This window comes from Citrus sinensis, chromosome 4, assembly GCF_022201045.2.
Source record: "Citrus sinensis cultivar Valencia sweet orange chromosome 4, DVS_A1.0, whole genome shotgun sequence".
Lineage (NCBI taxonomy): Eukaryota > Viridiplantae > Streptophyta > Magnoliopsida > Sapindales > Rutaceae > Citrus > Citrus sinensis.
In genome coordinates, this window is record NC_068559.1 from 14,114,207 (window position 1) to 14,186,295 (window position 72,089).

General features: G+C 30.8%; 4 protein-coding genes and 1 long non-coding RNA gene across 8 annotated transcripts in view; 1 reads left to right on the plus strand and 4 right to left on the minus strand.

Moving 5' to 3' along the window:
- LOC127901722 (uncharacterized) overlaps window positions 1–640 on the minus strand; it is a 989-nt gene extending 349 nt beyond the window's left edge. Inside the window, exon 1 of the long non-coding RNA XR_008053958.1 lies at window positions 404–640. This is a non-coding gene — a long non-coding RNA (uncharacterized LOC127901722). The remainder of the gene's footprint in view (window positions 1–403) is intronic.
- A 6,100-nt stretch (window positions 641–6,740) lies between these two features.
- On the minus strand, window positions 6,741–9,488 carry LOC102618163 (protein LOL1). Of its 3 annotated transcripts, none has more exons than XM_006485380.4 (6): window positions 9,352–9,488; window positions 8,975–9,134; window positions 8,443–8,556; window positions 8,165–8,278; window positions 7,912–8,021; window positions 6,741–7,158 (listed from the first exon to the last, which is right to left on the minus strand). In XM_006485380.4, the coding sequence occupies exons 2-6, from the start codon at window positions 9,033–9,035 to the stop codon at window positions 7,120–7,122; spliced, it is 438 nt and encodes a 145-aa protein (XP_006485443.1). In that variant the 5' UTR covers window positions 9,036–9,134; window positions 9,352–9,488; the 3' UTR covers window positions 6,741–7,119. The 3 variants fall into 3 exon arrangements, with proteins under 3 accessions (XP_006485443.1, XP_024956190.1, XP_006485444.1); XM_025100422.2 differs by having other exon boundaries at window positions 7,912–8,040; XM_006485381.4 differs by lacking the exon at window positions 9,352–9,488 and adding an exon at window positions 9,236–9,271.
- A 13,840-nt stretch (window positions 9,489–23,328) lies between these two features.
- On the minus strand, window positions 23,329–28,061 carry LOC102617879 (eyes absent homolog). The gene is made up of 5 exons (XM_006485379.4): window positions 27,697–28,061; window positions 27,439–27,606; window positions 27,270–27,363; window positions 26,317–26,505; window positions 23,329–23,679 (listed from the first exon to the last, which is right to left on the minus strand). Exons 1-5 carry the CDS (start codon window positions 27,886–27,888, stop codon window positions 23,420–23,422), a joined length of 903 nt encoding a protein of 300 aa, XP_006485442.1. The 5' UTR covers window positions 27,889–28,061; the 3' UTR covers window positions 23,329–23,419.
- Window positions 28,062–49,838: 21,777 nt separating this feature from the next.
- LOC102617593 (plant intracellular Ras-group-related LRR protein 5-like) lies at window positions 49,839–52,289 on the minus strand. The gene is made up of 3 exons (XM_006485378.4): window positions 51,676–52,289; window positions 50,429–51,345; window positions 49,839–50,218 (listed from the first exon to the last, which is right to left on the minus strand). Exons 1-3 carry the CDS (start codon window positions 52,211–52,213, stop codon window positions 50,075–50,077), a joined length of 1,599 nt encoding a protein of 532 aa, XP_006485441.1. The 5' UTR covers window positions 52,214–52,289; the 3' UTR covers window positions 49,839–50,074.
- Window positions 52,290–70,587: 18,298 nt separating this feature from the next.
- The window catches only part of LOC102617307 (MND1-interacting protein 1), a 6,024-nt gene continuing 4,522 nt past the window's right edge, over window positions 70,588–72,089 (plus strand). For both annotated transcript variants that reach the window (XM_025100705.2, XM_006485377.4), the window contains exons 1-2: window positions 70,588–70,748; window positions 70,834–72,089. The exon at window positions 70,834–72,089 is cut by the window's right edge and continues 401 nt beyond it. In XM_025100705.2, the coding sequence (XP_024956473.1) occupies window positions 70,859–72,089 (1,231 nt within the window). In that variant the 5' untranslated portion in view covers window positions 70,588–70,748; window positions 70,834–70,858. The remainder of the gene's footprint in view (window positions 70,749–70,833) is intronic.

Below are 72,089 nucleotides of genomic sequence, written 5' to 3' on the forward strand. Positions count from 1 at the left end.
TGTGAGTGAGTGTGTGTGTGTGTAGATTTTTTCATTTAGATTTTAGATTTGTTTCATTGTTTGTTTGTTTGTGACTTTGTTTCATTGATAACTTTTTTATTTTAAAGCTAACTCGATCAATTTTTAGGATCGGATCGAATGAAACCCATCCGATCAGGTTGGCAGAAAAGCACCCAATTGGGTTTTGTTAGTGATCTTATCCGATTTGAACCTGATATCTTTTAGATTAGGTCGGATCGGATCAAATCAGATCGGATCACATCAGATCGGATCAGATATTTTATCCAACCCTATTTATATTGACAGGCAAAACACTTAATTTATTTAACAAACTTCTAAAATATACTACAAAAAAAATTGAATACAAAAGAAAAAAGAAGAAATTATTTTTTTAAACTTGTACCTTCCTTTCATTTTCTCCCATCTTCTTCTTCCGCTCCCTCCCAATTCGCTTCTTCTTCCTCCATTTTATCGACTACCAATGACCTTTTCTCATTCTTATTTTATTAATTTTGTTATTATTATTATAATGAAAGAGAGAAAGAGATAGATGATAGTCAAAAGTGACTGCTGCCATTTGACTATCACTTATGTCAATCGACTGCACTTCCCTTTTTTTTTTTAATCAATGCAATCAATGTTGTTTATGTCTTGCTTTTGGCTCTGATTTTTTCTTTATTCTTTAAATTTATCTACAACATAAAATTAAGATAAAATTAACATAATACAATTTAACTTGACATAAAATTATATTAAGAGAGTATTAAGATATTGGGGGATTGCCACTTTCCCCCCTACAATAATCAACATATACCATTTATCTCCTTATTATTTTTATAATGGCCAAAAACCTCATTGATAGTATAAGTTTACAATATTACTCTTATTTTTAACTACTCTTTTATTTACATTTATTATAAATTAAATAAATTACATGAATAGAAACTAAATAAAAAAATTAAGTATTAAAAATAAGAAATATATGTTTTGATATGAGCAAAAATATTAATAATAAAAAAAAATTCTTGTAATTATTTATTTTATGAACATTTTCCTATAGTAAACATTTTGTAATATTTTAAAATTAAATGTAAAAGATAGGAAAAATATTTTATTATTTATCTTATAATAAATTTTATTTGTCATTCAATTTTTCTTATAATAATTTTTTTTATCATTTTATAATAATTTTCTTACATATTTATTATAAGAAAATTTTCACAAAATGAATAAGTACAAGAAAAAAATTTATTATTAATTTTTTTCTCATATCAAAACATATATTTCTTATTTTTAATGCTTAATTTTTTATTTAGTTTCTATTCATGTGATTTATTTAATTTATAATAAATATAAATAAAAGAGTAGTTGAAAATAAAGGTAATATTGTAAACTTATACTATCAGGGGGGTTTTTGGCCATTATAAAAATAACAGCGAGAGAAATGGTATATGTTGATTACTGTAGGGAGGAAATTGACAATCTCCCTAAGATATTTAATAAGTTATGAGTACATCAATCAATACTGTAAGTAATAAGATGATAATTCTAACTCTTATTAAATGTATGCTTTCTAGAGTTAATCATGTTGGATTTTCACAAATTCTATCCAATCCAATTCATGTTCCTCCCTATCTTATATTATCTAAAATTGTAAAATACAAAAAAAAAAAGTTCTAAAGACTTTCAAAATGATGTCAATACTCCAATTCTCTAACCAATTGTAAACCACGTAGAACTAATAAATTGAAGGAAAAAAAGATTAATTAATGTTGGAATGTTAAATTAGTCTTCGAAATTGTAAAAAAAAAAAAAAGATAAAAACTGAGAAAAATAACATAAAACTTATAAATTGGCATTGACTGTGAAATGAAACAAAAGATTTTTAAACCATACATATGACTAGTAAATTGAAGGAAAAATAGATAAATTAATATCAGAGTAGTAAATTAGTCTTTAGAATTGTAAAAACCCAAAAACTTAGAAAAATGACATAAACTTGTAAATGAACATTAAGTGTGAAATGAAAAAAAAAATTGTAAACCAATAGGACTAGTAAATTGAAGGAGAAATAGATACATTAATATTGGGATGGTAAATTGCTTTTGGAAATTGTAAAAAGAAACTTAAAAAATGACAAAAAAAACTTGTAAAATGACATTAAGTGCGAAAAGAAACAAAATATTATAAAGCACACATAAGACTAATAAATTGAAGGAAAAAGGGATAAATTAATGCTAGATTAATAAATTGGTCTTCATAATTATTAAAAAAACTTAGAAAAATGATATAAAACTTATAAACTGACATTAAGTGTAAAATGAAATAAAAGATTTGTAAACCACACATAAGACTAGTAAGTTAAAGGAAAAAAGAATAAATAAATGTTGGATTGGTATATTGATTTTCAGAATTACAAAAAAAAATAAAAACTTAGAAAAATAACATAAAATTTATAAATTTACATTGAGTGTGAAATGAAACAAAAGATTTGTAAATCGCATAGGACTAGTAAATTAAAAAATAGAAGGGGTAAATTAATGTTAGAGTGGTAAATTGGTCTTTAAAATTGTTAAAAAAAGAAAAACTTAGAAAAATAAGATAAAACTTGTAAATTGACATTAAGTATGAAATAAGACAAAGATTTTGTAAATTATACGTAAAATTAGTAAATTGAAGGTAAAAGTGGAAAATTAATGTTAGAATTGTAAATTGGTCTTTAAAATTATAAACAAAATAAAAACTCATAGATGTTATGTAAAACTTGTAAACCAACATTAAGTGTCAAATAACATATTAATTTTGTAAATCACTCATAAGATTAGTAAATATAACATGTAACTTGAACTAAAAATGATAATTACCTGTTATTTAGGTAACTGATTACTATTTACTTAGAATTAATGGTAGTAATTTTTTTTTCTAATGGTCCATGTCTATTATGGCATTGATGCTATAATTTTATTTATGGCATTATAGAATGATCCTAAATATAACATAATTTTCCAACTCAAGTCTCAGCTAATGTGTTATTCATTTATTAGAAGATATAATATTATTTTATTGATTATAAAATTCATTATTTAATAGATAAATGACATATAATAATTGGAACTCAAATTTACACTCAACTATTGTGATATCTAATATTATTTTAAAAACTTACATATTGTGGGGGCTAATAGCGCAACTCTTACTAAAATATTCTAAACTTAAAAAATGTAAAGAAAACGTAGTAGGGGAAGGATGGGCCAGTAGACTCATGGGCTTCTCCTATGGGCCAGGTCCAACCCCAAACCTCCTTTTTCGCTTGTTTCAACCCGACTTGAAAGCAAAGATCATTAGTGGGTTCTTTGTTCTAACTGGAAAATGAAGAAAAGTGACATGCAATGAAGTTTGCCTGCAAGAGATGTGGCGGGACTTGGACTCGTTGGATTAAGGAACAGCACCGTACACTGTTGCCCTATTCACAATTTGTTGTGTTTATTAATATTTGCTGAATAAATTCCAATATTGGATAAATTACAATTTGTTGTGCTGCAATAAATTCCAATACTTGTAATTTTTTTTCCCAATTATTTGTTGTCCAAGAAACTAATAAATAAAATATGAAGTCACTGGCATGTGCAGGTATAATATTGATTAAATTTTTCAATCTAAGATTTTAAAGTATGGAAAAATTCGAAAAAAATTTTAAAATCGTGAAATTTTAAAATTTTTTCAGATTTTTCCGCTTTTAAAATTTCGGACCAGAAAACTATCTAATATTCGCTTCGATTTGGAAGATATTTTGCTGAAGGATCAATTGTGGGTAGTAATTCTGCAAGCATTACCATGGCTCTATTACATTTCATAAACTATGCTATATAGTTTGATTGATAATTTCAAATTGGTTAAGTGTCTCATTTAATTCACTTGGACATATAACTCAAAATATCATCCAGGTCATGTGGAGGGGGGCCAAACACACAGAACAAAGGCAGCTTTCTATCTTTTTCATATGTTGTAGTATTATTTAACAATGTACAAGAGACATGGGACCTTCAATGCAAGAGCTTTCAAGTGCTCGTCATTATTATTATTATTTTTTTGGGATCCTTGACAAGAACAGAGTCATTACTTTTAACCATATTTGATAGACCACACAAATTTTGTTGCTTTCGTTGGTTTGCTAGCGATTTTTTTTATCCATGTGGATTTAAAAGCGCGGGACAAGTAAATGCTATATGTTAATTAGGAAGACCTTTGAGGAAGACTTATTACTAAAGTTTGTAGGCAAATTTCCAGGAAAAATAGGAGAAAATTAACATGCTGGGTTCTATGCTTACTGCTACTATTCCTAATAACATTTTAAGTATGATAATTCGTGCATATTAGGACTAGACAAATAACCCGACTTGATACAATCCAATATAAAAAGTTTGGCTTTGGATTAAATACAGATGAAGCCTCTAATCCAATTGAGTGGGATTTTGGCCAATCTGATCGGATTGTAAACAAAAAGAAAAAAATTATTTTAGATTATTATCTTGGGGATAGGGAAATAACCCAACTCAACCCGATCCAATAGTAATAGTTTATTAATTTGATTTCATAATAGTCGTATCCATTTTTTGTTTGAAATTTGGTATAAAAAAAAAGAAAAAGAAAAAAAACTAAAATGAGATAATTACATCAAAACAATCTTCTAGTAACTAAAATAATTTATAACAAATTCAAAATAAACAAAAAAACTCAAAATTACCCCTAATCAGAATATTAATCGAATTCATCCTAGTTGATTAAAATCTAATTTTAACCCCGACCCAATCCGCATACAATTAAAACCTGATTCTGTCCAAACTCAATATGAAATTTTGATCCAATCCAAAATATAGTTTGGATTAAATTACAAATTTGAATTGAATTCGAATTACTTTTTCTCAATTTGATTAATCCAAAACCCAATCAAGTTTATCCAAATATGATCCAAACGCAAATTTACTCACCCCTAATGTATATGCATTTTAAATTATTTTTTTATCTTCTAAATTATATCTATACTAGAAAATAAAACCGCGCTTCACGCGGCTTTGAAAAAAGAATTTAGTATTATTATTTTTTCTTATTTTACACTTGATGAAACTGATAAAAAATATGAATTGATTTTTTTTTAAGATGAGTCAGCTTTATAAACAACAAAAAAAGCTATTAGCCAGCAATACAAATAAAGAAGCAACACAAGATAAAGAATAAAATGAGAAAATATATTATAGAGTGATTTTATTCATTCCAATTGTGTGTGTACAAAACAAAAAGATGAACTCTCCTGTTATAGTTACATAATCACTCCATGAAATTAATAAAAAATTATGGATCATAATTCATTGTGAGATAGTGGGAGTTATAGGGAAGCTAAAGGTTGCTAATGAGAAAGTGGGGAGACTAAGAGATATATGTTGTGAACATCTATATTTATTTTAATAAATTCATAACACTTCTCCTTAAATGTTCATTACAAAAAATATGCCGCATTAAAATCTTTACATAATTGTTATTGTGTAATAACAATCAAATTAATTATGAGAAAATGAAAAACTAAATCTAAAAGAAAATTTCTCTATTATTAGATAATAAAAAATATACAAAGATGAGAAATGGTGATGCCACATCACTTTCTCAAGTCTCAACTTTATATATATATATAGATATATAGATATAGATATGTTAAGTCTTGTATTTTAATGGATCTGCCTTCTGGTACTATTCTTAGTTACATAAATGCTTCACCTTTTTTCATGTAAGTCGCTGTTATTACCCATATGGGTTTTTTTTTTTTCATGTAGGACACTGGTGTGGTGACTTGTTTTCTACAACTTTTATATTTCAAATTCAGCATAGCTGTGATCAAAATCTTTTATCGTATATAATAGCCAAACCTCTCAACGTGTAGGACCTAATGAAGAACACCAAGTCATTCTTCACACTTTTCTTTGTACACCTTTTGACTATGGTCAACTTTGAGGACTTCACCAAGTGACTTTATTTAGCTGGCCACCCGACTTCAAATCATGGCTGAGATAGGAGGATATAAAATTAATTTGACCTCTGTCCGGTGTCCACCCATCAGAATAAGACTGATGTTTTGGTATCAACCACGGCAGCAATGGAGAATATTCCTTCTTTATCTTGATATTATGTTTTAATATGTGACCACCTCTGAAAACGACTTGAAATTAACAACACAAGAAACGCTAGGCCCTCCAGACCTGCAAAAGCAAGGGAAATGTAAGCTTGGGCAAAAGTCATTGTTCATCAATTCAATGATACAATTAGACAAAGAGGAAACAATAGTGAAAATTATCTTTTATGTTACTCTTTGACAACAATCTGGGTAGATTAGTTTTCTGTGGTAACCTTCTCTTGATATTACATTTCCCTTATGAGCTTTTGCTATCAAGATCACAGGGTTCTTTGGAAAATTCTCACCTCAAGATTATCTCTCAAAGTATATTTTGATCCCTTGTATAAGTCTTCTTTGTCAATAATTTCTGTAACGAGAGTTTAGTAGTAACTCTTTCTGTTTTGCCCTTTGACAGTTGAAAAGCATAAGATTTCTGAAACCAATCGATTCTGTGTACTTGATGTCAATCATACACAAACATCAAAGTAAAAGAAAAAGAATTTTAACTTATGCAAAGATTTGCAAATACATTCACAACCTATAAGTCTTCACAAAAAATACTTCCCATACATTTAGCTAGCCAAAACTTCTTTATTGATTGAGATGTCACGCAAGGGGAAAATAACTCTATACAGTGAATAGAGGGATTATCCTCTAATTGTTAAATCGTTGGTGGGATATTGTCCTAAGCAAAACTGAAGCAAAGAAAAACAAATTTTAACTTATCCAAGGATTTGCAAATACATTCACAACCTATAAGTCTTCACACAGAATACTTTCCCATACATTCAGCTAGCCGAAACTTCTTTATTGATTGAGATGTCACGCAAGAGAAAGTAACTCTATACAGTGAATAGAGGGATTATCCTCCGATCATTAAATAGTTGGTGGGATATTGTCGTAATCAAAACTGAAGCCGTCGAGTCTGTACTAGCTAAGTTCAATGCGCAGTAGTTTCAAGTATTGAACTTCTGCTCAGTAGTACTTGTTGAGGCCTGCATCATCCAATTGAGTTAAGACATTACTGTTATTTTGCAATTGTGTATTCTTGGGCATCATTCTGCTCTGTGCATCGGTAATAATACAGGCACTAATCTATGTTAATGGAGACATAAGTGGAAAATGAAAATAGAGAAATGAAAAGAAGGTATCACATCACCACAAAGATCCCAATGTTCTTTGAATTAATGGATTGTTAGAAAATATCAGGTGTGGATGTATATGCAAGTTTCTATCAAGTTTACTCTTCCATGTCAAGCACAAAGAACATACATATGCACTCTATTTTAATCAATGAAAAAGTGAATGTCCCGAATGTATCCATGCTTAATTAAACATGAAGCCCCAAAATGTTCTGGTGCTCAATGTACCTATCCTATATTTGTTTCAGAGCTTGTCAAGGGAGCTTTGGGGAAACATACAAGATTTGAGTAGTTTAACTGAGGTTTCTAAGGAAGATCCTGAGGAGAAGGCTGAATTTTAAAGAACTATGTTATTGAATGTTCTCAAGTTCACAAAAATTATCATCTGCTTTTCAGTCATTTACATTATGTCGCATCAATATTTTTTTTTCTAGAAACAAGCAGCTTCAATGACTTATTATGTGTTGGGGAGAGAGGCATTTCCAAGTCATCCTTCTTTTACTTGCAGTTAAATAAACTTTTAAAATGCTGCTAAAGTGAACCTATATTTAGGAAACAAAAACTCACAAATTCTGTTTATACTAAGAAGAAAATATGATTACTGACCCCAACTGCTGTCACAAAATTGCAAACAGCACATTTAACAGATCGTGCTCCATATTGGTACATCAGCAGCATCCTGCAGTTCCCACAATTGACGTGTGCAACCTGATTTGCTGTCATAATAATGTACATCTGATGCTTATAACACTAATATGAACTCCATTTACAATGTTTCAATCTTAATAATACTTGAGGAAAACTAATTTAAATTTTCATTTCCAGGTAATTATAGGGCAAAACTTTGAATATCATATACCTTCCAAGGCTAGATTAACAGTGTGACAACAAGAGCATTGTACACTTGTTGCTCCACGTATGTACATGAGTAAGGTGTGGCAGCCTCCGCAGACCAACTGGGCCATTTCTGTGCCTATTTACGATTAATCACATCAAAGAAATTATGCTCAGATGTTATATAGTTGTTATTTTTAAATTTAAAAAGAGAATATATCACTTAACAAATAAGTAAACTGGAATTTCAAATTGACGGAATATTTCTGGGTACATGAGCCAGAAGAAAGAGAGGAAATATACCTGGGGGTGGCACCGCAGTTACTGCATTGCAAACAGCACAACATACGGAAGTCGCTCCAACTGGATAGAGCAAGAGATTTCTACATCCAGAACAAACAAGCTGGCTCTGTGCACCTAGTAATCAATATTTATTCTTTATAGACCATAGCATGGGCTATCGATGTGAAAGTACAGGTTTTCAGGGTCAACAATACAGGTCTCAAGCAATACATCCTTTATACTTTAAGCAATAATACAGGAAAGTAATTGTATCGAATCGACTCTTCATCATCAATTGGAGAATATGTTAAATATTAAATTCTCATACTGAAATGTTTTGTCTTTCATCCTCTCTAATTGCCTATGTAAATTAACCACCAGAGGAACTTTTAACCCTTCTAATTTACCTGTTCTATTATTAGGTAAATTTAAGATCCTAATATCTTTTTCTAGGATCTTGAACAAAGGTTTTTAACTTTTTCACCTGAAATCAAAGAGGTACGCATTTGACATTGGTGTAGGCAAAATAATGTTAATGTGACAAGAAAGATACCATTAGCAGGAGGAGTATATGGCGCTGGAGGTGTTGGATAAGGAGCAAGAGGAACTGGCATTGCAATATCTTACAGTTATTGTCTTTCTCTTCCAAGCTCCTAAAAGTTTGTTGCCTCAAAAACAGAAAAGATCAATTCTTCCTCCCATTTTGACCATGCCTGTGTACAATTTAGGAAAAGAATAAAAAAAGGAAACAGAGCAGAAACAAATTATACCATTCTGAAGTAAGAATAAGTAAAAGAATGTGCAATTGACAAACTTCCTCTGGAGAACATAAGAGAAGGCTACGCTGGATTCATTCAGAAAAACGAAAATTGATCAAACCAATGAAATTCAGTCGAGTAGTGTGAACTGTGAAGTGGGCCAAGCATATACCTTTGCAACTTGCAGATGAAGTGGAGACTGGAAAGAAGGAGAAAAAAAGAGTGGATATACTACAAAGTTATACAACTTTGGCGATGGAGCTTGTAAGTGAATAAGTCTTGTAATATTTTAAAATCTCTCTTTTTTTATTAAAAAAAAAAAAAGGTGGTTGAGTTATTGATTTAAAGAGATCTTTTTCCTAAACTTTTTAATATTACACCTTTAAAAGATTATGTTTACATACTAATGTGTAAGAAAATATTTATATACGATAAAATATTAGATAAAAATCTTGTTTAGAATTAAGATGTTAACTATTGTGTAAAAAAACTATAAGCACAAAATAAAAATTAATAATACGTAGTAAATATAAATTTTAAATAATAATATTGACAAAATTATTAAAAATATAATAAATTTTTTATTATACAAGTGAAAAATCATATCAACATATCTTTTAAGGTACAACAATTAGTGTTTATCAAATACTTTAGTACTGTATTTTTTAAGTTATAACTGTTCAACTTCAATTTCAAACGCACTCAAAAGATTACACACATTAAAATATGATAAAAATAAGATGAAGATTTGTATGCATAATAAAATATAAGTACATTTTTTTATTAGATAAATAAAAAATGATATCTTATTCTTTTATACAAGTAAGAATCTAAAAAATTATAATTTTAGTTGAAGGGTCAAGATTCAACAAGCATTAAACAGAGTTCTTCTTACCCAAATTTGTCCATCTCTTTTTTTTCCTTATTGTCTGGCTTCTTCTTTTTTTTAAAAAAATTCTTTTAACCTTATTAACATTTATTGTCAAACAAAAGCAACAGTGAGCTTTCATTATTCAACTTTTTAGTCCATAGATTGATAGACAGCTCTGGTGGTTACGTTCATTAGTGCTGGTGGAATATCAAGATCAACATTGTCTGCAAAATTGACTCTTTGCTTGCTCGTGAGCGTGCATTCAACAGCCAGCCACACGCAATGGTCCTCTCAAATAGGATAAGGAAGGGTTGAAACATAGCCACGTCAACTCAAAATGAGAATCTCGGCCGTCTTTCCAGCAATGGACTGGTAAACAGTAACTTTACTGAGCCTGGGTGGTCCATCGCGTTCATTATGCTTCTTTTGGTTAATCTTTGATTTATCTCTCTTGTGCCAATATGACCAAATCTCTTTTAAGTGGAAAGACGGTCGGTAGTTTTAGATTTTTTAGCGAAATTTTCATCCTCAAGCCCGTACAATTATATAAATATCACCATCATGAACCTCCGCTGATTGAACATTCCAGACTAATTATTTGTGGATGTTTAATGGTGATGCATTGACCGATACCTCCGCCACCACTCCGCAGAAGATCGATCACCGCTGAAGTAATTAGTGGCGGCGGTGTTGGTCACTTCTGCCATTAATTTAACGATGACATTATAAATATCACCATCATAACAATCATATTTGTATGGTTGCTAATATATGGTAAACGAAAATTCCGAAAGGGCTAAATTTAGACAACGATAAATGACAATACCGAGTGGAGGATGGTGGGAGATGATTGGTGATGATAAGGTAGAATATTGTTGATTTGTCAGCAAGTAACTATTTTTCCGTAATTAATGATAAATATAGAGAAAATTAACATTAAAAAGAATATTAATTAAGCAAACATTAAATATACCTATCTAAACCGAAGGGAAAGTTGTGTTTATTTGATAGATTATGATTCTCTTCTAATATGAGTTCTCGTGACCACCTGTATTTTATTATTAGTGTATGACTATAAGATTTAACTACCTTTACTTTTTAATTCATTAATCACTGATCATATTAATACAATTTGCTTAAAAAATATCAAATAATAAGAGGATCATAATCCTTATTCATAAATTTTAACAAACCAAGTATTTTATAGAAATACCACCTATATGAATAAATTGAGTTATCATCGTATTTATGAATAAATTGAATTGTCATCAGATTTATAAAGAAGACAACTTAATTATAGATGGTCTAACTAATTTGGATTTAACGTATGGAGAATACACAATTGGTAGAATTCATCTCCTCAATGAATTCATAAAGGCTTAATTACATGAAGATGCTTGAGGAACTTCCAAATATATATATATATATTTTTCAACTTGGAAGTTTTTCCTAACTCTAATCCTTATTTAGTTAACTTAATTGCAACACCATCCACTATTCCCTCTCTCGAATTAAACATATCCCATTAAAATTGAACTCTATTCTTCCTTTTACGATAAAAGACCATCATCAACTGAGTGTTATATATATATATATATATATATATATATAGACTAAGTGATGAATTCAAAACCTGGGCACCTAAAACGGCATAGTTTTAAGCTATTAAATGTTTTAAAGTGTCACGAGTTGGGCATGTTTCTCAATTAAGATTCCAAAGTATGAGATGAAGACGTTTTGAGCTGAGGTTAAGTGATGCAATGTGATGAGGCGCGCGAGGGAAGAATCAAGTTAGTTAACAAGTTGTTATCCACATGGCTGAATCTGGTGCAATCTGGGTTTGTTCTCATTTGTTATATAAGCTGATCATCGAAGCGGTTTCATAACCAATCTGAGAGCATTCTAGAGAGAGAAAGTTTCATCTTATTCCTTGTAATCTTCCTTATAATTGCTCTGTAATATCTTCCTGAATCATCAATAAATCTCATTCTTGTGACTTTTCCTGTGGATGTAGATTGTGCATTCTTGCACAATTGAACCACGTAAATCTGTCTTCTTTGATTGTTTGTTTGATTCTTAAATCAGTTCATTTCTTAAAAGTGTTGATTAATCATAGAATCATCTAAGCTGATCTATTGGTACATAAGCATCTTCTATTGATGTTGTTTGTAATATTGGGCAGGTGATTGAATTGCTTGGAGTTTTTTGAAAGCATTCATTCAACACCAACCAAGATCAATGGACCAAATTAAATGTTGATTTTATGTTTGTAATAATAAAATTAAAAATTAATGGACCCCACAACATATTATTAATTACATTTTATTCTATTTTTCTCCATAATTAATATAATTTAATTCTCTCTATCTTTATCTTGCATTAATACAAGCACAAATAACAGATATAAAATCGGCACCATTCATTGACAAAAAATAGTGATCAACATGAAAGAAGAAACCAAAATTTTGAGCATGCCATGGCGTTTGTTTTGGATTATTAAATGAAATGAATGTCAAAGATTACTATATATATATATATATTGCTTAATAAAGTTAGAATATTTAAAAGAACTATCAACTAGAGATGGCCAACGGGCCGTGCCATGCTGGCTCAGGCCCATCAAAGGAAGTCCACACGTGCTCGTGCTCATGCCATGCCGTGCCCACTATTCATTTCGTGCCATGCTAGTTCAGCACACGTGCTCGTGCTCGTGCTGTGCCCACACGTGACGTGCCTAGGAAAAATAGTCCACTAAGCTTTTTTTCCTTTTTTATTTTTTTAAGAGCACATGCCAGTTGCTATCTTATTTTTTTAAGCATATGTACCTTTTTTGGATCCATGTGCCTTTATTTAAATTTAATAGAATAAAAAATTCAAAACTCAAGTTCATATTCAATAATAATAATAATAATAATAGAAGAATGTAATATTAGTTGCTAAGTTTGACTCTATGGTATTAGAATTCTTTTTTAGTACTTAACAATAACAATAATAATATTTTTTTTTAAGAGTTAACTTAATTGTTAACTTGAAATTACGTAGAGTCATATATCATAGTTTATAATAATATTAATATATATTTATAAAATCATGATATTTATAATTTTATTTATTAAAATCATGATATCAATTATTTATTTAATAAATTATAAACATAAGTCAATTATAATTTTTTTGAAAATAAGAGTTAAATAAATTTAAAAAACTTGAGCCAATAAAATATATTAAAAGATTCAATTTCAAGTTATTTATAAAATCATAAAATTTTAAGTTTACTTTCATTAAAAAATGAAACATGCTTATTGCGTGCTTTTTCGCGTGTCGTGCTTTGGCCCATCTCTAATCATGCCGTGCTTTGAAGGCTCGCGTGCCTAAAATCTAAGCCCGGCACGACCCACGTGCGTGCCGTGCCGCGTGCTCTGCTGAGACGTACTCGTGCCGTGCCGTGCCTTGTGCCGTCCGGCCCATTGGCCACCTCTACTATCAACCAAGCCTTCTACGGAATCTCCATCGATGAGTGATCCTAACACTCCGTACCTTCTTTTTCCAATCGTCTTTTCGCTACTTTATCTTGTTTTGACATTAACAATTGACAGTACAAATAGCAAAATTCTGACTTTTTACTATATGATTTGTTGGGTTATTGATAATTAAAAGATTAAACCAATTAATTATTTGTCATTCTTTTTCAACATGAAACTCTATTTGATTCAATCACTGGCTTTTACAATATTATGGTCATGCGTCCTCCATATAACATGTAACTCAATTTGGAGCTTTCAAATTTTGTAGCTATCAAGCTTTCACTAGTTTTCTTTGATTTAAAGAATAAAAATTAACAGAAGATATTTAATTAAAGATATTTCATAACTTCCATGGGCATGTTTAACAAGACAAAAAAGTCGATTTTGTATTTAACCTTTTCATTTTCATTTTCTATTTAGTTCCTTAATAAATTTCCTTTTAAGAACAAATTCAGTTCCGGAGGTGTTTATAATATTGGTTCCTTTTAAATGTTTTTGCGTGCTCATTTGTATTCACGACAAGCCAATAAATTGTAAGAATAGTTACTTTAATTATAGAAAGAATCAAAATCATATTAATTATAGAGAGTAAATAGGGAAAGAGAAGAAAAACAATTAAAAATATGTTAAGGGGCCCCTTAATTTTTAATTTTTTATTAATGAAAATAAAAATAAGGATTCAATTTGATCCATTGATTCACTTGGTATTGCAAGGCTAAGATTTTACATTTATCTTGATCCACTCCAAGATCTTAGATGTTGTTAAAGTGTAGGAAAGATATAATATTATACAATGTAATATGGTGTAATAATTTTTTTAGACTTTAACAAAGTCAGGATCTTACACCAAATTAGTACTATAATAATAATAACAACAACAACAACAACAACAACAACAATGAGGGAATCATATACTTTATTAAAGTATGGAATCCTCTAAAGAACAATAAAAACATATACTCCAATACATTGCATTAGAATTTATGCTTTTTTAATCTTACAATTTATCGATTAAAGTAAGGAATTTCTTATTATTTATAAAAAAATATTTTATTTTAAAGGATTAAAATGTACATTAAAAAAAACTACATTTATACTTATATTTACAATTTTAAGTCAACCTGGCCTTCTAATATAATTATATGATAAGACATGTAGTCTAGGTATCGAGGTAAAAAATAGAGCAAATATACTTTCAAATATTTAAAAGAAATTCAATCTCCAAAAAGTACAAGCATTGATTCCACCACTACCCTCGTAAGGATAAAGAAGGTAATTACTAATTAAATGTCAAACAATAATAATTTTCTTAAAATAGAACAAGAGAAGTTGATATGCCAAAACTTTTACGTACATATTTTTGTTTAGGGAATATTATTAAATACCCACCAAAAGTTTCTTGACATATCAATTCACCACCAAAATTTTCTGACAACTACATTTTACCACATAATGTTTCTATTGACATTATTTTACCATTAAAACCTTAACCTTATAAAAAAGTTCCTAAGGTCACAGGGATATTTAAGGAATTTGAAGCTAAAGTTATTTTTTAGATTTTTATTTTTTTCTCTCGACATCTGATTTACGAACCTTTTATTTCTTTTTTAAAGTTATTCGAGTTTTATTATATTAAGATATTTCCATAATAAAATTTTAGGTTTTTTGACAGAATGACAGTAATCGAAAATTCTTATGTATCTATAAACAAACTAATTCATATATTATTTTCACTCGTACAAACAAACTTCACCATATTAAGCTCAATTATAATGAAATTTCCAAAATAATTCACATAATTTCATCGGTTTAATTATAATTGTAATTAATATGGTGAAATTTGTTTGTACAAGTGAAAAATAATATCATGAATTAGTTTGTTTATAGATGTATGAAAAATTTTCAATTAATATCACTCTGTTAGAAAACGTAGAATTCTATTTTGGGATATTTTAATATAATAAAATTATAATAATTAAAATAAAGAATGGCTCGTAAATTGGATGTCTAGAATAAAATATACAAATCTGTAAAAGCTCTAGAAAAATAGAAAAATAATTTCAGCTTGAAATTTCTCAAATACCCTTAGTAATATTATAACAATATTTAAGTTCCAATGATAAAATGATAATGGCCAAAACAGTAGGTTGCAAAATATAGTTATAAAAAAAAGTTTTAGAGGCCGTTTGTTTTTTTAATTTAATGACTTAATTGACTTAATTTTAGTCAGCTTAATGAAAATTTTATTTTTTCAACTTAATGAAAATTTTCAGCCATTAAGTCATTAAGTTATTAAACTAATTTTTTTAACTTTTTGCTTAATCTAAAAAGTTTTAATGATATCATTAAAATATATTCTCCAAAATATCCCTATCTAATTAATTAATTTTTCATATTTACCTAAATAGAATTTAATAATTAGCATTATTACCCATCTCTATATAAGTTGTGATAATATATAGTGGTAGACTATTATTATTTTTATCTTTTTATTTCTTTAAATTAGCACTATTTATCTACATAATTTTTTATGAATATTTTTTATATAAAAATATCATAAACTATAATAAAATTGGTTAACATATATAATGTAGAATATTAAAGAGTTGTATTCAATTGAATATGATTTATGTTATGATAATATATTATCTTATTTATATTCTTTGAAATGTTTATTATTTTTTTATCATTTATAATTTGTAAGGGTATAAATGTAAAAATATTAGTTTTCAAATTTTTTAAGTTAAAAAAACAATTTAATAGTTATTTTTAGTGATTTAGACAAAAAAACAAAAGAGTCGGACTATTAGTACCCCTCTCAAATTCTTTTAAAACCCATTTTTCAATTATATTTCATTTAATGCCAAAAGTACCCTTTTTCTAAATAAACACTATTTTCATTTATAAATCCTGTAATTTCTAATCATTTTCTCACTCATTCAGTCTTAATAATTGCATTCATCTCTTCAAACTTTCTTTATTATTTAATTTCTAAAAAAATAACTAAAAGAAAAAGTAAGAAAAACCTTATAAAATATTAAATATTTTATGGGTTCAATACAATTTTATTGTACATATAAATTTTGGGTGCAACAATTAGTTTGAGAATCCTTAAAAAAATATTTTTAGTGAGATAAAATTTTATTTAATTTATTTTATCACAATGTTGTATCCTAATTTTGTTGCTATATATATTACAAGAGTATTATTTTGGCTTTAAAAAGTGCTTCTTAAATTTAGATTATTTTAATGATAAAAAAATTTATAGATTACTTCTTAAATTCAGATAATTTTAATGATTACAAAAATATATATTGTGCAAGTAAAATGAAATTGAAGAGAGAAAGAAAATATAAATGAGATTAATTTTATTTATATTTGTCCTTAAATGTAATTATAATATCAAATGAGTTTTATAAAATCAATGAAGGGGTGCTAATAGTCCAACTCAAAACAAAAATATCATTCAGATTCAGACATTCAGTTCTATTCAGAATTTAAACTAATTTAAGTTTATTCAAATTTCAGAAAAAAAAAAAACACTATCTTAGTTGTGAATTGACATGTCAATAAATTTGTGTATGGGTTTTTGATAATATTCCTTTTATTTATTTCTTTATTTTGGCTACTCTTGGCATCAAATGCTCAAATAACGCTTCTCACGTTTAAAACATTAACATTATCCGTTAGAACTTTAGTCAATTCATTAATTGTTGCTTCATCACCATACTTGAGATCATCAATGATGATTGTCCACTGCACGCAGCAATTGCAATTTAGAATGCAGAATGGCTAAATCCTAGAATTTAGATAAATAAAATCCCCGCATAGTCTCCTTCGCATAAATTTTCGGTCCTACGGATTTATTTTAGGAGGAAAAAAGATTGCCAATCCAATTGAAATGAATTGAATGATGGTGCACTATATTCTTTCAGTAGTATCTGACATTTTCATCTCAAGAATTGAGGTTACTTTATTTAGTAAACGATCGATTCATAATTTCTAAAATTATTAAGGTCCTAATCACCTCACAATTTATACTTGATAATCAATTATTTGATGATTGTTAGAGTAATAGGTCCAAAAGAAAAATACAAATCAATAGTGATCAATAGTGCTTGATAAAATTAATTGATAAATCAAACATAATTGAGAGATAAATTCTCAAATAAATGTGAAAATCAACCATAACCCTAAATATATTTTCATTCTACCATCCAAATAATGAATATGAAAAAAATCATCTCATTTCAAATGAATAATATTAAAATATCATGAATATGAAAAATATCATCTCATTTCAAATGAATAATATTAAAATATCATGAATATGAAAAATACCATCTCATTTCAAATGAATAATATTAAAATATCATGAATATGAAAAATACCATCTCATTTCAAATGAATAATATTAAAATATCATTTAAGTGTAGTATTATTCTAATTAACATATAAAGTTAAATAACAGGATTTATATCTTCATTGAGTGGCATCTAGTCTGGCACATGTACAAAATCGCTGTCTTGATGGGAGATGATATATTAGATAACTGCTTAATACAAAACAATTAAGTATGGAGCATATTCATCACATTAACTTTAAGGGCAAATGCCCATTATAATTCTCAAAGCACTTCTATTACTAAATATGTTATAATTCTTTCCTCACTTTTTTTACAATAATACCCTTCCAATAATATTTTTAATATTAACTAATTTATCTATAAAAATATTAATTAACAAATTAACCAATGATTAAATATTAGCAATTAACCAATAAATGTCAATGTGAAATGAATTAGTATCTTTTTATACTTGTGCAACAATCTTACTAATACTTATTTATAAATAAATTAATATCAGCTAACTTAAATTAATATTTAATATTCTTACGACAATCTTACTATTAGTTATTTTATAAAAAAAAAGTCATTCTATAATGCCGTAATTAAAATCACGGCATCAATACTGTAATTTAATATAAATTATGTAAATGAAATATAAGAAATGTAAATTTAACATAAAACTTGTAAATCAACATTAAGTGTAAAACAAAACATAAATTATGTAAATAAAACATAAGACTTGTAAATGGAAGGTAAAACAATTATCAACATAAGAGTGGTAAATTGATACATATTAGTAAATAAAGCAAAAACTTATAAATATAACATAAAACTTGTAAATCAACATTAAGTATAAAATAAAACATAAATGATGCAAATGGAACATAAGACTTGTAAATGAAAGGTAAAATAAGTAAATTAACCTAAGAGTCATAAATTGATAAATCATTGGTAAATAAAACAAAACTTATTAATATAACATAAAATTTGTAAATCAACATTAAGTTTAAAATAAAACATAAATTAAGTAAATAAAACATAACACCTATAAATAGAATGTAAAATAAGTTAATTAACATAGAAATAGTAAAATGATGTATTATTAGTAAACAAAACATAAATTTACAGATATAACATAAAACTTGTAAATCAACATTATGTGTATAATAAAATATAAATCAAGTAAATAAAACATAAGACTTGTAAATAGAAGTTAAAACAAGTCAATTAACATAGAGGAGTGGTAAAATGATGTATTATTAGTAAACATAATATAATTTTATAGAAATAACATAAAACTTGTAAAATAACATTAAGTGTAAAATACCATACAAATTATATAAATGAAATAGAAGACTTGTAAATGAAATGTAAAAGAAGTAAATATTATAAGACTAATAAAAAAATAAAAACTTACAAATATAAAATAAAGAGTCATTATAAAAATGATTACCTTATATAGGTATTATTTTTATTTCTAAATTGAATAACGATAATTTTTTATTTATGTAATACATATGATAATATATGTGAAATTTTATTAAGTATAAACCTTATTCCCAAAATCAAATTTTGGAAACCAATTCTTTTTATATTTTTCAAAATTGTTTGTAAGATAACTGATTTTGCATCATTCTAAACATTCTCTGATGAGAACTCCTCTAGATCTAGCTAAAAAAATCCACAACTAGATTGATAAGAACCCAATAAAGCCAATATTATTAGAATTCGGATAAAAGATCCAAACCCTTGAGAAGCCAAGTCTCAAGAACCTAGATTGCTAAATAGGACGCCACAAAGGTTAGCAAATACTTTGATAAGTTGAAAGTTCTTTTAAGAACAAGTTGAGAAAATTCTCTCCACTGATATCAAACTCAAGATTGTCAAAGGTGCCTTCAAAGAACATAAAAGAGTGTTTATATAAGGTGGCTAACCCTAATTTAAGTTAAAAACACAAAAAAAAAACCTTAAAATTAAAACCTGAAGCCTCATGGGTCTTGGCTTGCAGAGCCATTAATTTTAAACGGATCGTAACTTGGGCATATGTTGTTGGATTTGGGCCCCCAATATACTGTTTTGAAGCTCTCGACGTAAGGAATGTAACTACAGCTTTAGAATTGATTTTCTAGCCCTTCTTGTATTTCAAAAATCGTCCTCTCCGATGCTCACCACCTCGTTAGCTCAATCAAGTATATCAAGGGTGGTTCCTCCTCATTCAAGCCCATCTTGAATATTGGTCTCTTGCAAATTGAAATTGCATTGAATTCATCCAAAGTAGCTTGAACAAATCATTGCTTTGCTTCCTTGATCTTCTTAGCTCGTGCTCTCATAATTGGCCCTTTTGGAACAAGCAACAAATCTCTAATGCTCTGAGCACTCTAGATCACATCATTCTTGACGGCAATCCCAAATGATCTTTTAGTATAAGTAAGAAGTAATGTTTGAAACTACATGAAATATGTATAAAACTAAAAATTATATCCAATTTTATTGATATTATATATATCTGGTAATATAAGAATGTATTTTTATTTTGTTTCGGCTTGATCCATGTCAAGAAAAATAAGTTTGCTTAATTATCTTGCATGGTAAACAAATACTATGATAGAAAATGAAAAAAAGAAGTTTATAAATGTCCTAGCATGAATATAGAACTCATGGTTAAACCAATTTAGTAAAACTTATTTCAATTGTTTTCAATTGATGAGAAATTTTTTTCTTTGCTCAAATAAATTAAACAAGTAAACTAAATTAAATAAGTAAACTATTTTCTAAATTAAACTTTAATGTTGATTAATAATTTTTATATTACTTTTATAAATATTTGTTTTGTTTAAAATTTTAAAACACTAATTTACCACTCTTATATTAAATTATTTTTATCTTTTATGTTCTCGCCTCCCAACCAAACACCACCTAAAGGTTTAAAATAAGCTTAGAGAAAACAACAAAAGAAAGCCGAAACAGGTCCATGGATAAGATTGCGAAGAAGAAATGGACCACTTTGCTTTGTTTGGCTTGGCTTTTTCTCCTCAATCTAACTTGATGCCAGCGGGATATTCCTGCCATTGTTCTAGAAAACTCCATCAATAATTCAAACTGTGATCTGGACCGGCTCATAGTTTTTTATTTATAAAAAAAATTAAAAAAAAAAGTTGAAATGAAAGAACAAGAAGAAGAAAATAAACAAGAAAAAGCAATTGTTGTACAAAAACGTGATAAAAAATTATTGTTCACTGCATGAAAACACATGCAATCCACCAGCACATTTTTGAGTGCCGTACACACCGACATTGATTTAGATGCACAGAACCTTTTTTTAATGAGTAAATGCCTGAATAGTCCCTCTCAAAAAAAAAAAATTGAATAATTTTTATATTTTAAAAAATATTTCAAAATAATGAAGACATCTTCATTATTAAATATGTGACACTCATCTTATACAATAATACCTTATTATAATTTTAGAGATATTAATTAATTAATCTAACAAAAAATTAATTAATAAATTAACCATAATTATTTATTATTAAATTAGCCATTAATTATCAGTCCGAATAAATAAGCATTTTTCATACCCTTACAACAATATTCTAATTATTTAAAACAAATCAATACTAACAAACTCAAAATAATGTTTAATATCTTACAATTATAATCTTGCTAATAACTATTTATGAAAAAAATTATTTTATCAAATTAATCCTAACAATAAAATAATAACAAAAAAATTTACAATTATTTTTACTTTACTTTTAGGTTAGTTTGTTAATTAATTAATTTTTATAGATAAATTAATTAATATCTTTAAGAATAATGTTGAAAGGATATTATTATAAAATCAAAGAAAATATAAGAACATGACAATAACAAATTTAACAACAGGCCTCTTTGAGATTTTTGTCAAAATATAAAAACTAAACAAATACTTAAACAAAAAATACAGCGATTAAACAAGTGTCTGTATTTTTTATTTGTAATTCAAGAGCCACAGACTATTTTGTACAAACTAATTTACCACCACTACAAATTTACAATTCGATATCGGTTTTGATAGCTTAAAGGAGGATGACGGAAGGATTGCATCATCCAGAGGAGAACAATCATTAATCACATCAATTCACTTGAAACAGACAGCACCCATCTCGGCTGCTATCTTTTTAACCAAATTCAGAGACAACTATTTAGATAAGCCATAAGCTACTTCACTGAGGAGGAGGCATCAACGTGTTTAAAGATCTTGATAGAAAAGAATTGATACATGCTGCGGCCGAAAAATTGGACTTGGTAAAGGATAATACCAAAGTATCCTCAGAGTGAAATCTTTGCAAATTGGGGGCTATCAGATAATTTGATTCAAACTGAAAACAACCTTCCTGCACAACTAATAGCAGCAGCTACAGATGTTATACGGTATTATTAAACAAAGAGCCCAAACAACAATCTATTTTGTCCTAATTTATAGAGCATTTACATCAGATGCAGACATTTCAATTTCTGAGCTATCCCATAGACTTTAACCCACTGTCCTATTCCTATATGTGCTGCAATTCAACTTTCAAGTTTCAACCACAATCCTCATCCCGTGGGAAAATAAGAGTTCAAGGGTGGAAATGGGTGGGAAAATAAGAGTTCAAGGGTGGAAATGGATAGCAAGGATGGCAAATATTTTGGCAATCAACAAAACAAAAACAAAAGCGGTTTCAAATTCCAAACAAAATTTCAGATTTGAAACCAGGGTTTTTCTTCTGACACTCACATCTCTGGAAATGTCTGGTCTTTTCTCAAGAGAAGCGAGAATCAGTGAACACTACATGCATCTAACCCATTGCGAGAATGCAGTGGTCCTTCATGTTTCTCTAAAAATATATGGATAACTCACACTCATTGGGAATCATTTGAAAATGTGCATTTTACACCCAACAAACAATCTTGATCAGATAAAGGTGATAAAACTTTTAGTGTTGAATTGAATAACTAAGATAATTAATGAACATATAAAACAATCAAAATAACCAAAGTTTGAACACACTGGAATTGCAACAGAGAAGTGCTCTAGGAGACAGCCAGTTGATTTTGCCTCTTGCAATGGAAGCACGAGGTTACTGGACCTTGGAGGGGGGTAAGTTTAATTTGAGGATAATATGAAGGGGATGCATGGTGACTACATATAAAGAAAATATTTGAAAACAAAAATCAACAATCACAATATCAAAACATTAGAAGAGAACTCCATTGAAATCCTCTGATCATATAATTCTAATTGACATCTAATTTAATGACATGCTATGGAAAAGATAACCTTTGCCTGTCATTTTGCAAGTAAAATCTGTGGATGCCAAGAGAAAGAAGTTGGGCCACATTGGAACAATTATCATCCTCTATTTATATATATATATATATATATTTTCTGTTCTTTTTAAAAGCATACAATTCTCACTGTTCACTTTTGGTATTCTGTACAAATAAATATCCAGGAAGCGGATAGTGTGATAACTTACTCTTCATCAGTTTCATCACTGGGACTTCCATAAACAACAGATAAATAGCAGCCTAATGTTCTAAGAGAGAGGCCAGGGAACCTGTGACAACTGCCTGGTCCCAGATCAATCTTAACAAATGGCCATTGCATGGCTTGTGCAGCTTCACCCTCTTCCCATCCATCTCCAATCACACAAAACTGGACATTTGGGTTGTTGAAACGTTCTTTGATCCATTGAAAACATTGGAGTTTCCCCACTTCCCATGAGCTGTAAACTGAAAAAAGAAACGGTGTCAGCATCCTTATTCTAGCTATCTCTCCTTTTTTTTTTAAATTTCCCTAAATCAATTATAAAGAATCATGAACGTAGGAGCAACTTAGTATAAGGTTTGTAAAAAAGAAGTCAATATCAAAACTTATTATCTAAACTGCCACAAATGTCACATCCCATTATGGACATAGGGCAGTAGAACAATATTTAAATCATAATTTAAAAAAAAATATATTTATTCATATAGGAGAGCATTCCATCGTCATCTTATGTAAATGTCCCTTATTACATATGTATTTTTATTCAGTCGGATATACTAGAAACACAAGAGAAAGGTTGCCCCCACTAGAAGATATTTATTCCATTTATAACGTGGTTGAAAAATACAATATAAGTTACTTTCGCACTCACAAGCTTTCATTCCTGGATAAAGGGACTCAATAATTGCATTTCTCTAACATAATGTATTACCATATGTTTCATTGCAAAAATACAGTGAAACAGAATCTTCACTCACCAGTGATACAGCACACAAGAAGCAAAGACAAAACTGTTGCACTTTACCATATCACTGCCAGATATAAATCCAATCTTGGATTCATATCCACCAATCTGTAAAGTTCGTCATTAGTTTTTATCCTAGGCAATTTGGATTTCTAATGACTCTCTCAAATCAGCACCCTCCCATTCATGCAACATCCGTACATCCATATGCTTCAGATCAAGCCTAAACATAAGTCAGGTATAAGAATAACCATTCAAGTTTCACTAACAAGCAGATCATGTGTTAGTTATAGAAGTCTTCAACTAAATTTACAGCCATTAATCTCACTTCAGATGTAATCTCAAGCCTGTAACATGCTGCCTAGGAACAAACCAAACTCTGCTGTAGAAATACATCAGAAGGCATTGCCGGTTTGGAAAAGATCTGAATGTAATGTTTTGTCCAAATGCCAGTAGAGAGTGGAAAGCATTCCTGGGAAACAAAAAAAGATAAACCAGAAAACATACGAGGAAACTTTTCGTTTTTCTTATTTTTGTACTTTTTTAAAAAAAATTATTTTATTTTTTTAGCTTTTAATTTATTTTTTTTTAGCTTTTATTTTATTTTATTTTTTTAAGAAAATGGCTGCAACCTCCTAAATATGCATCAAAGCTAATTCTGGAAAGTAACTGAGTCTCTCAGAATTACCATATGCTATTATCAATATATCAGAAATTAATTTCTTTTTCACCACTCTAGAAAGATAGCACACTTTTGCAGGGTTGATAGTGATGACCGAGTAGATGTAAGGGTTCGCAGGCAAGGATTCTCCAGCTTGAGGTCAATAAATAAGATGTTTTCTAAGAGGATGTGGAACTGGATGTTTATTTCGAGGAACTGTAAGTTGTATGGATTTTAGGTATTTGAAGTAATTGCATCTGTATTGTGTTTTGATCCGCAGAACGGTGTGGAAGATTGACAAAACTCTAATTTGAAAGAAGGATTTTTAGTCTCAAGTAAGCAGGTTAGAAAGTAAGAAGTAAAAAGAGTGCACACATCTCATGGAAGGAGGACCCTAAAAGAGTGCACACATCTCATGGAAGGAGGCCAGTGAGGGTCCAAGCAAGTGAGATGGTCATGGTCGTTTGCATACTACTTCCAAGGAAACATTTTCTTGTCGGAAAGTACTTGACCTCACACTTTTCCTTGACAATAAAATACACAAAATAAAGAAAAAGATTAGTATTTTCCTTTTCCTTTCAATAGGAAACAGAGCCTAAGTTTTACATTTCAAGAGAGAGGCCAATCCCACAGTTCATACTTGGGGCTAATAATTACTGTTAAGGCCCTGAGGAGGTCTGCATCTTCAGGATTACTTGAGAAAATTACTAAAGAATGATGCAATAGATTTAAGGATTCAACTCTCTGTATGATCATAATTTAAAGGCAACCAATAAATGCGAGCAAGAAATAATCACAATTCCAGAGGACTTTTGGGGATGATATCATAGCAGATTAAGGTATAATCTACAATGGGGAATGTTAGAATGTTTGTTGACGTCTACGATTGTTTGTCAGGTTTTCAGAGTTATATTGTAATACCTAGGATTTGAAGACATGGTAGAGTTAAGAGGAACCAAGGAATCCAAGTTAAATACTGATCAAATATCAAAATTTTGCAGGTTTGGCTCCCGATCCCATGCTTTTTTGATCCAGAAATTTGCATATCACTGGGCCTCAGCTAAGGTAGACCAACTCTCCTATGAATCTAACAAGAAAGATATTGCAGCTTTCTTCGTGTAGATTAATAGCAGTATTGTATAAATATTTTCATTAATTTCTGATGCATGATACCAAGGAAACAAAATAACAATGTGAAAAAAAAGTTTATTCAAACATGATTACGCCTGATGGTAGTTATTATTTGGGTGATATTCTGTCTGCAGTCTAGTTCACCATTCAAAACTTTATCATGAGGGTCCAACACAGCATGAATGTAAAATAGTGGATAGAAAGCTAAATAACATTAACTACAACCATCATAGACATGGGCAATGAGAGTTAAAATTTTACTATAATGTCATAAGATGATCTTGACCATAAATTCCTGCTAAATAACAGATTTCAAGCAACAAATGAGATGAATGAATAACTAACCATTCCCATGTGTTATCAAATTGTCGAGCCGAAAGAGTAAGCATTTTACAAGGCTAGGTATCAATGACCCAGAAGTCACCAAAATATTTACATGCTCGGATTTTGTATCGGCAGAATCAAGACTGGCCAAACCAAGAGAAGAAGTTGAGACTTCCTTCCCACTTGAACACTGCTCCAATAAGACCCTTGCTACATACCCAAAACAAAATTCATACTATGTATAAGTGATTGGAAAGAACTACTATGTAACAAGCTCAAATTATTAGCAAGTGCTGATGGATCATATTGAAAAGGCAGTAGGAAAAAGGCAATAAAACCAGCAAGGGGAACAAAGGCAAAGGAAAACCAAGTAATATACTGATAATTTGAACTATATTACTAGAATGAAGCTGAAAAGTAGAATAAATAACAAAACTATAGCTAATGGTTGTAATTCCACTGACTGCATCTAGTAATTGTCATCTATGATGAAATTTAACCAAACATAATTTGGTCATAATTCCTATGATACTTGCCTAAAATTATCATCTATCTACACTGAAATTTCTATGCTCTCTCAAATTCATTCTAATTGATGCTCCAACTTGTTAGGAAATGAGAACCCGCACAGGTAGTTGACATGTCCGATCCAAAAGTGACACTAACATCAGCTTGCCTAAAAGATACATATTTTATTTCTTTCACTGTTACATAAACGTGCTCTCCCCGCCCCAATGAGACTAAGATTCAAACTCTAAACCTCATATGGCATCCCCATAGATCTCATCAATTGAACCAAAACTAGGACCCAAAATTTACTTGATGCTTTAATATCAACAAACAATTTTCATGCACCTATTTAATTATCCATAGGCACCATATTTTAAGCATTCCTTCACTGGTTTATTCCAAAAACTCTTAACAAAAGAGTTAAAAAGTGCGAAATCAAATTCAAATGCATCATTAACAAGTACCCGAGGACAGCCATCTATCAGTATATTCATCAGTCATATCGTACAATTCATCCCAGACTCTCAACAGCTCTTTATCAAAGATATTTTGCAAGCCCTGAAATAATAGAGATGAGCATTTGACTAAATAATACACCAAACTAAAATGGGTTTGAGAAATAGAATAGAATACCTCTTCGTACTTATGGGCAATGGCACGGTGCCTGTAGGCAATTTTCTTTAAGCTGAGATCATCAAATGGAGGACATAACTCATCACGATCAAATTCATAATCAGAAAGATCTCGGCCATCGTCATATTGCTTTAAGGCATCAAGAAAAGGCGTATTGTTGTTCTCAATCTGCATGCACATTCAAAATTTGATGAAAATTAGCACAAATAAAGGCAAAAAGAAAAACCCATTTGAGTAAAAATGGGGAAAAAAACTCACTTGCTCATAGAAGAAGCATTCATCACAAACATTAAGAATGTGATTCTCCCACATTCTTCCAATTTGAACACCTTTGTCAGCATCTTTTAAGTCATTGAAAGACTGGGCAAATGTTCCATTCAACAAAGACTTGAGAAGAATAAGGGTCTCGTCCATGTCCCATATAAATACTTTTGTTAGTGTTGCATCCATGCCTCGTTTTCTTTTCTCCTTTTCCTCACAGTTCTCACCCACGTCGATATGCTTATTATGGAGTTAGCAGTGGGGATGTAAGCAAGGGATCCCAAGACCACACGCTAGGGTTTAGCAAATTTTGAGATTAAAACTGTGTCTATAAGAACAAGAGCAAACTCTTTTTTAATAGTGTTTGATAATTTAAGCGATAATTTGTATTTTGGTATGGGTTAATTTTGTCTTGCACCCAACTGTTTCAATATTTTTTACCACACACCTATATATTTCGAAAATACTCACTTCACACTTAATTTTATTAATTTGACCGTTTATTCTAACGGTCAAAAGGTAAATTTGAAAATTCATATCCTAAATATTATTTGATGATGATAAATTAAATTTATTTGATAATTTAATTGATGAAATTATTATTAATTACCTTTAAATAAAATTTTTTAATGTAAACATTAATTATTAAATTAATATTTTATCTTATTTTATTTTTCTCTAATTCAAGATAAGGGGTATTTCGGATATTTATTTAAATTTTAAATAGCTCCGTTAAATATAACGGTCAAATTAACGGAATTGAGTGTGGAGTGAGTATTTTCAAAATATATGGGTGTGTGGCGAAAAATGTTGAAACAGTTGGGGGCAGAACAAAATTAACCCTTTTGGTATCGGGTCCAGGCCAGCTATTGTGTCTCTGTGGCAACCTCGTTTTTTGTCTTGTTCAAAAGCACCCGTTAGATTTTAAGCTATCCAATCTAACGGCTGTCATTGCTAGGGGCAATTACGTGTAGTAACGGGTTACGGGTATAACCGGTTTGGACATAACGTGTCGGAGTTTACTGATTGTTAAAACTGGAATAGGGTGAAATCAAAATAAACATAAATAAAAATGAGTTGAAATGAGAATGAGAAATAAAAATTAAAATAAATTATTTACTTAAAATATAAGAATTGAAATATTAATAAATTATTTTTATTGATGTGTTTATTTTATTTAATAATCAGAATTAATTGTTTTAAATTATTAAAATGTTGTTAGTTAATTATCATCATTTTATTATTATTTATTATAATAATTATTAAATAATTATTATTATTTTTTTTAAAAAAATAATAATAAAATAATAATTATTTTTTAAAAAATAATAATAATTATTATTATAACTCTAACAATAATCGTTATAAATTATTATTATTATTACCACTACTACTAATACTCCCATTATGGTTATGATTGTTATTTTGATTATTATTATTATTATTATTATTATTAACAAAGACAAAAATAAGAATAAGAATAAGAATAATAAGAAGAATACAATAATATAATAATATTTAATTAAGGATAAAAGTGAAATTATAAAATTTTGGTGAAATAAAATGGTGAGTTCAAGAACTGAGAACTTGATTCACACTCTCTATAGGAATCAAGTTTCTATTCCTTAATTTAAGAAGCATATAGGTCCCACATATTTCATTGTCATTTCCTCTTCAATTTAAACCAGCAAGCATCACCAATCATTCTCATTCCAAATTTCAATTCTTTAATCCACAAGTAAATACACTATGAAATGAAAGGATGAGGTTTGTTACTGATTTTGTTATTTTTAGATTTTAGAATGCTTCCTTGTTGATTTAGTATGTAAGTTAACTTCAATAAGAATACGTTGGATTATCTCCAACTTAGAGACAACCAATAAGTCATTGGATCTCAAGTTTTATCATGGAGGGTCAAAATTATGGAGACAAATTATACGTGATCGAGTAATAAAGTCAAGAATTTTGGCATATAAAAAGTAGATGATGTTTCGTTTTGTAAAATAACAAATTAACTAAATTTAATCTTTCAATCAAATATGAAAAAACAAACTTTGCTCTTTTGGTTTTCTTTGGGGCTAAATTTGGAAGAATTTATGGTCAAGTTGCAAGTTGATAGATGGCAAATGAATAATAAAAAAGATTCTAATTAGTGGAAAAATGACCCAGCAGTTCCACTACATATGCCAATCAAGGATAAGTACAATTTTCATAGAAGTGGCTTAGCTCACAGGGCAAAAAAGAGAAAGAAATCAAGATATTTTGGTGCCACACATGTGCTTCCTAAATGTTAACATCAATTAGTAAAATTTGTTTGTCTTTTAACCTAAGAACGAGGAACTAGTAGGAAATCATGTCTGAAGAGGTATCCTGCAGCACATGATACCTTAACATCTCTATAACTGCCTTCACAAGGGCAGCAAGTATGAACAAGCACTAGGTAGACAAGGGTTCAAATGTCAAACACCACATGTAGCTTGCCCAACAAACTCATTTAAATATATTCTCCAAAATATCCTTATATAAAGAGGATCTAACCATTAAAGAGGTGTCATGTGGCACAAAAGATAAAAGTACTTATAGGACACCTAACTTTTATGTACTCACCTAAAGGCATATATAGAATGACTCTTTTTTAATTTTTTCTCTAGATCTCTTGAGACTTTTAGACTATTTCATCATATTTTTACACATTTGTAGGGTTTCTTCTATTTTTGAGAACTCTAAAGAAGATTCTTAACAATCTCAGCTCTTAAAAGAGCTTCTTATTTATTCTTTTCTTAGAGAACTCTCTTATTTCCTAAATTCATATTTGAATTAAAATATGCGAAAAAAGAAATAGATGAAGCTAGTACCACCTCGCATCTTGAAGCATCTACTCTAAGAAAACCCACTTCATAATTAGTTTCACACACCCAACATCCCTTCTCGCCTTATAAAGCTACAACGACCATTAATAAGTAAAAGATTTGTTCCAGCGTGGTTGCATAAACCAAAACGAGAAGAGCAGCAGCTAATTAAAATAAGAAGGATCAAATTTGGTTATGCAAGATCCTATGAGAATGATAATATCGTATCCACAATATCTTAATCGGTCGATAACAATTTTAAGATATTCACCACTGGTAGGCCCCTTATTCCTGCACAGACGTATGATCGTTCATCAATATCTGGCGCTATGTCTCAACTTTAACCTCCAAAGACAAGACCAAGAGCAAGAGCTAAATAAGGTACATAAAACTCTTCCCTACAACCATGATGAATCACCTGTATTGGACTATCCACGTCTTGCATTTTTCTTAAAAGAAATTCTAATATATTACGACTAATTAATGTATTCATGACTTGTGTAATTAAATTTATTATAACCACCACTTACATGATGATTTTTTAAAATAAACGCACATGTGTCATAGTATCATTTGCTTATTGTATATGACTGATGTGATTCCCTGGCGTATTCTATAATTTTTCTCTTTTCTTAGAATATCACGATAACTCTATTCTCACTCCTTGGAACTGGAAGATGGATTGTGACCATTCAACTTCTATAAACAAACACTTATAGATGGGAATGGCGCTTCGTATTTTTATTTGAACATGCACTTTTTTTCTTAAAATTTTGTGCAGGCAATACTCTTGACCGGGGATTATAGATGAAAAAGTAAGCCATGTATAGGATCTACCACCAAACACATTTGGTGCTGCCTATGCAAGTTTTATAAGATCCAAGAACTTCTCTCCAGATGATCGCCCACCAATGCAATTCATGGACACAAATGAACTAGCTGCGTGGCCGTGTCGGCACGTGAGGTGCATGATTTTTGGCACACCCTTTTTGGCCTTCCCACTAACTTAATAGTGAGTCTACCCTCAAAGTAATAGAGTTCCAGCAAATGTACTTCCAATGTGCTTCTTAACAGTTATAGAGTTATAGGGGGCTTTGCTAGATTTAGTGAAGAGCAAAGGAAGTTTTTCTTCCAACATTACTTGTGCGTCTATTATAAGTGGCACTTTCACGAGGATTTGGTGAATGTTCAAAAGAAATGGGGATAGTCCCTACTCTCGCTGGTGATGTCTGAGAATTTTTTTTGTCAAACTCTTTTTATCTTGCTGGGATACAGCTTAAATTATTGGAACATTTTATATTTGTATGAAGAGATAATAGTCCCTAAGTGAGATTGTACCATTGATTGGTACAGATTACTGCATTATAGTTTACAGACCCATAAATTTTTCTTATAAATGCAGAAAAGATACTAGGGATGACATAAATCTTCATGGGAACGAGAGTCATGGAGATTTTTCCTAATCGGGGAGGGTACGAGAATTATTTTATACTCAATTTCTTATTCGGGGAAGAGATGTGGATGATTTTTTGCCAAATTTCTTATTCAGAAAATGGACAGGGATGAGATGGAATCCCCATCCCCTCCATATTTCTCCATTTTCAAATTTTAATTTTTAATTTTATAGAATTATTAATGAATAAATAATAAATTTAAATTATAAAAAAAATATTAGTATAAATAAAAAAATCAAAATATTTATACAAATATACTATGAAACTGTCAAGCCTAGTTAACTAGTTGTAGTCCTAAAATATTATTCGATCAGGCATTATTCAAAAGGACTTGGCCCAAAATTTTTGTTTTAAATTTTTATTTAATAAAACAAAAATTGAAACTAAAGCAAAATCATAAAACTTAATTTCTAAAGCAGCCAACCGCCAATGCTCCACTGCAGACATTCATGACCATTAGTTCATTTATTTCATTATTCATAGAAAAGAAATTTCTTTTTTTTTAAATTATAGTATTATAAAAATCGACAAAAATAATATTATGATGATTTGAATTTTATAGTGTAACTTTTTTAATAGATAAATGTTAATGTAAGATATATTGTCAAACTCTACTTTTATTTAAGTTTTTTATTTCAATATGATTAAATCAAGTTTGGAAATTAAAAATGTATTGATTATTTGAAGATCGAGAACCCTTGAGGATTCTCTGTTATTATTCAGGGAGGGAGTGGAGACCTCTTAAGCAATTCTGACAGGGACAGAGATGTCAATCCCCTTCCTCCCTTCCGCATTGCCATCCTTAAAAGCTACATGGAAAAAACAAAATCATTTTATTGAGATATTCTTGAGGGGTCTCGGATATTTTAGTTCGTTCCCTTTGTATCTTTAAAAAAAACAGCTGGAACATGCTCTTCAAGAACTCAAAAGTGTGGGGGGATTTTACATGAAAAAGCGATAAAAGGAAGAATGACAATATCTATCTACTCAAGAGACGAGTGAACAATTTTGCATTAGCAACTATAAAAATTTACTTTTGATTGTAATTGCATCTTGTAACAAAAGATTATGCATAAAAACTTATCTTGATTTAATTAAGCAGACAACCACACCATCTATATATTACATCACAACATCCGACAAGTTTAACTGTATATGTAAACGATGAGTGCATTGCCTCATCCAAATTACAAGTTTCACAAAAATCACAAACAACACTTCATATGAAGATAAGGAGGAACTTCACAGTTACTACCCCCACCACCAAAGAGGTAACTTAGAGAAGATCCACTACTAGGGGCAGCATGAACCTTGGTTGAAGGTCGATCCTGTAATAAAAAAATAGAGAGATCGTCATCACAATCATACAAGTTTAGCCATTCAACAGATAATTAAAACAAGTTTATGCAATCTAAATAGACTCACAGAAGTAAAACATAGTTTTGAGAAGCTTAGTTTCAGATTTCACATTAAGAGGCCCAAGACATTCTTGTGTTAAGGCTTATTGAAACAAAATGATAGATACAACCATCATGTAAAAACAATTTGAACTAATTTCAAGTTGTACCATGTCTACCAAGAAAATCGGGGTAATGGGGTTGGGGACTAACTGCAAGTGGTTCATGTGCAAGTGAATTGATTATTTGAAATGAACTAATATGGGCTGAGATACACATTTCTTGACTCCACAATGACACAAAGCAAATTATTCCTCATACAACATTTTATAAAATTATGCAACTTTTACAATTGCATTTTTCTGCCTTAATGTACAATACAGTTAGTTGGGCCTACTAAATTTCTTATAATCATTTCAAGACATTCTATTTCCAAATTGGTTAATAGTTTCCGACAATAGTCTCCCTCAACAAAAATATTTAAAATAAAGATCTAACTTCAATGTGAGATTTGAAAAAAAAAATTAATTATTGTTTTGTGATTTGGCTAGTTCTTGTCATATAGTTCTTTCGTTTTTTGGACTTGTACAGCATATTTATTCATTATTTTCTTCTTCAACGAAGTGATGGGAAATTTTACAAAATAATACACCCAATTTAACTGTCAAATCATTGTCACAAATATGTTGGGAAAGTCGTATTGAAGAGTAAAGCTAAATGTCTACCAACATATGAATTGGAAAATTTTGAATTTCTTTTTAGGTATGATTATTTGATACGATATATTATTTGCTGGTAACTCTATTAAGATCTTGCAAAAAGAAGATATACATATTAATATTGCAATAGATTAGCTTAAAGGTCTTATTTCATTTTTGAAAGTTATAGAGAAAATAGGTTCATTTATGCTACAATCTCAGATAAAAAAATTGCACATGAAATGGAAATAGAACCTAAATTTCATGAAAAACGTGTAATTCGTAGAAAAAAATAAATTTGGTGAGAATATTAGTGAAGAAAGAATTTTGTCTCTTGAAGAGTCTTTTAGAACTAATTATTTTATATACATAGTAGATCAAGCTATTTCCTCACTAATGGGTAGATTTGATCAATTTCAAGCGTATGAGAATGTGTTTGGATTTTGTTTAATTTCAAAAAATTACAATTGTTAAGTGACAATATTTTAAAAACTTATTATATTAATCTGGAAAATACTTTAAAACATGATACGTTTTCTGATATAAATGGTTTATATTTGTTTTCAGAGATAAGAATTTTAAAAAGAAGTTTTTCAAAGTGAAAAACGTACCCCACTTGATGTATTTAATTATTTGAAAAAATTAATTCTTTTCCAAATGCATTTATTACTTATAGATAGGTAAAAAGGACACATACACCCTCATGATTTGAAGATATGATTGCAAAGACTCCGAAATTTTCAATAAGGGACGTCAGACCCTCTTTTAACCACGATACCAGTTTTTACTCTATAAATTCAAAAAAATTGACATCAAAATTTTATAATAAATAAAAATATGACATTAAAATAAATGTAATAATATATATATATAACTTTAACATTTAAAAAATATTTTTATATTTTACAATCTGTTAGACCTATTTTATTATAATAAAGTAATTATAATAATAAATAGAAACGTAATATTAAAATAAATGAAATTGAAATTAAAATTATTTTGAATACTATGCAAAAATTAATTTTAATATTATTAATAGGGACATATTCTGTTAATTATAAAATATATTTAACCTAAAGATTTATTTAAAATCTTTATAATAAATACAATTATATTATTAAAATAAATATAATAATTTAATAATTTAATATTTTAAATGTTAAAATAATTTAATATTATTAGTCTATTAGATAGATTATATTATTTATTTATATTTTTATTAATTTAAAACTTTAAAGTAAATTTTCTAATTATTATTATATTCAAAGAATATTATGGTCAAAAAAAGATTTTAGTGTCCTTTTTAAAAACTTAGGGATCTTTGTGACCATTTTCCAAAACCTTAGGGGTGTAGGTGTCTTTTTTCTTATAGAATATTATTAAAAACACTAGTGACAATTGCTTATGTAGAAAGAGGTTTTTCAAAATTAAAACTAATAAAATCTTATTTAAGATCAACCATATGACATGAAAGATTAAATGGGTTAATTATATTATTTATTGAGAAAATATATTAGTAAAATCAGAATCTAAAAATTTGACTAATAATTTTACATCTCGTAGAGTTAGAAAAATTGATTTTAAATAAATGAATTTTTAATAATAATTTTTTTTTGAAAAGACTAATTGAAACAATTCACCTAAAACCCCAAAATTAGTAGAACTGCTCATGCATGTAATGATAGTGACGTAGATGTAATGCTAGAATGAAAAAAGTAAATAAAATTTACAAAAATGTATAAGATTAGAATCAAGTTTTTAATAATTTTTCAACCTTGATGTGCATGGCACACGTTAAAGTATGGGTGGCTCTAGCTCCTGCATACACCAAATACTGGACTATCAAGATTATTACTATATTTTTTTATAAGGACTCAAGCTTATTACTTGCTTCAGCAAAAAGTTGATTCAATTGGCGTTAGAATCTCAAGAATTGGTGACGATAAGACCTGACATTTCTTCTAACAACAGTTGCTGGCAAGTGCAAAAAGGAAAAGAAAACAAGGTGAAGATGAAAGCAATACAGACTCATTCATAGAAACTAAATTGATTATTAATCTGATCAACATTATTTTCAATCTGATCACGATTTCACTTTCTCATTTCTTTCTTTTCCGATGCAATTGTTTTTTTTTTTTTAACTTATTTTAATATTTTACTTACTTTTATTTTTCTCACTGAGCTCTTGATACCCTTGGACGGGTCCAACAAGAGTCATATGAATGAAAGTTTTTCTAAAAAAAATAAAAGACTCCAAATCTCAAAATTTGTTCAAGGTCAGACAAAAAGTCAAAATTGGCCTAAACTTACTCGATCATAATAAGGCAAGTAAAAGTAATATAAATAATTTTTTTTTTCAAGGCAAGTAGAGTTTTTAGAGTCTCAAAACTTACTCGAGATGGGGCAAAAAGCCTAAGTCTGCCTCAATTGTGTGACCCGGATTAAGTCGAGCAAGTTTATTTATGTTTTCATTTTTAGTGAAAATTTTATTTTCAAATGTCGAGATTATGACTATTATGTTGGAATAAGAAAATTTTTGATGAAAACCATCACCTATATCTAAAGAATATTCATGTTGGGGGATGTAGAAAAATAATTTAACGAAGGTTAAATTAAATAATAGTAAGATATAAAAACTGAAATGTGAATATAATTTTTTTTATTTAATGCAATCTCTAGTTAAAATATGGCACCCACAATTCAATAATTAGAAATTATAAATATTTTAAGCTGTGGGCTTTGATTTTTAAGACAAAGTATAACTTTTGTAATTAATAAAATAATAGTTTAAAATTTAAAGGATGAGACTATCTAATCATTTGACAATACTATTTAGAAATATATTAAATTTTCTTTATAAAATAAATATTTTTTTTCCAGTGGGGGCTTGAGCCCCCAATGGTCCTATAGTGAATCCGCCTCTGTGTTGTATCACCAAGAATCAATAACGAATTATGCAGAAGTGTACCTGAATCTATAACGCTGAATTGCTCTCTAGAGTTGTGTGGATAGCCTTCTAGATCTACATATTCTCTTAGAGAATCGTTTAATATTCTCTGGGATGTTAGTAGAGAATAGAAAGATACGTGTGACCTGAGGATCATAACCACTTATATAGAACTATTTTTCTTGTTATCACTGGGTATTTCTAATTCTGCACATCATAAAATTATAATATCATTGGGTCTCTATACATTAAAGGCTCAACCCTATTAGATACATTAAAGCCCGTAATACCGAAAACCTTAATAGATCACTTTTAATTGGGCTTAACTTTAGATGACAGTTTAAAATACATAATTATTCACATATAAGCCCAACATTGGATTAAGGATCCAAAAAATATTAGATTAAAAATCCAACATATTAAACCATTGGGACCACAAAATATAACTCTCTTTGCAAATTTGGCATATTAGGGATGACAAAATCTAGATCTGTATATAGGTGCATCTAGATCTTGATCTGCATTAATATTTTGAGATCTAGATCCAGATGCAGGTAATATTTGTTCAGATTGTGGGCGGATTTTTCAGGTATTCAGGTCCGCATAACACCAAATTTAAAATTTCACATACATTTGAGATTTAACAGTTTTAACTAAGAAAATGAAATAAAATTCAATCATAATTTAACAATTAATAATTCAATATCTAGATTAACATATAACAACACTATAAATTCACAAATAAAAATATGGTTAGCTAAGGATGCTAAATATCTGTGATAGTAAAAAAGATGTAATTAAAAAAAATTGATTTCTATCTACATTATGGACGGTTAAGGCAACAAAATCAATGTTTTGATTGGAAAATCGAGAGGGATGAGAGAGAGGGAAATAAATATTTTGAAAATCATGAATAAAGATTGAAAGTGAGGGATCAGAAGATCAATTCAAATATTTAGTAATTAATTTCAAAGATTAAATTTTGGGTGGAGATATTTCCACTCCATAAATTCAGTAAATCCACCCTACTTCTAAAAAATAAATATATAAAATCGTATTATTTTTAAAAATTTCAAATAAAGAAGATTTTTGAAGAATTAATAAATTAAATTGAAGAATTAATCAATTAAATCTTTCTTAAATTCTTAATTTACTTTTTGTGATATCTTAATTTTTTTTGTAACTTAGTTTTTTTTTTAATTATATTTGACAACTAAGATTGCTTTAACCTAAATTTAAATTGATTATTTTATCCTTAAAACGTAAAAGCGCCAAAAATTTACTCTAACTTCAATATTTATTTTATTTTATACAAAATTCATTGTTTCTAAATGGTCAATTCTACTTTATTTGTATGATTATTAACTTTTAATTAAACTAACATAATGTCTTTATGAGCCAATACTCATGTAAATTATTAAGTTGTCAAATTTATGTCATTTACATGTAAAATATTGACAGTTATTAGACTTCATTTGAAAAGTTAGATTATAAGTCAAAAAATTGAGTACTTAAAGTATTAGATAAAAGAACATATATTTCTTTAGGTGATTGAGTCATTTTATTTTATAAAGATAAAATAATTAAATAAAACTTATATTAAAGAACCTTAATAATAATAAAAAACTAAGTAAAAAAGATGCAAGAGTGATTTAATTGATACAAATATTTTTGTTGATTTATATTTATTAGAAACAATGTGCATTTATTGTAAATATCTTTTAGAAGTGGGGTGGGTTTACACATATAATGGGGTGGAAATATCCCCTTAAATATTTTGACACATATTAAACTAGTATTAACGTGGAACAATCAATATAAAATAGAATTTCTGATAGAACCCTCGTAAATATTTTGCACACCTTCCTACCATTTTGGAATTTGGATAAAAGGTCTAATTACTTTATGGCAACGTGCCCTTATTTTTGTCATTTTGTGGAACAGCCGTTAAATTGTAACCAAGACTTACATAATATAATCCAACTAATGCAATTTAAAAATTAATAAAATAATAAGTTGCAGGCTATCGTCTGCGCTCAGAATGGGGTTCTTAGCACTGTATGTTAGGTGGTTTTTTTTGTTTGAATTACTGAAAATAAATTTTAAGTTTTTTTAATTAAAAAGATTTGAAAACTAATATTTTTATATTTATATCCTTACCAATTATAAATATTAAAAAAATAATAAATATCTCAAAAATTTAAATAAAATAATATATTATCATAATATAAAAAATATTCAATTGAATACAAGTATATAGCGTTTTTTATTCTAAATTAATATATGTTAATTAATTTTATTGTAGTTCATGGTGGTTTTAGATGAAAAATATTCATAAAAATTATGAAGATAAATAATGCTAATTTGAAGAAAATAAAAAAAAACAAAAATAAGAATAACCTACCACTATATTATCACAAATTATATACATGTGTAATAATGCAAATTGCTAAATTTTATTTAGGTAAGGATGAAAATTAATTATTTAGATAGGGATATTTTGAAGAATATTTTTAATGATATCATTAAGACTTTCTGTAAAAAACTAAAAAAAATTGGTTTAATAATTTAATGACTTAATGACTGAAAGTTTTCATTAAGTAAAAAAACAAACGAAGTTAATGACTTAATTGATTGAAATTAAGTCAATTAATATCATAGAGTATTTAGTAGAGAATTCACATATTTCCATTAACCATTAATTGAATATATAGTACAAGTATTGGAAAAACCCAAAAAAAAACTTAAGCTTCTAAAAATACTGAAAATCAAATATAAGAATACAATTCAAATACAAATTAACTACATTAAGAAAGAGTCAAATTAAGAGATAAAGAAAATATTAAAATAATAAATATATTAAATATAAACTATTATGCCCCCTCAAGATACGCCGCGGGAACAAAGGCCAATCTTCAGTTTGAGAGGCTGAAATTGAGTACGGGATAAAGGCTTTGTAAGAGCATTTACAAGTTGATCAGCAGAGCAGACATGAGCTACACAAAGAGCACCAGTTTGAATTTCATCCCGGATAAAGTGAAAATCAATGGCGACATGCTTTATCCACTAGTGGAAAACACGATTGGAACATAACTAAGTAGCACCAACATTATCACAATAGATGACAAGAGCATTAGACAAAAGAACACCAAGATCAGTTAACAGATAATACATCCAATTAAGTTAAGCAGCTGTAACAGCAACAGAGTGATACTCGGCTTCCGTAAAAGAAAGAGCAACAATATGTTGTGTCTTTCAGCTCTAAAAGATAGGGTTACAACCAAGATAAACAATATATGCACTGGTGGAGGTATAATCATCCTTCTTACTAGCCTAATCAGTATCAGAGAAGGCACGAAGAGAAAGTGGAGAATTACGATAGAGAAGAACACCATCATCCAAGGTACCACATAAATAGCGTAAGAGACGTTTGACAAGAACCCAATGCTCGGTTGATGGGTGATGCATGAACCGAGACAATTTACTAACCACATAAGAGATGTTAGAATGAGTGAGGGACAAGTATTGTAGACTACCAACAATAGTGTGGTATTCCGTAGGATCAGAGAGGGGAGCGCTTGAGTACAAACTCAATGACAAATTATGAGGCAAAGGAGTGGAAACTGGTTTAGCACCTAGCATGTGAGTGCGAATGAGAATATCTACGATATAACGACGTTGTGATAGTAAGATTCCATGACGGTGAGGCACAATTTCGACACCAAGAAAATAAGAAAGAGGGCTTAAATCTTTGAGTGAAAATCGTTGAGTAAGACAATCAACAAACTGATGAACGAGATCAAAATTGTCACTTGTAAGAACGATATCATCAACAAAGACCAAGAGATAGAGAAGATGAGTACCAGTGTTGAGGACAAACAAGGATGTGTCAGCATAGGAATTTTTAAATGTAGAAGTAAGTGAAACTGACGTTAACTCATGATACCAAGCCAGTGGTAGTAGTTTAAGACCATAGCTTATAAACATATGTTAGATGATCAAAATCAATGAAACTCGAGGGTTGCGCCATATAAACATCTTCAAAAAGCTAGCCTTGAAGAAAGGCATTACTAATAGCCAATTGATGAAGAGGTCAACCATGAGTAACAACAATGCTGAGAACAAGTTGTATTATGGTGGGCCTAACAACCAGACTGAAAGTGTCATGATAGTCGACACCAGGCCATTGATTGAACCCTTTGACAACAAGGTGAGCTTTAAACATGTCAATAGAACCATTAGAATGTCTTTTAATACGAAAAATCCATTTACAACCAACATATTGTAAGAGGAGGGAGGTGGAACCAGCACCTATGTCCTATTATGAACAAGAACATCATACTCATCTGACATAGCTTAATGTCGGTTAAGATTTTTGATTGCTTGGCTCACGGTTGTGGGTTCAAAATTAGAGGAGGGGCTAACATGAGCATGGAGGTTAAGTTTTTGTAGAGGCTTGTGAATATTATGTTTAGCTCAAGTAGTCATCCTATGATGATTTGTAGGGTAAGGAGTTAGTGGAATTTGGGAAGATGATTGAACAGGGAGTGGAGAAGTACTTTGTGTAGATGTAGAAGCAGGTTGAGAGGATTGTTGTTGAGATGTTGCAGGTAGAGAATAAGGAGTAGTGCACGGTGGCAACTCTGGAGGGCTTGCAGTAAATGGAGTAGTTGCCAATAATGGAGGACTAAGAAATGAAACAGTAAGAACTGGCAGAACTCATGTGTTCACTGTGGTTGAATTATGACATGATAGATGAGCATGTAAAGATTTGTATGGAAAAACAGACTCTACAAATTTTACATGATGGGAAATAAATATTTTAGAGGTGGATGGATCAAAACGAAAATAAGCACTTTGAGATAGTGAATATCCGGAAAAAAAAATACAAGGTTTAGAGCACGATTCGAGTTGTTCGATTGGCAGTGACTAGAAAATGAACGAGTTCTTTCATGTTACTTTGCAAAGATGCTTCAAATGTTAAAAGTTTCTCATGAAGGTCATCAAAGGTGATTGGGGTATCACGAGCCTGAACAACACAAACCAATTCTTTATACTCATCTCTTAATCCATCTAGAATCTTCTTTGTGAGATCATCATTGATTATTGGTGCTCCGAGTATAGCAAGTTCATCTACACAAGCTTTAACAGATTGCAGAAAGTCAGTAATATTTGAGGCACTTTTGGTTAAATTTTTTAGAGTATTTTTTACTTGCTTAATCCTTCTACTAGAGGGTTTGGCATAGGTATTGGCAAGTATGGTCTATACTTTCTATGAAGTTGAAGAAAACCGTGAATCTTTTTCATTTCACACACTTTCCAGAATGGTATGTACAAGAGATATATACAGCAAAATAGGGGAGAAAATAGAAGGCTACACATATCTTTTCCTAAATAATAGGAAACAAAATCATAGGAAAAGATCTTAATGAATCTTCCCATTATAATCTAACTTATTCATAAAATAACCTAAATTACAAATAAATCCTAACTTTGAATCTTTATTTTCAACACTCCCCCTCAAGCTGGTGTGTGTATATCATACAAACCCAGCTTGCTACTTAAGTTTTCAAAGTTAGGTCTTGCCAATGCTTTAGTAAGGATGTCTGCAATTTGTTGTTTAGTTGGAATTTACTTTAGCTCCACACTTCCACTAGTGACCTTCTCTGAGATGAAGTGCCTATCAATCTCGACATGTTTGGTTCGATCATGATGCACTTGGGTTTTAGCGATGCTGATTGCTTCTTGATTGTCACACCTCATTAGAATGGATGACGGGTTGCACACGCCGAGTTCCCTGAGTACACGTTTTATCCAAATTCCTCCACAGATTCTATTTGCCAAAGCTCTAAACTCTTCTTCTGCACTGCTCTTAGCCATAACCGACTATTTCTTACTCCTTCAGGTTACTAGATTTCCCCAGACATAGGAATAGTAAGCAGATGTTGATCTTCTATCTATGATGCCTCAAGCCCAGTTTGCATTAGAGTAGATCTCAATATTCATATCTTCTCATTTCTTAAACAAAATCATTTTTCAGGTGTCATCTTTAGATACTTCAGAATTCTAAAGACTGCATCCATGTATTCCTCTGTAGGATTGTGCATGAATTGGCTCACAGCACTAATAGCAAAGCCTATGTCCGGACGGGTATGTAAGAGATAGATTAAGCGACCAACCAGCCTTTAATATCTCTCCCTATTGACTAGAACACTATTATCAACTGAGCATAGTTTTTTTGTAGGGATCCATAAGAGTATCAACTGGTTTGCACCCAATCATACCAGTTTCCTTTAGTAGGTCCAGAGTGAATTTCCTTTGGGAGACAACAATTCCCTTTCTAGATCTTGCCACCCCCATCTCAAAGAAATATTTGAGATTCCCTATATCTTTAACTTCGAACTCTTGAGCTAGCTGTTTCTTCAACTTTTGCAGTTCTTCCTCATCATTTCCTGAGAGAATGATATCATCAACATATACAATTAGGAGAGAGATTTTCTCCTCTTGTGATGTTCGAAGGAATAGAGTGTGATCTGCCTGACACTGAGTGTAACCAAGTCTCACAACTGCCTTTGCAAATCTATCAAACTATGTTTTGAGGGGATTGCTTAAGCCCATACAAAGATTTCTTGAACTTGCACACTTTATTTCCAGCAAGATTCAAATCAAGACCCTAGGGAACTTCCATAAACACTTCTTCTTCTAGATCGCCATTGAGAAACGCATTTTTTATATCTAGTTGGTATAAGTAACAATCTAGATTTACTGTTAAGGAGAGCAAGATTCTGATGGTGTTGAGCTTCGCAACCGGAGCAAAGGTTTCAAGATAGTCGATCCTATATGATTGTGTGAACCCTTTAGCTACAAGACGAGCTTTGAGCCTCTCAAAACTTCTATCTGCCTTGTATTTAACAGTAAAAATCCACTTGCATCCAACTGATCATTTCCCTGTAGGAAGATCTGTTATAACCCATGTACCATTATTCTCAAGAGCATTTATTTCTTCCTAAACAACTCTCTTCCACCCAGGATGACCGAGAGCCTCCTGTATATTGTTGGAAACATGTATATTGTCTAAAGAATAAACAAAGGCTCGGTATGATGAGGATAAACTATCATATGAGACATATTTGCCAATTGGATAAGTGGTGCAACTTCGAACCCCCTTTCTTTCTGCAATTGATTTATTAGAATCATCAATGCCTGGAATCATGAAATCAACCGAGACAAGACTATCTATACCTATGTTGTCTTCACAAGAGCTTGGATTTTGTTCAATTTCTTGGACATGTGGCTAAGTTTCGTGCTCTATCTGCTCTCCAGTTCTTCTCCTCCTATGAACATTGAGATTATCAATAGCAATCTACGAAAGAGGTGAATTTAGAGGCTGTAGTTGATGAGATGATGGATGATGGGGTGACTCGGCTGATTGTGGTTGGGAGGACTCAGATGACTCAAAAGGCTGTGAAGATAAGATTGTTGATTGTGGTTGTTGAACAAATTGATCATGTGTGGTGGTTGAGTTATGAGGGTTTTCAAGAGGGGTTTCCAGCTAAGATTCCCAAGAAAATTTCCAAGGCTGATGTTCACTCGTACTCTCCCTCTGAACAACAGTTTTGCAATAGAAAGACAGGTTTTCAACGAATGTTACATCTCTGGAAATTTATATTTTTTTGTATGAGGAGAGTAGCATTTGTATGCTTTTTTTATGTCGAGAATAGCCTAAAATATACACTTGAGAGATCGGGGATCAATTTTGGTCATGTGTTGAGAGTGAACATGGACATATGCTGTGCAACCAAATATTTTTTGTGGTAAATCTACTGAAACAGTCCTGGTGTGTGGAAAGAAATTGAGAAGAACTTTAGTTGGGCAATGAAACCCTAAGACTTTGGAAGCTATTCAGTTGATTAAGTAGGTTGCAATGAGAACAACTTCACCCCAGAAAAAAATTAAGAACATGAGACGAGAACAAAAGACATCGAGCCACTTCAAAAAGGTGTTTGTTTTTGCATTCAACGACCCCATTTTGCTGCGGGGTGTCAACACCAGAGCTGATGTGAAGAATGCCTTGATGGAGAAGATATGAGCTGAGGGAGTCTTTGAAATATTCTTTGGCATTGTTGGTTTTAAGAACTTGGATTTTGGTATTGAATTGGGTTTGAATCATGGCATTAAAGTTTTGGAAGATTTGATTAATTTCGGATTTATTTTTCATGAGAAACACCCAAGTGAGACGAGTATGATCATTAACAAAGGACAAAAACCAACGAGCCCCTGAAATATTTTTAATTCTTGAGGGACCTCACACATCACTGTGAATTAAAACAAATAGACGAGAAGACTTATACTTAACACTTGAATAAACATTCTGAGTATGTTTTGCAAATTGACAAATTTCACAATGAAAGAATAAAATATTTTTTTATTAATGAATAGATTGAGAAAAATTTTTGCGAGATACATGAAACTAGGATGACCTAGTCGATAGTGTAACAGAACAATTTCATTATCATTATTAATACTTGGACTAACAATAGAATGAGGAGAATTAGTTGACAGACTCTTGGACTTGGCACAGTTTGCTCTCGAATCTTGTATAAAGGAGGATTGATCACTTTTCAGTAGATAGAGTCCAGAACATAGCTCAGCACTGCCAATCGTCTTCCTCGAATTCAAGTCCTGAAAAACACACATATTTGGATAGAATTTAGTTACACAGTTCTGATCACGAGTAAATTTACTAATTGAAAGTAAATTGTAAGCCGAATTGGGCACATAAAGCACATAATTAAGGTGTAACTCCTTCATGAGTCTGATGGTACATGTCCGTGCTATTTTTGTGTGAGAGCCATATGCGATCCGAACTGAAGTGTTGTTGATGCTAGTTTTATAGTCTTGGGACATTGAGGCATCTTCGGTCATGTGATCAAAAGCACCAGTGTCAACTATCCAGGGTTTACTTGCTCCACTATTGGTTGTAAATGCTGAATGAGTCTGTTTCTGAGCCACTAGATCTATCCCTACATTGGAGTTCAAAGTGGCTTGATTGAAAAGCTTCTAAAGAATCTCCATTTGCTCTTTGCTGAATGGATTTAGCTCGAGTAGGGCCTGATTGTCCGTGGTGGATGCTGCATGAGCGTGAGATTCATGGTCACCTTTGGAATGGGGTTTCCAATCAATAGGTTTGCCATAAATTTTCCAATAGGTCTCCTTATAGTGGCTTGCCTTACAACAGTGATCACACCATGGTCTTTCTTTCTTTGTATGATTTCACTAACCCCTACAGAGTTAGATGCACGGGCAACAAGTGCAAAGGCATCCAGTGTTGGTTCTGATGACCCTATCATCACCTTTTTCCTGCTTTCCTCACGCCTAACTTCAAAAAAAAACTTCATGAGGGCGCGAGAGAGGCTTTGTCCCGAGTACACGGCTCCTCACCTGATCAAGATCTTTATTAAGTTCGAGGAGAAATTTAAATGTTCTCTTCTGTTCCACAATCTTCTTGTACATGGTTGTATCATTGGTGCACTTCCAAGGGTATGTTTCAAATAGATCAAGGTGCTGCCAATGCCTAGTCAGAGTATTAAAGTACCGAGTGACAAATTGTTCTCCTTGGCGGAAGTCATGGAGGATAGTTTCAATCTGGAATAACTATGTTGTGTTCTTAGAGCTAGAATATGTTTCCTTTCCAGCATCCCATATGTCCTTTGCAGTCCCAAATAGAAGAAAATTCTCACTAATATCATTGTTTATGGAATTGATAAGCCATGACATGATCATGTTGTTCTCTGACTTTCATCTTTTGAAACTAGGATCTGACACCTCTGACATAGCCTCCTCACCCGTGAGATAATCATCTTTGCCCTTGCCGCAGATGAACATCATGACAGATTGTGACCACTGGAGATAATTGTGGTCGTTCAATTTATGACTGGTAATTAAGATCGGTGAAGAATCAGTTCCACCATGAGTTGCAGTCTCCATGTTTCTTCTAGACTGTGAAGTTGTATCTGATGAAGTCGCAACGGATGTTGATGAGGAAGCCATCTCGTATTTTGTCATAGAGGATACAACTGATGGGAGAGGAAGAAAGGTGGATACTGTCAGAAAAGAGGTGGTAGAAGAGAAGAGGGAAATGGCGATTGATAGGAGAACTAGGGTTTAGAGCCCAGCTATGATACCATGAAGAAAACTGTGTATCTTTTTCACTTCACACACTTTCCAAAATGGTATGTACAAGAGATATATACAGCAAAATTGGAGAGAAAATAAAAGGCTACACCTATCTTTTCCTAAATAATAGGAAACAAAATCATGGGAAAAGATCTTAATGAATCTTCCTGTTATAATCTAACTTATTCCTAAAATAGCATAAATTACAAATAAATCATAACTTTGAATCTTTATTTTCAACAGAAGTCTTGGCTCTGGCAACAAATGAAATATTCATGGGAGAAAGAGAGCCAACAAGGGCATTTAGAATGAGCTGATCTTGACAGATCCAAATATTGTAGGCTGGATTTGGTGTTGTTGCATTATTTACTATAAAAGTTTCAGGTGGACAAGGTTTGGAGCCATCTACATAACCTAAAAGATCATATCCAATGAAAAGAGTTTGAAACTAAAGTTTTCAAGAAACATAGTTGTTGGTGGTAAGTTTGGGTGGTGCTTGAGCGGATAAGTTTATGGTAATCAATTGAAATTCATTAGTGTGAAGAGTGGTTGAATTTACTGGTGTGGCAGTGGTGATTCTTGATTCGAAGTGTTAGTTGGATTGTTTTGAATGGCCATTGCATTTATTGGGAACAAAGAAGAGGAAGCTCTCAAAGAGTATTTGGTAGAGAATTCACACACTTCCATTAACAATTAACTGAATATATAGCACAAGTATTGGAAGAAACCAAAAAAACTAAAGCTCCTAAAAATACTAAAAATAAAAGATAAGAATACAATTCAAATACAAACTAACTACATTAAGAAAGAGTCAAATTAAGAGATAAAGAAAATATTAAAATAATAAATATATTAAATATTAACTATTAATTAAGTCATTAAATAAAAAAAACAAACAAACAAACAAACAGCCACTTAGTGTTTTAACAACAGATTTAATCCTATTTGGTATTGAGGTACTGTAGACTCTGTGGAAAAAAAATTATAATTGTAAAATAAAAGTTAATAATATATAGTAAATAATAATTTTTTACAAAACTAGTAAAAATACAATAGATTTTTCATCTTATAAATTCTAAAATTAAATAAATTTAGCTAACTATTGTTTACTAAATACTTTAATATTATAATTTCGTCCAACCCCAACCCCAAACCCAAACGAAGTCTTTGTATGATTGAAATTCAGAAACGTTATGGACATCAGCGAGCAGAACCCGAGGGGATTGTGTGGAGCTCGTAGTTCTAGGGAAGTTGGAGGATCGAAGGCCTCATTGCGTGGGAAAATTGGAGGTAAGGTGACAGGAAATTTCAAATTCAGTGTCGAAAATAAACTATTCAATTTTATTGAATTGAACAATGGTAGCTCTAACTCATTGCAAAACTCGATTTTTTCATGTAGGAAAGTGATAGCTTAAGAAGATGGAAGGGTGTTAGTCTTTTTGTTATCTCCGTTCATTTTCTATTTTGTTCGGTCAAATAAATTATGGAATCAAATTGACTTGGTCTCGTACATAAACTAAATTCAGAATATCATGTACCAAAAAAGGTTATAATTAGAAGGGTATAAAAAGTCATAGAAGGTGTTGTTACTGAGACTTTCAGCCACCAAAGTTAACTGCGTTGTTGGTGCCAATGGATTCCAGGCCGTTCACTTTGTTTTAAGTGAGAACTTTCATAAGTTATGACTAGTTGACCACGTTTTGTTTGCATTTGATATCACGAAAAGACGGCTTATAAACCAAGAGGGTTGCTAAACAAATTAAGTTTACTAATCCCATTAATTTGACAATTAATTATCTAAGAAACCAAAATTAACTGATTTAAATTAGGAAATCTTAAGTATTTTCGTATTGTACGGACGTACTTTTAGTAGATCTATTTTCTTACTTTATTTTGAGTTGATGGCAGATCATAAATAATTACAAATCAATTCACAGCCACGGTAATTGTAAGAGAGCTTCGGGTTCAAGAGTTATAATTGGGAGTAGTGATGTTTGAACTTCATAATTTATCTCACAAGTCCATTACTTTTCAGTTAATCTCATTAATTTCTAAAATTACCATTATTCGGTGCCACTGCTGGACTGATGGGCACATGCTTCTCAGTACTGATTCGTGCGGAATTAGCAATGATTACCCGGGTTCAAAGTTTTACTGTTCAGAAATTATCCAATCACAAGTTGACTTCAGGAAAATATTTTAATAAGCATGTGTGTCCAGAAAATTCCACACGGATCATATTACTGGATTAGGACTACAAACCAGCTGATTATAGTCAACAGATTTGAGCCCACTGATTTGCAATATTGGAACAAAGGAAAGGTCCTTTTTTAAAGGCAATTTGCTTGGTCAACTTCAATTGCCTATTTAATTAATAACATAATCCTCAAGTAATACCGCAAGATGTTATATTTATACAAACTAAGATATTATTATGTTAAAACGTTATCTCAAGATTAGATTAATCCAAAGTTGTTAGGATTATAACTATAATATAAAGTAATTGTTCATGAAGCTTACAACATGATAATGACTGGAAAAGACTCTTGAGGGATGGATATTTCATTTGGGTCGAATTTCAGTATATTCACTTTGAGAATCACAAAACTTTCTCATAAGGTACAAACAAAATAAAAACAATCTGAATATCACAATCACTACGTTACAAATTAAAAATAAAAATTCAATCACATTTTTTCTTGTTTGAATGTAAATGCATAAGCTACAAGTTATGCACACATTGTTGGACAAATTTGTATGGTAAACAACTAAATATGAAAATTTGTTGAAAAGAACAAAGCAAATACAATTATGCACATTGAGCTAAACATTTATGAGTTAAAGCTTTGGAAAATTACACACTTGTGATGGCTCCTCTTTTTCGAAACGGCCAACATATTGAGCACAGCGTGAGCCAGAAACTTTTCTTCTCCTCGTCTACTGGTTGAGATTTAGCATCCCTATTAGCAACAAGATCTACCATGAACTGGACAACAGCCTGAAAAAACATAGCCCTTAAAGTGAGTAAAAATGCAATAAGGATGTTTAATGATTATTAGGTGCAGGCACCTGTAACTTATCAAGTGTGAGTTCAAATCCAAATCCGCACTTTATATTTACAGGCGCCTGCACTTGAAGGCCACTGCAAAAGTGTAAATGTAATTTCAGCAACAAAACATTAGCTAAAATTGAGAAGGTCGGGAATTACCTGAGCACCCAATTTAGCAACTTGCCTTGGTGGAACTTCTAAAGGAGTCTCATCGGTGCGAAAAACTCTCAATTTTGACAACAACCTGAAAGAATCTGGTAAAATCCTTATTTGATCATCACTTATGTCCAACTGTTCCAGCATCTCAAGATTTCCAATTGACCTTGGCAAGGCTCTAAGATCAGCAAAGTTGTTCCCTACATTCAATTTCTTGAGACTTACCGCAAAGCACAGGTTCTCGGTGATTGACTCAAGCTCATTGAAGCTTACATCAAGCTCCTTTAACTTGGTAAGGTTACCTATAGTTGTCGGTAACCCTTTTATTCTATTATAATGCAAAGTAAGAATCTCCAAGCACTCGAGCTTCCCGATTGCCTCAGGTAGAGCCCTGAGCTGATTGAAATCCAATCGTAGCTCTGTAAGCGATGAGCAGTTTCCAATCGTGTAAGGAAGATCCTCGAGTTCATTTGTTTCCACATTCAGTGTCTTCAAAGAGGTTAAACACCCAATTGTATCCGGCAAATGGGTGAACTCATTTGAACCCAAATCCAAATTCATTAGGTTGATCAAGTTCCCAAAAGTAGCTGGTAGTGTTTTGAGCCGATTTGCATGAAGGTCTAGATCAATCAGGCTGATTAGATCCCCAAATGAGTCTGGGAGGTTAATGAGTTGATTTGAGTGGATATCAAGCTTTTTTAAGGTTTTGATTCCAGCAATAGAGGATGGAAGAGCCATGATACGGTTTTCAGATAAGTTCAATTCAGTAACATCCTTCAATTTTCCAATTGATACAGGAAGCCATTCAATCTGGTCCGTTAACTTGCCTCTAAGATCAAGAACTACTGCTCCGGTTTTAGCAGAGTTCTCGATAACAGCTGCCATCTTCATCAGACTCAATTTTTCAGTGTTTTCTTCACCTGTAATTACATCAAAATCTACATTCAGACACTTGAGGAACTTTACATGACATGTAACACGAATAAATTCCACATCAAACAATGATCCTAGTCAATCCTTTTAATGACAGAGAAAACAATTAGTAAAGTTATAAGCATTTATCAAAATCCAGATTTAAATAAGAACAAGAAATAATAACATTGACCTTCTAAATCTTGAATTGAAACCCTCATTAATTTTCATATATTTCAACATTTCAAGATCTAAAGAAGAGCAAATATGCAAAATTGGATGAGAAAACATGAAAAATCTCCAAATAAACATAAAAAATAAGTGCATGGTTAATTTACCTATAAAGAAAGAACCCTTTGTAGAAGCACTTTTGACCAAATCCTTTAAACCATCTTTCTTAATTTCACCATCTTCTCTTGTCTTCACCAAAGTCTCATCAGTGATCACACTTTCCTTTTCAATTTTACCACCTGAGTCAGCAAAAGCAGCCACTTTCTCCATCTGGTTATCCCCAGAAACCAAGCCAGAAGCTCGTCGGACAAGTTCATCAAAGATCCCATAAAGCTTATCAACTTCAACCAAGTGACTGGCTTCTTTCCTCTGTTCACAGCTTTGAAACAAAACCATAGTCTTTTTAAACTGCTGCAGCACAGAAAACAAATCTTCAGAAACATCACGTGGCTTCTCTTGCTTTGTTATTTCATCAAGCTTGGTCTGTTCTTCGGTATCAACAGTTTGGAGAACAGACATGGCTGCTTCCACTTGTTCAATGGAGGGTCTTGGTGGCAGTGATCTGTAAAGTCTCGTGATCTCTTCAACAGCTTCTACAAAAGCAGACGAAGGGGAAGGCTTTTCTTTGGACAACAACACAGTCATGGCTTCGGTGGTTTTTAGATTTTGCTGCAGGAATGCCAATCACCAAATTTTTTAAAGGTATTGGACGATATTGTGAGCTTTTATATGGATTTTTTTTTTTTTTTTTTTTTACATCAACCAACGCAAGAGATGAGGCCATTATTTTAATATGGAAATAAAAATTCATTAAGCCCCTCTAGGTTTTGTTTGAATATACATGCCTTCCTTAGTTTAAAAACTAGTCAAATAAACCCCCTTTTGAGTAAAATGATTTTTTATAATTAGGATTTCTCTATGATAGTATATGAGTTTATATAGCATTGATAATGCAGTTATTGTGCACTCCTAAATTTAATTATTTTAATCTATACCATTCATATAGTGAATAATTAACCTTCAGGTTGCAAGTAAATGTAATTTTTTTATTTTTAATTAATTGACAAAAGAAATTTTCTATTATGTCAGGATAAAAATCCCACAATCAATAATGAGATTATTAGATTTAAATATTAGAATCTTCACCCTTAATTTAATTTTAGTGGATAAATAATTATGTACCTAGTAATTTGTAAGTTGTAGTATTTCTTCATATTTTAAATTATTTTTTATCTAATCAATTGAAAAATAATTTTTAAGTCACCAAAAAAATTGAAAAGAATGCAAATAATTTTGAAATTATTATATACTATTTATAACTTTACAATTTTACATTTTTTCGTTTATATTTAGTATTAGAAACATACATACATACATACATACATACATGCATACATACATATATATATACATACATATATATATATATATATACACACACACTTCGTATAAAGATATTCACAAGGTCTTATAATAATTTGTGTTGTATAAATTTAATTGTAAAACTATTAATACTTGAACAATAATTGTATAGAAGGCGTTGTAATTGTTGGGTATAGCGTGAATACAAACATTCATTGGAAATGACATCGTTTTGTTTGCTGATTTGGTTCAGAAAACATATGTGACATTAGCGTGAGTTACTTAAGCCATCAAAACGGCATCGACTAACTGGTGATGGGCTACGGTTTGGGCTAATATGATTTAAATGGAAAACATTTGACACTCACATATGGCTTTAGTGATTCATAAACGGTTAAAAAAGTTAGGTCACGCATCTCTCATCTGTACAATCTAGATTTGAAGTTGTTTCATTTTATATTTTTATAAGTTGGTTATCCAACTAACTTTAGGGGCGTAGAAATTGAATCATAAAAGGATATATAAGAGAGAGAGAGAGAGAGAGAGAGAGAGAGAGAGAGAGAGAGAGAGAGAGAGAGAGAGAAAGGCTAAACTTGTTCTCTGTATTATCATCACTCAATCTCTAAAAATTCTCCACCAATAAAACTCTCTAATAGCATTACCCGTTGATGTAGGTCAATAATGGCCGAACCACGTAATTGATTCGTTTTGGTGTATTTATTCTGCCATTTGCTCTAATTCTTTGTTTCAATTTTAAAAAGTGAGAACTAGGATTCTTAATAATCATTGATTAATTTTGTTTCAAAATTGGTGAGTTTGCAACTTAATTAAGCAACCAAAGCAATAAGAGTTGTTCTTGTTAAGTTTCAAATACAGATCAACTCTAGCAAGTGGTATTAAAGCAAGTTCAAAACAGAATAAGAACTTGCTGAGATAAACAAGAAAGCAAGGGGTACTATAATCTTGACTCTTGATGACTCTGTAATTAGGGAAGTAGTAAAAGAAACAACAGTAGCTATGTTATGGGAGAAATTTAAGAGATGGCTTTAAAAATAAGTAAACATCATATATGGCTTTGGTGAAGGCTTGATGGCAAGAGGGAAACTAGATTTAAGTAAAGGAAAGAAAAAGAAGCAAAACAAAGTAAAGAACAAAAACTTGAAATGTTTTCATTGTCATAAAGAAAGGCATTTTAAAAGAGATTGTCCATATGGGAGATACAAGTCAAAGGACCAAAAGAATCAGAGTAAAGATGTTGCAGTTGCTAAAGAATAGGGTTATGAGTCATAAGATGTTCTTGTTGCATTTAATGTCAAACAAGAAGGTAAACAAGTGCTTGATTTTGGTTGTTCTTTTTATACATGCCCATTTAAGATTCATTTCACTAAGTATCAAGAATTTGATGGTGGCAAAGTGATGGTGGAGAATAATGCTATGTGCAAAATCACAGATATTGATAATGTCAAACTTAATATGCATGATGGATCAATATTTAAATTGAAACAAGTGAGACATATTCCTGATCTCAAAAGAAAGCTAATCTCCATAGGAATGATGGATTAAATAGGTTGCAATATTAAAGTTGAACATGGGGTTTTGAAAGTAATTAAGGTTTTTCTAGTCTGAATGGAAAAAAGTGAGAAATATTGGGCTTTATATGTTGGATGGTACTACTGTCATAGGGGAATTAACTATTGCTTTAAGTACCAATATTGATAAACAAAACTTTGGCATCGAAGGCTAGGGCATATGAGTCAGAAGGGACTGAATAAACTATCAAAACAAGGGCTGTTAGATGATGACAAGATTGGTAATTTAGTGTTTTATGAGGACCATGTCTTAGGTTCGAGAGAACTAGCTTAAGTAATCAGTTTGTATATCTAAGGGCATCATAAATTATGTTCACTGAAATTTATGGGGGCCTTCACAGGAGTTATCTATAGGGGGAACAAGATACTTCTTCTTAATCATTGATGATTTCTTGGGAAGGTTGCTAAAGAACAAAGATCGGGTTTTTGAGAAGTTCAATGAATGAAAAACTTTGTTGAAAATCAAACATGAAGAGGGGTGAAGAAGTTGAGGATTGACAATGGACTTTAGTACTGTAATCTACAATTTGATAGTTTTTTTTCAAAGGAAATGATAGCTAGACACAAGACTGTGAGGTTAACACCTCAACAAAATGGGCTAGTTAAAAGGATGAATAAAACTCTCATGGATAAAGTGAGAAGTATGTTAATCCAATCCAAGCTAGCTTGAAGTCTGTGGGCTGAAACTCTTGTCACTGCTTGCTATTTGGTTAACTTAAGTCCTTCTACTGCCATTGGCTGCAAGACTCTATTTGCAATATGGAATGGAAAGCTTGCAAATTATAAAAATATGAGGGTGTTTGCTTGTCAAGCTTATGCACATAAGAGCCAAGGGAAGCTGGCACTTAGAGCTCTTAAGGGTGTTTATTAGTTATCTAGATTGAGTGAAAGGTTATAACTTTGGTGTATAGATTTGACTCCACACCTAAGTGTTTAATCAGTAGGGATGTTGTTTTCAATAAAGAAGTTACGAGCAAATTTCAAGCAAATAAGGATAAACAAGCTGTCAGTGCTACTGATGTTCAGTTCTAGGTGGAACCATTGCTCAAAGCAGCTCAGATGATATTGTAGAATCAAACAAAGCTGTTGAAGATTCACGTGAGCTAGAAACCTCCCAACAACAAACTTAAGAATAGTCTCAGTCCCAAGACTATCAACTAACTAGAGATAGGCAAAGAAGATAGATAAAAGTTCATAAACGATATGGATATGTAGACTTAATCACTTATGGACTGTATTATGCACATGACATAACTGAAGAAAAACCCAAAAGCTTCAAGAATGCTATCAACAATCAGCATAAAAGGAAATGGATATCAATAATAGATGAGGAGATGAGTTCTTTGAAGAAGATAACACTTAAGAATTAGTCCCAAAGCCAAAGAATAAAAGAATAGTGGGCTGCAAGTGGATATACAAGGTTCAAAATGGTTGTATAGCATCTAAATCAAGAATAATCAAGGTCAAACTTGTTGCAAAAGGGGTACACTCAGAAGGAAGGCAATAATTTCAAAGAAGTGTTAGCATCAGTAATTAGACATGCTTCAATAAAGATATTACTTTCATTGACAATAGCTTTTGACCTGGAGCTAGGTTATTTAGGTGTCAAAATAGCCTTCTTACATGGTGAGCTACAAGGGGAGATTAACATCTCACAACCTGAAGGGCATAAACAAAGTTGATGAGGTATGCTTACTTAAGAAATCTCTTTATGGCTTAAAGTAGTCCCTAAGGCAATGATATCTCAAGTTTGATGAATTCATGGTCTTTCATAAGTTCAAAAGATGCAGTTATAGTTGTTGTGTATTTCAAATAATATCAAGCATGTAAGCACATATATCTACTCTTATATATGGATGACATGCTAATTGAATGTAAGGAAAGAATCGAGATAGAGAACTTAAAAAGGCTCTTCAAAACAGCTTTTTGTATAAAGGATTTGGGTACTGCAAGAAAGATGCTAGGAGTGAAATTATTAAAAATAGAAAATAAGGAACTATCTTTTTATCCTAAGAGAAGTGTATTAAGAAGGTACTAGAAACATATGATATGCTTGACTCAAAACCTATACATAATCCACTGGCTGCTCATTTCAGATTATGCAATCTTTTTGTTCAAAAAATAGATAAAGAGAAATCTAAAACGCAGAGGGTTCCTTATGCAAATGTTGTTGGGTGTTTAATGTATACTATAATACTTATTAAACCTAACATCTCACTTACTGTGAGTGTGGTCAATAGATACATTGCAGCACCAAGAAAGGAACATTAGAGAGGTCTTCAATGGATATTGAGGTATCTTAAGGGAACTATGAACCTTAATTTTGTTTATAAAAGAAGTAGTAGAATTGTTAAGGGTTTGTGGGGCTATGTTGACTCTGATTATACTACGGATCTAGACATAAAAAGGTCACTTATTGGATATATGTATATGTTGAATAGATGCTTGATCAATTAGAAGGCAAGTCTGTGGCATGTTGTATCTCTATCCACTACTAAAGCAGAGTATACCGCAGCTACAGAAGTAGTTAAAGAGGCAATATGGCTAAATGGGTTATTGATAGAACTTGGTCTGATTCAAGAGTTTATTATAGTCTTTTGTTATAGCTAAGTGCTCTGCATTTATGCAAGAACCCAGTTTATTATGAGACATAAAAGCATATCGATATTAAACTTCATTTTAAAAGTAGTGAGATCTCAAAGGATGTCATCAATATGGCTAAAATCCATACTAACGAAAATCTCTCTGATATGCTTACTAAGCTGATTCTAGTTCTTAAGTTAAAAAAAAAAACATCAAATTTAGTTGGAGTTTGTAGTATCTGACTGTGAAAAGGATTTTGTGAAGGAGCCAATTTGAGTTGTTTGATTCAAGGTGAAGAATTGTTGAGTATAGAGTGAATACAAACACGTAATGGAAAAACATTGTTTTGTTTGCTGGTTTGGTTCAGAAAACACACGTGATGTTGGCGTGAGTTACTTAAGTCATCAAAACGACATCAACTAATTAGTGATGGGCTGCGTTTTCGGGTAATATAATTTAAGTGGAAAACATATGATGCTCACATGTGGCTTTAGTGATTTATAAATGGTTAAAATCGTTAGGCCACACGTCTCTCATTTGTACAATATGAATTTGAAGTTGTTTCATTTTCTATTTTTGCAAGCTGGTTATCCAGCGAACTTCAGGTGCATGGGAATTGAGTCATAGAGGGATATGTGAGAGAGAGAGGCTAAGCTTGTGCTCTGTATCATCATTATCACTCAATCACTGAAAATTTCTCTTTAAAATCATCAATGAAACTCTCTGATAGTTTTACCCGTGGATATAGGTCGAACCACATAATTGATTTGTTTTGGTGTGTTTTTTTTCCATTTGTTCTTAATTCTTTGTTTTAATTTCAAAGAGTGAGAACTAGGGTTCTTAGTAATCATTGATTAATTCTTGTTTTGAAATTGGTGAGTTTACAACTTAATTGATCTTACGAAGCAACCTGGGCAGTAAGAGTTATTCTTGTTAAGTTCCAAATAGAGATCAACTCCAACAGTAATAACTTATTTGATATATGTTTTATTAATAATACTATATGAGTCACAACAAATGAAAATATTTTATTCAACAACTATAATTAAAAAACATGTGTATATAACTACATGATAGCTTGGATATACGCTTTTAGGCTTAGGTTATTTTAACTTGATTTTTAACATAACATGTAAACTATTAATTTTATGCAATTTAATGGTGAGTGATATAACATCATAAAATGTTGCTCTGCCTTTCAATATCAACATTAGATTGTGAGAGATTAATGACTCAAATTTTAATTTAAAATATTCCAAACCATGTTTTTATAATGAAAATATAAAAGTATACAGAGAATTTTTTTTTTGTCATTCTTTCCCATGTTTCAAAAAGTGTCCAAGAATTCCATGGCAAGGTTGATTCTGTGGAGCAAAGAAGAATTCCGAGGGAGACAAAAGAAGTTGGAGAAGCTAATGAACCAGCTCCGAAGCCTCAAGCTTAGTAGAGTTCAGTATGTCAAGGGGAATAAGATTAAGGAGGTGGAACGTCAAATCCAAAACATGTTAGCCGACGATGAAATCTATTGGAAGCAGCGTTCTCGGGCAGATTGGCTTAAGGGAGGGGACAAGAACATGAAGTTTTTCCATCACAAGGCATCATCTAGGAAAAAGAAGAACCGAATCTGGGGGATTGAAAACGCAGCTGGAAACTGGATTGAAAATGCTGAAGGAGTGGAGTTTGAGTTCAGTAAATACTTCACAAATACATTCGCTACCTCCAAGCCTAATCAAGACCAAATAGCAGCTGCGCTATCAGGGATATCTCGAAGAGTTTCTACTGAGATGAACGAGTCCTTGGAGATGCCCTTCACACCCGAAGAAGTAGTGGAAGCTTTGACGCAAATGTGCCCAACAAAGGCACCGGGTCCGGATGGCTTGCTAGCAGTGTTCTTCCAAAAACACTGGCAAAGGGTCAAGCAAGGAGTCCTCTCCACAAGCCTCCACATCCTTAACAAGCAAGGTGATGTTGCCCCTCTCAACCATACTTACATCGTTTTAATTTCAAAAAAGGGGAAGCCTAGGAAGGTTACTGATTTTAGACCTATTAGTCTATGCAATGTCATTTATAGGATTGTGGCGAAGGCAATAGCTAATAGGCTTAAAAATGTACTGCCCAATCTTATTTCGCCAATGCAAAGTGCTTTTATTCCTAATCGGTTGATTACCGATAATATCATTGTAGGATATGAGTGTCTCCATAAGATAAGGCATTGTAAAGGAAGAAAAAATGGCTTGGTGGCTTTGAAGCTAGATGTGAGCAAAGCATATGATAGGCTGGAATGGGTATTTCTGGAGCAAACGATGAAGTCTCTTGGTTTCTCGCAGAATTGGGTCAGCTTAATCATGAGGTGTATAAGCTCAGTGTCATCCTCGGTGATCATAAATGGTGCTGTAAGCAGGGTGATTCGACCGCAGAGAGGGCTCAGACAAGGCTGTCCCTTATCCCCGTATCTATTTATCATTGGTGTTGAAGCCTTCTCCTCTCTTCTCCAACAAGCAGAGCACCAGAGGCTTATTCATGGGCTGTTCTTTGGGAATGAGCTTAAAATTTCTCACCTCTTATTTGCGGACGATAGCCTGGTTTTCACGAGAGCCTCAGATACCGATTGCCAAAGTCTGAAGAAGATATTCGACTGCTACTCTGCAGCCTCAGGCCAGCTGTTCAATTTCGAGAAATCTTCAATGTTTCTAAGTGGCAATATCCCGACTGGGCAAGCGTCAAAAATCAAAGAAATCTTCTAGCTCAATATTGTTTCAAGACATGAAAAATACTTAGGTTTGCCCTCGATGATCGGGAGAAAGAGAAGTAGCTTCTTTAACGATATCAAGCTGAAGATCCACAACAAAGTTTCCAGCTGGCAGCACAAGTTCTTCTCAGCAGGAGGCAAAGAGGTTTTGATCAAGGCGGCTGCCCAAGCTATTCTCGCTTATGTAATGAGCGTTTTCAAGATTCCCATGGGCATATGTGATGACATCCAGCAAATAATAGCAAACTTTTGGTGGGGATCTAGGAACGATAAAAAAGCTATTCACTGGTCGAGATGGAACAAGCTAAGTCAGGCTAAGTGCAGAGAAGGAATGGGGTTCAGAGATTTCTCAAGTTTTAACCAAGCACTGGTAGCCAAACAAGGTTGGAGGATCCTGTAGTTCCCAGACTCCCTAGTGGCAAAAATTCTGCAGGCGAGATACTTCCAGCACAAAGACTTCATGAATGCAAGACTTGGCTCTAACCCCTCCTTTATTTGGAGAAGCATTTTATGGGGCCGGCAAGTAATATCCAAGGGTTCAAGATGGAGGATTGGTAATGGCCAAAGCATTATGCTGCACAAGGAGAATTGGCTGCCTAGACCTCTGACATTCAAACCGATCTCTAAGCCAAGCTTACCAGCTGATGCGTTAGTTGCCGAGTTAATAAATGAAGAGCATACTTGGAATGAAGGGCTGATTCACAGGCATTTTGCTAAAATAGATGCGGAAGCAATTGTTAGAATTCTGTTGCCAAGGAGGCCAATGAAGGACGAAGTAATTTGGCATTACGATAGGAAATGCCAGTATTCGGTTAAGAGTGGCTATCAGATTGCATTAAATCTGAAATTTCCTGCCAAACCGACAAGTTCAGCAGCTACTGAGAACCAATGGAATGCTATATGGCTGCTTACCTTGCCTGAGAAAATCAAAATTTTTGCTTGGAGAGCTGCAAATAACCTCTTTCCTTCAACCGAAAATCTCTAGAAAAGGAAGGTACTTCAGGAGCCATTATGTCAGTTTTGTAACAAGAAGCTGGAAACCATTTTTCATGCTTTAGTGGGCTGTAAGGTGGTGCAGAAAATCTGGAAAATTACCAAATTTGAGGATGATCTGAAAGATAGTGTTGAGCAAGACATGCTAAGCTTGTTGATTGAGTTGAAGTTGAGAAGAAGTAAAGATGACATTGAGCTTTTGGTTACGATTCTATGGATGATTTGGAATGCTCGAAACAACTGGATTTTTAAAGGAGTAAAAGACAGCCCCCATGTGACAGTCTCTAAAGCTGAAGCTGTGCTGGAAGCCTTCCGCAGAACCCAACTTCCAGCAGCTACCCATATAGACATCCAGAGCTCCTCGAAGCTAAAGGCCTGGAAGCCTCCCCAAAGAGGATATTTTAAGGTCAATGTAGATGCTGCCACCAATTCGGAGAAGCAAATTGCTAGTTTAGGAGCTGTAATTCGAGATGAAGCTGGGAATGTGATTGCTGTTGCTGTCAAAGTTTCCAAGTTCTATGGTGATGTGTTTATTGCAGAGGCTGAAGCAATCGAATGGGGGCTTCGTCTTGCAGGAAATGCCTGTACAGAGCCTTTGATTGTGGAATCAGATGTGCAAGAGGTTGTTAAGTTAATTAACAATAGTCAGGGCTGCAGATCCGAGATCTTCTGGATCATTTCAGAGGTGCAGAGAGTTTTGAAGAGCTTTAGCTCAGTTTGTGTTCAATATACTCATAGATCTTGTAATGCAATAGCCCACTCTTTAGCTAAATTAGCTCTAGAGAAACTCGAAACGATTATTTGGTTGGGTTCATACCCTCCCTACTTGTTGTACTTGTTTTCTTCTTTAAGCTGAAATGAAGTTATTTTCCTTTCAAAAAAAAAAATATTATTGGAGGTAATATTTTACTTATTATCACCATTAATTATTATTATAAAAGTAGCGACTCTTAGTAAAATAAAATTTTATAATTACAATCAAAGAATATCAATAAAAAAAAATCTTTCTTGATTCATAAACTAAAACTAATTAGGAATATATGTTAGAATTAGCTTTTATGAAATTAATAAAGTCATTTTCAAAAATATAATAAAAATATATAAGCTTGTGACACTTAAATTTGATAAGGATTTGATAATTTCCTATCATATAAGAATATTAATTATAACATAAACCATAATTTCATGAAATAGGTATGTTAAATGGGTGTTAAAAATAATATATACTTCATGTAATTAGTGTTTTAATATTTGATATTGAATTTAATTTAAACATGGGGGATCAAGTATTTTTTAAATTGTAAACAATCTTACTCGTGAGTTCATTGATATAGCTTACGACATTCATTTAAATAAACGTACTTAATTGTGTCATTTATTGGTGTTACACCATAATAAATTTTATATAATTACAACTTATTTAATTAATTTGTGCTAGATAATCAACTAGATATTATATCCTATATTTAATACTAATAGATTTTGTAACATATATGTTAAAAAATTAGATAACAAATTTAAAGGAGGGTTGAAAAGTGGTTTTCAAATAAAACATATTGTTTGAGTAAATTATTTCAAACAATAAGGGTGGTCATTGTTATTTTACAAAAATTCTCCATCCCCTAAATCCGATTATTTTTAAATTATTTTTCTTTTTCATTAGTACAAATATTATATATCATTGATTAAATCTAATGGTATAAAATTAAAATATTATTAATAATATAAAAAATTACAGTATAATAGAAGGACCCTAATAATTATGTTATTTGACTATGGTAACTCAAGTGTATTTTTATTTAAATAAAATTGTTCAAAAAAGGATTGTGTGACAATTTCGCAATTTAAAATAAGTCTCTATGTACATTTTAAGAAAAAATATTGAGAATCTTGGTGATTTTTCCCATTTAAAATATTGAAATTTAGTTTTGGGAGTTACAATCTATAATACACATATCTAAAATATTTATATATACAGTTATTCTTTAGTGCATGCGCCCTCATTTTTTTTTTATGTGAACATTCTTTTAAGTTAGGAGGTTTAATAGAGTTTGTTTTTAATGCTATAGAATCACATGACTTTATAGTATATTGAAAATTAACTCTATTAAGTTGCACGGTTTAATAATGTGTCTGCATTTAAAAAAACAAAAAAAAACTTGCACTTGAGAATGATATATATATATATATATCTCATGTCAAGAATATATTAAAAGAAGGTACATGCACCCACATTATTTTAGACATTGTCTTGTTTAATTTTATTCGTTCATTTTTCCCCTTTGAAATCTATATTCATTTGACAAGTCAATGAGCTAGACATTTAGTTTTCTAATAAAATATTTTTTCTCATCACTGATCGTAATAAACGTTAGTATATACAATGATAAAAATACAAATTATTATTTAGGAGAATCAAATATAATTACATCAAGAGTGAGGTTTGCACTCTAAAAAGTATTTTCTTCAACCATTTTTAATTAAATTTTTATTACTAGAATAATAACAAAGTAATTTACTGTTATGGATAATTAAGAAAAAAAATCAAATAAGAATCCTCTCTCTATGATTTTGATGAAATAAATTAAAAATAAGCTAGTCAATTGTTTTTTGTTCTCCCAAGTAGTTGAGAATGCATCCGCGGCAACCATATTGAAAGGAGTAATATAATGACTACTCTATATTGCCTTTTTTTTTTATTTGACTTTCTAAAATAATAAGTATTTTAGAAAGAGAAAGTGATGTGACGGAGTTAGGTATAAAGCTTTTGCTAGAGAGAGAAGAGATTCCTCACCAGTTTGGGAGCAATATTAGAAAGAAGATGAAGAGATCCATTTGAAAGTAACTTTGGCATTTTGATATATTTATAGTATATAAACTTAAATTACCAGTTTAATAAATTTGAGTTTTTTTAAAATTAATATTTAAAATAAATTTTAGAGTGCAAATATCCTCATTTTAATTTACAAAATATTATTACTCTTTCACCCATTTTATATCTATAATCTATTCGTTCATTTAATTTAATGAAAATCATATTGATCTCTTATATTTTTATTGATATCTAAAGTGAATTTTGATGAAGTTAGTGGTAGTTATTAAAACTCATTCTAAAGATGTAAAAACTTTGTGGAGGCATATTAACTAATTTACTCTCAAAATAATTCTAAACTTAATGCAGGCAAATTTAATTTTTATAAAGAATTTTATTTTGCTCATTGCATCTAATAAATACATTTCATGTGTTTACACACAAACACAATTAGGAAAATCACTGAAAAATCAAAGCTAAAGTTTAGATGGCTACGAATTTTCTTCTTCTGTAAAATATCCAAAACTATGCTATTTCTTGAGAATAAGAAATATTTTTAAAAAATAAAAAAGAATTAATTATAATTTTAACTTAAAAGGCCTCTAACTTCAATAATGCTTTTTAATTGTTTTTTAATGTTTGGTTTTGGTTATAAAATGTGTGCATGCATTATGTCATCAATGATGAAAATGTTAAAGTCCTCAGTCTCATAAATGACTGATGACGACAATTAATCCTCAAAAGTCTTCTAATTCGATTCTCAAAAGGTTTTATTTGGTTCTCAATTTGAATTTGTAATTAATGTACCAAAATTTCAAGTCATTAACTCACTTTGAATTTTGATCATGTGCGATGAATCCGATCAACCACGCCGTATGCTTGCAAAACAAACTTTTTTTTAATAAAAAAAAGTATTATTTTAGAATGATAGCTAGTTTGTTTTCCCACACATGTAAGATTGGGAGTTGGAACCTTAATTCTAAATATTTGACCAAGTTAAGTTAATTAGTACACATGAGCGAATGTTTGGGAGTTAGGATTAAGTGTAAGATTGAATTAACTTTTGGGATAAAATATTAATTTCATGTTTGGTATGTTCACTTGAATTGGATTAATGAACTAAATATAAATTTTAATCATAAATTCATAGGATTAGTAATCACAATTTTCATGTGGGTTTAGTTAGAATTAAATAATAGGTAGAAAGATATTTGTACATTTATGATATCTTCTATAACTTATTACACTATTTTTATTTATAACTTAAAAATTATTTATTTATTTATTTATGGTTACTAATTAAGCAATTTATTTTTTTTGTTATTCATGGTTTACTTAAAAATGATTAATTAATTTAATATTTGAATAATTTTATTTATTTTATTTAATGAAACGATATATCTCATAGGAAATAACCTATAATTTAAACAATTTATATTTTTTTTAATTATCATTATGACTACCCAATAACTAATTGAATACATATGTACATATATAATATCTATAAATAATTGTTATTTAAATTCAAATATTAACTTAAATACTGTTTAACTTCATTTAAATTTAATTTAATATAATCCAATATGATATTGTATTAAACATATGTCACCATTTTACATAATCTAACATAATCTAATCTAATTTAATCTAGTTCAATTCAATCATGTGTGCTAAATCGTAGTTATAAATTTTTCATTAATTCCTTTCTTGTTTCCTTTCATTTATTTATCCACCTTCCTTTGAAGCATTTGAGGCTTTGGCCAAGAACGTAGTTTTTAGAGGAAGAAAAACTGGACTTGTAGCATTGGACTCTATTTTCACGATCTGTCCAACAGTACCATGATTCGTGTCAACAGAACAACAGAAACTTCAGAATGCGACCATAATATTGTCATAAGGCCGCGGCTAAGTTACATACATACAAATGTATGTAACAGACGAAATAATGAGCGTTGGATTTTGATTCCGAAATCGAACGAATGTGGATAAATGTGCTTTAAAATGCATGTGATGGCCAACCTGTTGGAACTTGTAAGGGTTATTCTTTGACCTGTTGAAAAAGGTTAAAAAATGAAATGATGTCCGGGGCTTTAAAAAAAAAGCAGCAAAAGATAGATAAAACAAAATTTTCGAACATGGTAAGCATATCTTGCAAAAATGAACTTTGTTTGTACACTCTACAAGCGATTTTGAGGGTTTAAAAAGTTAATTTTAGTGTTTAGTAATTTTATTTTTTAAATTTTTTTAAAATATTTATTTCAATTATTAATTGTTGTATATACACAATAAAAAATAATATATGTACAAATTTTAAAATGTGTAGATAAATTTTATTCAATATTATATCTATTTCAATCATTATATTCTTACAATAAGATTTACTAAATACATGGAATTGTGTTTAAATTTCACAGCTGATTATTTATACAACACAATTAACAATAATTATTTTAAAATTACCGTATTACTAAACTGCTCCTCAATATACAATTTTTTAAAAAGAAAAATTAGATACTTCTTTGTAAAAGATGGTTTCAAAAATATTTTATTAATTTTTATTAGTATTATTTAATATATCTTGTACAAACCCTTTTTTTTTCAACACTCCACAAGTTAAAGTCGAAACCATATATTAAAAACATACATGGATCCAGGGGCGAAGCTATGAAGAAGGCTAAAGCCCGGGTTAGTTTCTTGAAAAAAAATTAATTAATTATAAATGTACTTTTTTAAAAAACTTATAGTAAAATATAAAAATATAATTAATCTAAATAAAAAAAACTCACTCACATCTCTGACTAATTGATCCAATTATTTAAAGTTTAAATTTTCTAAAATTCAGCTGTTCAAGTCATCAAGTTGCCACTTTATGAGTGATGGTCAGCCTCTACTGCACCCGCATCTCATACTGTTATTGAACTAGTTATTAACTTATACTTTTGTCAAATTTTTTGATAAAATAATTAATAATTCTCTAATGTATTATTATTGCACACAATATAATTCAGATACGATAATATATGAGTTTTATTTTTTGAAGAATCGGACAAAATTTCATCGATAGTATTTTTTTATATTTACGTTGTACTTTTATAATTTTATATTAGTTTTTTGCTTGTCTAGTGTATTTTACTAATTTCATTTGTATAGAATAAATTTTTTGAGAAGTAATTGAATTTAAAAAAAAATCTAACCCACCCCAAAAAAAAAATAGTGCTAGCTTCACCACTACATGGATCTATTTGTATTTACTTAATCATTAACAATCAAATGTACCTTAATTGGACTATGATAATAATTTATTGCCTATATAGCCTTTACATCACCAATTTTTTTTACCATTTTTCTTTATATATTTTCATACACTTTCATTGATCAAACTCCATCAAAATAAGTCAAATTCATACTATTTAATATCTATACATGTTTTATCGCCCATAAATTTCTTAGTAAAAATTATGTCATATAGGCAATTGCTGTTTCACCGCTGGGAACGAGACATGATTATCAACGACGTCGTAAATTATTAGATAAACTTGTAGTCCATGGCCAGAATTAAAAAAAATTGGTTATCGTACATTACAAAATATTTGGGGTCTCATTGGATAACGATTGGAGTTAAATAACTTATCTCTTCCAAATATTTATCCGATTGTTCCTGCAACAAGTGGTGATTTTAGTATGCATTTCTTGTCAAATCAGTTTCGGTTACTTGACGGTTCTTCGCAACGCAGCAAAACCCCATCATTTGAATAAGGACTCGGCTACATTGCGGAAAACCAGTCTTCTTCTTCTTCCTCAAAAGCCCACTGCTGATTTGAAAATATTGGGGTTACTGACTGGTTTTGATTTTACTTGCTAGGGTTATGATTTTGGAATAATGATAACTAATTTTCCAAAAGTTTTGGGTTGATGAACGGTGATCAATTTCCAAAAAGGTAAGTAACTTTTTTTTAGGGTAAATGAACTAATTTTTATCAATTTTATCTTTTTTATTTATGTTGACGATCCTGTTTAACTTGACAATTATTTGGCGGGTTCATGTCTATAAAAATTAATATTTTTTTTATGGATTTTGCTAAGAATTTTGAGAAGAAATTTTATAATTGGTATTCTTGTTTGATATTGTGATGTTGTAATTTTATTTACAATATCAATAACATAAAAAATATGTGCCGTTGGACCATATTAATGGTATGCATTATCTCTATTAATAAAAAATTTTAATTAGTTTTAAAATAATATAGCCAATTAACAAACCGATAAAAAGGATGATTTTAAATTTAAAAATAAAAATAAAAGGAAATATGATAAAATATAATATCTCAAGTTCTTTTATTTAAAATAAAATTTTTGACAAATTCTTTTATTTGAAATTAAATTCTTGACGCATGAAGTAAGTAATCTTAATTATATAATACTTATCTCTTAATTAATTAATTATCGCTGTATTAAATTATATAAAATAAATGGCTGAGATTAAACACTTAAATCTAAGAGTTTTATGAAAATACATATAGCATCACAGAGAAATCTTTCTTTTTTTTTTTTCTAACTTTTCCCATCCTGAATTAATTTTCTCGATTCCCCATTGTCTTTATGTGTCCATGGCTCGCGTGGATATTTTTATTTTCTTTTTATGAAATATCTTTCCCACGGACCTTGTTTATTTCGTCATCAGAAAGTTCAAATTGGAACCATCTATTATCGACATACATAAATCTATTCGTATTTACTTCATCGTTAATAATGAAATGTACTTTAATTGGCCTATCATAGTAATATATTGCCTATGTAATATTTATCCAACTAGAGCCAATAAAATTTGATAAGTCCCGATTACCAGACATAAATAAATGTGTATAAATCATTAAATTTAACACAATTATTAAATGAGTCAACTTCAGGTTGACATGATTTATTCGTATCGATTTAGGGTTAAAGTTTTTTATTCATTTACCTAATTAATGACACAATTATATTTTCATTCAAAATTAAATTGTAGGTTTTCATTATCAAAACTCAAATATTGGATATGATTATTTTTTTTCTTTTGAAAAAGGTTGAACATATTCATGGTGTTTTGTTTATAAAATTTTATATAGATTCAAGAATCAATAGTGTAAATGTGTGTGCGCGCGTGCAAGTGTAATGAAATATAAATATTTAATGTAAATTTTATTAAATATATAAATATTAAGCAGGTTATTGAGTAACTTATTTTTTTTTTCCATGTCCAGTTAGAATCTTAATATTTTGATTCGATTATTAAATAAGTTGTACTTAGGTCAGCTTAAATTTAATATAACATGAAGTTGACGCGACACAAACACTACTTAATGACCCATTTTGCCACCTCTATACTCAACTACGTCTTTACTATTTACTATTTTCTTCAGATCTTTTCATACACTTTCATTGATTAGTCTCGATTAAATAAGTACAATTCTTAGTAGAAATATCTTCTCCATCTTTTATTTGGGTACACTAGGCTATACATATATTTTATTGCCAATAAATTATTAAATAAGTATCATGCCTTTAGTCAATACCAATTTTATCACCGGAACAAAACAAAATTACTAACTGAGGTGGTCCATCGCCGGAGATGAAAATTGGTTATTTCTTATTACGTAACATTTGGTTCTCATTAGATGACAATCGGGTAAATATCTCATCTTTAACTTATATTTACCGTTCGGGGTAAATCATCATTCTCAACTTAGCAAATGGGCTGTCAGAGCAAGGCCCAATCTATCCGATGGCTTCCCTGACACCGGTTAGCAACAGTACAATTGGTTTCAACACAAATGCTCATATTACACGTGGCGCCCTCAACATTCGTTTCTTGTCAAATCCATGTCTGTCAGTTACGCTTTTCCGTAACATAGCTAACCCTCGTCACAATTATTAAGCTTTTACCAAACACCCAATAATTTTTAATTTTTTTTTTATAGCTGTTAATTTTGTTACGCATCGATAATACACACCTAAGTTTCAAACGCCCCTTAAAACCTATTGGTTTTAAGATAGTATAAAATAATAAAATATCTATGTAATACATCTATACATTTATTTTGAGAAAAAAAAATCGATCGAGTTAGTGGCTCCTATTAATGGGAATAAGGATAATGATTGTGTATTTAAAAACGTTTGTGAGGTGCATAAAGTAGCAGAACCAATTAGTTTATCGCAGAGTAGTTATTCAGTTTGATTTATTTAATTATAATAAGTATTTTTTTAATATTAATTACGCATCAAATTATTATATTGTACATATATTTATTTACAATACTATTATAACAGACATTACATTGATATTTACAATCAGATATACGTAACTAGAACTTACATTATTACATTAAATTCTATGAAGTACATATTCACAGACGAGAGATGTTCCTGCTTCACTCGCATTTCACAGGCGAGAAAAACTTATAAATATTTAGCCTCCACAATACTTTTGTGGAGGCTTGAACCTCTGTCCTCACACTTATGAGGACAGCAGTCCAACCACTTCAGCTAAAGATTTAGTTAATAAGTGTTTATTTAATACTATAAGTTGACATCATTTGAATAAAATTTTTGAAGATTAAATAAATATTTTGTATCTATTATTATAAGCTCAAATTTTAAGTTTTTGAGAGGAGAAATTATAATTTTTTAAAACATTTATATATTCTTTATTTATTAGATAATTTTTATGTTATCATTATAATATAAGTTTAAAAATTTTACATATTAAAATAATTTTATTATCTTTAATAAAAATTCTTATTCACAATTCAATGAATAAAATTTTAATAAAATTTACACTTATAAAAATTCTAATAACAAAAATTTTATTTAAATAAAATTTATTTAAAAAAAGTATACCTACGGGCAAGTAGAATCTTTTCATTTGCAAACTTTTAACCAGTGAATATGGCCCAACTATCATGTATAATTGGGTCCCACTTAACAACACAAATTAATGAATCATACACATTCTTAAGCCAATTGCATTTGCCTTAACCATTTTCTCTCACAAATTCAGCGAACTTATTGAATAAACCAAACAAACTCCATCCTCTGCATCGTCAACCCCTCACTGTGAGTTCCTCTCTCGCTCTTATTTTTCAATTCTTTTTATGATTTTTATTATAAATGTTATTGATATTATTATTGATTGTTTTAGGGTTGTTGTTGATCGAAAGAATAACATGGGTTGCACTGTGAGAGAGAAGCATATCCGCACAACACGGAGGACCCGATCCGTCAAACCGGAATTCGATCCATGTTGTTATCTTGATAAGGCGTCGATATCAAAATCCATTCTTGAATCTGGACTCAAACCCTTGAGTTACCATCTGGGTCTGAACGATCCGTCCCATAATTCTAATCCCAATGCCGATGATCACGGTTGGGGTTACTGCACTGAAGAACAATTGGAGGAAATTTTGTTGAAAAATTTAGAGTTTTTATACAATGAAGCTATTTCTAAGCTTGTTGCCTTAGGGTACGATGAGGATGTTGCTCTGAAGGCTATTTTGAAAAATGGCCATTGTTATGGGGGCATGGATGTTTTAACTAATATTTTGCATAATTCTTTGGCTTATTTGAATAGTAGTAGTACTAGTGGTGGAAATGGTAATACTAGCAGTGTCAATTCGGAGGATTCCGAGCCTGTTTTTAATGATTTGAGACAGTTGGAAGAGTATTCCCTTGCGGGTATGGTCTGTTTGTTGCAACAAGTTAGGCCACATTTGAGTAAGGGTGATGCCATGTGGTGTTTGCTCATGAGTGATCTTCATGTGGGTCGTGCTAGTAGTATTGAGATTCCTGGTACTAATGTTTGTGGTGGCACAATTTCAAACAATGTGGATAGTGTGAGTAATGGTGGGGTTAATGGTGTTGTGGCTCCGGCGCTGTGTAGGTTTCATGGAGGCTGGGGGTTTGGGAGTGGGGGGAATGCGGAGTTTTCAGTTAATGGGTTTTTTTCGTACAGTGCTGAAATGACTTTGCCAAGGGATATTGAATGTCCTAAGAGGTTTAATCTTTCACCTTCTATGAAATCGTTACTGAAAAGGAATGTTGCAATGTTTGCTGCTGGCTTTCGGGCTAGTTCAAAGCAGGGGCATTCACAACCTCAGGCTTGTGTGAGTGTTATGGCGGGTAGGGATGCATCTCTGGTTGCATCAGGGGCTGAGGTAACGGTTGAGAATTGTGAAGACTCAAAGAATTTGAAGGATCCAAATGGGGTTGATTCTGTGCTGAGTAAAATGCGCGATTTGAATATTGATGAGAATTTGGAGACCATAACAGATGATCAGAAGGATGAAATTGTGGTCACTATGCTTCATCAGATTAAGGATCTTGAGAGACAGGTGAAGGAGCGAAAGGAGTGGGCACACCAGAAGGCAATGCAAGCTGCAAGAAAACTGAGTAATGATC

What these genes read in the sequence shown, in the direction of transcription:
- LOC102617879 (XM_006485379.4), bottom strand. Translation starts at nt 27,888, where the DNA reads ATGGATGCAACACTAACAAAAGTATTTATATGGGACATGGACGAGACC. An exon ending in AATGCTTCTTCTATGAGCAA is followed by an intron (nt 27,607 to 27,696) that starts GTGAGTTTTTTT and finishes ATGTGCATGCAG; the next exon opens with ATTGAGAACAACAATACGCC. An exon ending in TGATAGATGGCTGTCCTCGG is followed by an intron (nt 26,506 to 27,269) that starts GTACTTGTTAAT and finishes TTGGGTATGTAG; the next exon opens with CAAGGGTCTTATTGGAGCAG.
- LOC102617593 (XM_006485378.4), bottom strand. Translation starts at nt 52,213, where the DNA reads ATGACTGTGTTGTTGTCCAAAGAAAAGCCTTCCCCTTCGTCTGCTTTT. An exon ending in AAAGGGTTCTTTCTTTATAG is followed by an intron (nt 51,346 to 51,675) that starts GTAAATTAACCA and finishes ATGTAATTACAG; the next exon opens with GTGAAGAAAACACTGAAAAA. An exon ending in TTGCTAAATTGGGTGCTCAG is followed by an intron (nt 50,219 to 50,428) that starts GTAATTCCCGAC and finishes ATGTTTTTTCAG; the next exon opens with GCTGTTGTCCAGTTCATGGT.
- LOC102618163 (XM_006485380.4), bottom strand. Translation starts at nt 9,035, where the DNA reads ATGCCAGTTCCTCTTGCTCCTTATCCAACACCTCCAGCGCCATATACT. An exon ending in TGTTAATCTAGCCTTGGAAG is followed by an intron (nt 8,022 to 8,164) that starts GTATATGATATT and finishes TTATTATGACAG; the next exon opens with CAAATCAGGTTGCACACGTC. An exon ending in ATTTTGTGACAGCAGTTGGG is followed by an intron (nt 7,159 to 7,911) that starts GTCAGTAATCAT and finishes TGGATGATGCAG; the next exon opens with GCCTCAACAAGTACTACTGA.